This window comes from Neovison vison, chromosome 3 (genome assembly GCF_020171115.1).
Source record: "Neovison vison isolate M4711 chromosome 3, ASM_NN_V1, whole genome shotgun sequence".
Lineage (NCBI taxonomy): Eukaryota > Metazoa > Chordata > Mammalia > Carnivora > Mustelidae > Neogale > Neogale vison.
The window spans coordinates 230,857,938-230,928,529 of record NC_058093.1 but is presented as its reverse complement, the minus strand read 5'-3'; the positions used below and the strand labels follow the sequence as shown (position 1 = coordinate 230,928,529).

Below are 70,592 nucleotides of genomic sequence, written 5' to 3'. Positions count from 1 at the left end.
AGCCCTTTCGGGGCATTTCAGCCTGAATCAGAGGACAAGTGAGGCTATGCCTGGACTCTTTACCTGCAGGAACTCTGAGACACTAAATGTGTGCTAGTTTAAGCTGCTAAATTTATAATGAATAAGACTGGGCTTTCTGTGGGGTCAACTACAACCTTCCTTAAGGCTTTCATCACAGAGCACCAGGTGATGTCAAGAATTGTTGAATCCCTACACTGTCCACCTACAACTAATATAACACCGTATATTAACTACTGGAATTAAAATGAAATTTGAAAAAATTTTAAAAATTCTTCAACCCAGCCCTGCTCCTCCTCTGCCTCCTTTCCTTCCCTCCCACAACTGTCAATCCTAAGATCACTCCCTAAAAATCCCCAAGCACCCTGAACTCCACCTCTGGTCTGCTTCTCAGAGACCCCCAACTTGGGATGCACGTCCAATATGCACTTGTTCCTTCTCTACTTGGCTGACAAGACTCTTATCTTGACGACTCCATCCTTCTCAAAGTGACTCTGTGTTTCAGCAGAGACAGGTGCCCCCACCAAGACCAAGTCCATAATAGACTAAAACCTATCATGAAAACCCCATGGTAATCCCATTCTTCTTGCCTGGACTCTTTAAGGATGAGGCTCCAGAGCTGAGACCAAGGAGATTTGAGAAGGTGTGTGTCAGGAGCTTCTAGGAAATAGACACAGGAAGGGCAGCCCCTCCATTGCCCTTGAACATCACTAGATCTGATTGTAGGAACTGGAACCATGAAGTCAGCTGACACCCATGGGGAGAGCTTATCAGAAGGCCCAGGACAGCAGAGCAGGAAGTTGGAAGGGGGCTAGGGCATCAGGAACTCCATCAGCCCTGGTGGTGCCCACCTTGAGACTGCTGTCGGATGTAAATTTTCTTTAGAGCAGCTGGATGCATTCTGGTGGAATCAGTTTAGGTTGCCTCTCCATAGGGTGGACAGGAGAATTGAATACAAAGATACTATAGTAGCAGTGAAAGGCTCCTCATAGGAACCACCACCACCCACCCACCATCACCTCTGGCTATGGGAGGGGTAATTGACCAAGCGCTCCAGCTGCTGCAGTTTGAAACCCATCACCAAGTTTGTACCACGCTTCCCTTGGATTGCTTCTAGCCAAGGGATACTAGGATGAGTGCATTCTTGGGAGACATGGGATTTCTCTGACGGATGACTTTGGCATAAGCACTTGCCATTGGCCTTGCTGAACCTTCCTAAGAACTGCACTGCAGTCTGAGACTCTTCCTACCCAACCTTCCTACTTTCCTTCCTCCCTCCCTTCCCTCTTCCCTTCCTTCCTTCCTTCCTTCTTTCCTTCCTTCCTTCCTTCCTTCCTTCCTTCCTTCCTTCCTTCATCCAGGAGCCCTGTGATTGTGACCTGAGATGAAGGCAGATGTTTAACCTACTGAGCCACCTAGTCATCCCTGGTAAGTATTTTTTTAATAAATGATTGGATGGATGGGTGGATGGATGGATGGATGGATGGGTGGATGGGTGGGTGAATGGGTGGATGGATGGGTGGATGGATGGGTGGGTGGATGGGTGGATGGATGGGTGGGTGGATGGATGGGTGGATGGTTGGTTGGGTGGATGGGTGGATGGGTGGATGGATGAATGGATGGGTGGGTGGGTGGATGGGTGGATGGATGGGTGGGTGGATGGATGGATGGGTGGATGGGTGGATGGATAGATGGATGGATGGGTGGACGAATGGGTGGGTGGGTGGATGGGTGGACGGATGGATGGGTGGATGGATGGATAGATGGATGGATGGGTGGACGGATGGATGGGTGGGTGGATGGATGGATGGATGGATGGATGGTTGAGTGGATGGGTGGATGGATGGATAGTTGGGTAGATGGGTGGATGGAGGGATGGATGGTTGAGTGGATGGGTGGATGGGTGTATGGGTGAATGGATGGATGGATGGGGGATGGATGGATGCATGCATGGCAGATGGATGGATGGTTGAGTGGATGGGATGGATGGATGGATGGGTGGATGGATGGATGGATGGATGGGGGATGGATGGATGGATGGATGGTTGAGTGGATGGGTGGATGGATGGTTGAGTGGATGGGATGGATGGATGGATGGGTGGGTGGATGGATGGATGGATGGATGGATGGGTGGATGGATGGATGGATGGATGGATGGATGGGTGGGTGGATGGGTGGGTGGATGGATGGTTGAGTGGATGGGTGGATAGATGGTTGAGTGGATGGGATGGATGGATGGGTGGATGGATGGATGGATAGGTGGATGGGTGGGTGGATGGATGGATGGATGGTTGAGTGGATGGGTGGATGGGATGGATGGATGGATGGGTGGGTGAATGGGTGGATGACAGATGGTTGGATGGATTGATCGGCAGGTGAGTGGGTGGGCAGATGGATGGATGGGTCAGTGTATGACAACACTTCCTTCTTTGCCAACTGATGTGTTTGTAGCCAGGTCTGATATTTCTTAAATGCTAGCCCACAGACCTAAGCTAATATACTTAGTTTTCTAAGGACTTTTTATTTCCTTTATGTCAATGGCAACAAAAAATCTGAGACCCCTCTGGCTTCTTCCTTAATGTACCCATTTCTGTAAATGGGAAATGGAGTGAAAATGTACATTTCATGACAGTTCTGTCATCCACTGAGACCATCCATTGAGACCTTCCCTAGGAGTTCCAGACAGATATCCTAGGTTCCCATTTGGACTAGCAAGGCAGAAGATCCTGCCTTCAGCTCTGCCAGTGACTTGCTGTGTGACCTTGCACCAGCCTCTTCCCTCTTTGAGCTTCAGTGTCATCTGTCCAAGATGGGGATTGGATGAGACAGTATCTGGATCTCTCATCCTCCTTGTCATGATCTGTCATTTAGGATGTGTTCTGTTTGAAGTAACAGGCAAGGAACACCTGGGTGTCTCAGTTGTTTAAGCATCCAACTCTTGGTTTTAGCTCAGGCTCTGATCTCATAGGTCATGGGATTGAGACCCATGCTGGGCTCCATACTCAGTGGGAGTCTGCTTGGGTATTATCTCCCTCTGCCCTATCCCCTGCTCTCTCCCTCTTTCCCTCTCTCTTCATCTTTCTCTCTCTTTCAAAAATGAACAAATAAATACTTTAAAAAATTAAGTAACAGTCAAATAAACCATAACAATATTAAAATATCTTGTATGTTAATATGTCATTTAACAGAAGTCTGAGGGTAAAAATCTCCTATCTGTTGCTTCAGCTGCTAAACAAATTTATCAAACTGCAGATTTTTTTTCTTATCCTTTCTCTTCACTCTATTTAACATGGCTTCCAGTCTTATCCTTGTTGCCTCATGGTCACACAATAGCTGCCAGAGCACCCATATTGCATTTCATTCCACTCTCCAAATCCAGGAGAAAGGGACCAACAGAAAAGTGCTCCCTATTAACACGAAGGAGAATTTTTCCTAGAAACACTTCACAAGAGGATTCCTCATGATTCTTGGGCCATGAATCACATGGCCACCTCTTTTTTTTCTTTTTAAGTTTTATTTATTAGTTTTATTAGAGAGAGACAGAGAGCATGGTGGGGCGGGGCAGATGGAGAGGGAAAGAGACTCTCAAGCAGACTTCCCTGCTGAGCATGACGCCTGATGCAGGGCCCCATCTCATGACTCTGAGGTCACTACCTGAGCCAAAACCAAGACACCAGCCAGGCACCCCTCCCCTGGCCACTTCCAACTACAAGCAAATATTTAACCAAATGAAAGGAATGGGATTTCCATGGGTATGCTATTGCCTTGATCAGGGCAAGGCAAAAAGGATATGGTGAGGGCAGGAACTGATGGGATCTGCCCGAGAGGCCTCAAAGGTGGGAGGGCATCCGATCTCAGCAGGACAAGACAGTCACGCCTGAAACAATTTGAGGGCACCTGTGGGCACATACAGAAAACAAGGCAAAACAGAATGCCCAAGTGCTGAGCAAGTGTGGCTATTTGGGGTGCAGCTAGAGGAATGTAGCGGCGAGGAATCAGAGGTAAGAAGGGAATGAGCATGAAGACAAAGGAGACTCTGGCCCCTTGCTTTCTCTCGCTGCGTCCCCTCCTTCTGCCCCCACCTTTGCATTTACTGTCCTGAAATACCCCCTGCCCCAGCTCACTGCACTCCGGAGAGCTTGTCATCGCCCAACATAGGACCTGGCGCATAATAGGTGTGCAACAAATGGAAATTAACTGATCAGGTGTGAGTGGAAGGGCTCCCGCGAGAGTCCCCCGCCCGTCTTTCTGCTCCCAGCCTTTCCCCTCTCCTTTCTTCGGTCCAGGTGGGGCTCTCCAGCCCCTGGGGGTGGGACAGCCTCCTGGCCCCTCTGCTCTCCCCCACCTTGCCCAGAGACACAGAACAGCTTTGATCACTAACAGCAGCCTTCTGGGAAGAAAGAAAGAGAGAGAAATCTGGCACTTTAAGCTCCCTGGGCATGACACTTATTAATAAAATGAGCGGCTGTCAGCCTCTGCTCCAATCAGCTGTCCATAGCTCGGGGCACACGTGGAGGCTCGGGGCAGCCCCAAAGCTGGGGCTGTGGAAAGAGAACAAGCAAGAAGTCGCTGCCTCCAGATATTAAATACATACATAGGCCCCGGCCTCAGCAGAGAAAGGTCTGGTGCCCCCAGACAATGTCCCATTTCACTGGATTTTAATAGACTATAGCCCCAATTGTCTCCTGTTTTCCTACTGTAAAATCACACTTATAAAACCACGAATAAGCTCTCCTTGCTTAAAAAAATTAAATATTTTTTTTTATTTTGGGAAACAGTTATTTTTCATAAAAATGTGTTTTCTTTTGCTTTTATAAAACTATGTTTTGATATTAATGTGTAACGGGGTTTTGTTACTTTTAAATAAATAATTTTTTTAAAAAAAAAATTAACCTTGCCGATAAGGCCACAAGGACCCCAGCCCCACCTTGGTCCCCTCAACATCTCCCAGGAAGTAACCACTGACAGCACCGTTGGGGGTGGGGAGATACATCTTTTTAGAACCCATTTTAGGCTTGACACACGGTACCTCACGCATTAGGTAGCTAATTTGCCTGTGTAGCCACCAGTATTCAGACTTTCCCAGTGGGGCGGGTTGATTATTTTTTTTCTTTTCCAAGTGGCATCTCCTCGAATAGACGATTCTGCCCCTGGTTTCTTCCATTCGGTGATGTCTGGGGATCTTGCCTCATAGATACGCACAGATCAACCTGGTTCTTTTCACACTACACAGCATTTCTGAAGGGAGACAGAAACCTAGGTTATTCTGCTCTGACTGTGCATTAAAACACCAAGGTGAAGGTGTTTAGGAGGGTCCTTCATAAAATCGGGATGCCTGGGTCCCTCTGCGCACAAATCGAGTGAACTCGGAGAGTGGGCTCTAGGCATCAGATGTAAGAATTCCTGGTGATTTCAGCCTGCAGCCACGGTCAGGAGCTATTCAAGGAGTCAGTCTCCTAGTCATGCGTATTAAGCTGTTTCCAAAGTTTTTTCTGTTTGTTTTGTTTTGTTTGTTTGTTTGTTTGAAAGCCTGCTGAGTCCTTTGTGCATTCTTCCTGAGGCATCTGTACGGATTTCCTGAGGGGGGGGGGTCATTCAGAGTTGGATAATCCCTTTCCCTGGCAGAGGGCTGTCCTGGGCACTCTCTACAATGTTGAGCAGCAACCCACACAGACATCACGACAATCAAAACTGTCTCCAGACATAGGGGAACAGGATTAGGGGGTACAAACTTCCAGTTATGAAGCAAACAAGTCACGGCGCTATAGCGTACAACATAGGAAACGGAGTCAATAATATCAAAACAACTCCGTGAGCTGACAGTATCTACACTTAGCACGGGGGTCACTTTGTAAAAATACTGAATCACTATGCTGTATGCCTAAAACTGATAGGATATTCTCTATCAATTGTATGTCAGTTAACAAAAATGTCTCCAGAGGTATCCGGTTGAGTCAGTCAGTGAAGTGTCTGCCTTCAGCTCAGGTCATGATCCTGGGATCGAGCCCCACATGGGGCCCTCTGCTCAGCGGGGAGTCTGCTTCCCCCACTCCCCCCCCACACCTCTCTGCCTACACGGTGCCTACACCTCTCTGCGATCTCTGTTAAATAAATAAAATAAAATAAAAAGTTTCCAGGCATAGCTAGATTCCGGGGAGCAAAATCACGCCTGGTGGAGAACAACAGCTCTGGGGTAGGGATCCTGAAGGAAACTGGCTGTATTGGGAGTTGACAACGCTCCAGAGTGCCCAAGCTGATTCTCAATCTATACTTTCCTGGGAATAGCCCCCGGCCAAACATGCTATCCCTTCATCCCTGTGTCTCTGGATTCAGATTTGGGGCCATATTCCCAAGCACCTCCACTTTTCACACTGCCTCCTGCACTCCTGCAGCCCCGAAGCGGGGGCATGCTGTCACACCTAGGAATACAACTCTAGAATTCAAAATCTGGAATGTGAGCCTAAAAGTCGAGTAGTAAGAAGGGTGAGTAAGAGCTGAGTTCTTTCTGATTTTCTTCTTTCTTTCCTTTTTTTTTTTTAATTCATTCTGCTGAGGGGAGGGGAGGATAGTTCCTTCATCTGCTCCACCCCCCACCTGAAATTTCCAGAATCAGCCTTAAGGGGACACGATCTGCATCCTGGTTGCCGTCTGAGTTTTATAGGCAATGAAAACAAGACAAGGGAAGCAGCCGCGAGAAACAGAAAGAAGCTTCCCAGGTCTGTGTGCATCTGTGCTTACGTGTCTGTGTCTGAAAGAAAATTAAATTCACAGGCTGGGAAGCAAGAGGAGGGGGGAAGAGCCACAGGCCCAGCTGGTCATGTCTCTTTAAGAGAGATAAGCTGCCTGTCCTATCCATCTCTTTGACACTATCAGCCTGTTGTCTAAAGTACTTACAGTTCCCTCCTCGAGAGGAGAAGCTTGACATGGGGGTGAGGGGGGAGGGGAGAAAGGGAGGCATGTAGGACAGGGCGCCCTGGCTGGCCTGCTTCCCCAAAGAGCAGGGAGGGGGGCGTGCAGAGTGAGGAGGTCACCCCTGGCCCTGGGGCCTGTTTTTAGATCAGCCCTGAGTGCTGGGGAGATGGTCCCGCCCTGGCTCCCTACCTGGGACCCCATTCCCAGGGGAACCACTTGAAACCGAAGCTTGTTGTTCTCAAGTGGCCGGAGGAGTGTGAAACGTAGGAAGGAGAGAGTGAGCAAAAGGGAAAGGTCCTTGGCGCCAACGGACCTCAGCTCTTCCCCCAGATCCTTTAAAAACGCACATCACTGCGGTTCCTACTACACTGGGAAGTGGCTGCTCATCTCCTCCCTGTCCCTGAAGCAAGGAAATCAGCGCCAGAGACATTGAATAACTCTCCTAGGGTCACACAGCCAATCAGGGACATCCATGGGATCTGAACCTAGATGTCTCTCTATTCCAAAGCTGACTTCCTCGTGTCTTAACCTGGGTATTCCCTGCACCCCTCTGTTATGAGAAGTCATGTTGATGGATTATCTGAATTAATGGAGAACCATTTATTCTTTTTTTTGAGTGAATAACTCAACAAACACTTTTGAAGCGTCTTCTCTGTGCCAGGGTCTGCCCTGGGTGCTGGTGATAAAGGCAGGGCCTCCATTGCTTCCTGATCCTTAGAAAATATCCCCTTTGATTGAGCCAGACCTGCAGAGACCTCGGTTTGGCTACTAGACCACTTGGTTTTGCCAGATTGTGATTTGGGGTCTTACAGCCCATTGAGAGAATCCAGGAGAAACTGTTCTATAACATTTGCTGTTGGGCACCAAAAGTCACGTGGCACCACGTCGTCTTCACAAGAACCCAAACGAAGAACTGTCTCCTGGTTTTTAGCCAACATCTTGACTCGTTGGTCTTGTGCAAACTATCAGAGTATCGTAAAGAACTATAATTCTCTCCCTGTTTTGGCAGCTAGGAAGTTCAGAGCCAAACAATTTCTATGAACTATACAGGATGTCCCAGCTCCAAAAAATGAGGAGCAAAATACCCTAAAATGTGGCGGCATGAAGCCAACGCTCCCCGGGGCACCCAGATTCTGTGGGTGGGTGATTCAGACAGGGCAGGACAGGGCCACAGAGACGGCACCCCCATGTCAGGAGCCGGAAGCAGAATGACCTGCAGGCTCTTTGTTCAAGTGTTTGGTGGAGTGCCGGCAGGCTGGAGGCGGAAGTCAGCTTCCCTCCATGTGGACCACTCCCTGGGGACTCTCCCTGGGGGCTAGTTTAGGCGTCTTCACAGCGTGGTGACTGGGGCTCAAGAGTGAGTGTCCCAGGGCAGGGGCAAGTAAGGCAGAAGTGGTCTCACTCTTCATGACCTCGCCTCGGGAGGTTTTCTGCCCGAGGAGGTCACTCCCCAACCCCCACCCTTGACCCGACCTGTTTTTAACTCTGCCCTCGGTGCTAGGGAGCATCCACCCCGCCACCAGGTCCTGCTCATAATCAAGAGGAAAGTCAGACTCCATCTCTGGATGGGAGAAGCGTCACGATTCCAGAAGACAATGAGGGATAAAATTGTGGCTGGGGCCACTTTGGGAAAACACAGTCTGCCACGTGGGACCAAATAGAGTCTATTGATTTGTGCAAATGACGCTTGGCTTAATCGCCTTATTAATTGTCATCTGTGAATTGCATGTATATTACAGCCTGAGATTCTTTATGGAACCAAGTAACAGAGAGACAGGAGCGGGGGACCTCAGCTCTGCCCCTAGATCGGCTTAATCAGCACTGTTTTCCGAGTGCTTTTTATATGTTTGGCGCTGTGCAAAGAGAGCCTTCCTTCTCCTTTTAATGCACAAACAATCTGGTTATCCATATTTTACAGGTGAAGAAATGAAAGTGTAGGAAGCTGATGAAACTCACCAGGTCTAGCAAGGCAGAAAAGTGGCAGATGAGAGGCTCCCTCCCAGGCAGCCCCGTTCAGCTCTGCCCCAGGTAGAGTCCCTGCCTCCACGCTTCAATCCCATCCTTGGAGCCTCATTCAGCACCAGGCTTCTGACTTGACCTTGTAACATGAAGAGCATGCGAGAAGGAGCCCTTCCTACTCCCAGATACCTTCTCCGACCCCTGAGTGTTCTTATGCCCAACTTTCTCTGAGAAATAAGAGAGTATTCGTTGACCTCTGCACATCTATCAAGATTAACATTCTCTCCAACTTAGATCAGCCAGCCTGTGGGGAGTTGGGGGAATTTGGCAGAAAATCTCTGAGCACCCACTTCCTGCCAGGCCCTGAGCTAACTCTCAGGAATCCAGACACGATACATTTAATGTCACAGAGGCCCGAGATATGTTAGAAGGCAGGGACCTTGACGTTTTGGCTTTGAAGTTGGGCACTTGGCGAACACCTAGCATCGTGAATGGAGAAGGTGGAAGGTTCAGCAATGAAGCCTTGGATGAGTGACCACCTCTTGGAGCCTCCACTGGTTCTCCTGTAACCAGGGCTGTGTCAGAAATCCTGTAACTCCTCCAAAGCAAGTTTGGGGGCTGTGTCTGATCACCCCGTAGAAGACTCAGCACACAATCAGCCCTCAACCCGCAAGGCTCTGGGAGCTCTCTGGGGTTGGGTCTAAACTCAACTGAGTTTGATGGCAAGAGGAGAGAAAGAGTGGATAAGGTCATTGGTCTTCTGGCTTTCCCACCTCTGCAAGGGGCAGCCTTGACTCTATGGGATGCAAGTCGGGGCACCCAGTGTAATGACCGCAGAGGCTGCAGCCCCATTGGTGGGTGCGTGGTGGAGGGGCGCCTGGCGAGAAGGTAGAACAGCGGGCCTATTTGAAGGATCCGAGACATTAGCTCAACAGACCGGGCATTGCTCGTTGGCCCAATTAGCACCAACTTCAACTTGTATTTTCCACGTAGAATGCGGCTGGTGAGTCAGGAAGAAAGGCGAGCTTCATTATTCACTTTTTGCTAGCTCTTGGAAATATCAAGAATACTTGGCCCTCCAGACAAATCCCAGCTCCAGGCCCAAAAGCTAAGTCCAGATATGTTATATATTTATTCAAGGCAGCAATTGGCCAGGAAACGACTATAAAACACACATTTTGAATAAAAGAGGGAGATTTATGGTACATTTGTAAATCTGAGTCATATCTCTCTGCCTCCCCTAGGCCAGGATCCCTTAATCACTAACATACCCCCAGCTTGTACCCTCGGTGGGCATGGAATTGCTTCCTTCTGGCCCCGTCCCAGTTAAAGATGTGATGGGGATCATGCTACTTTATCTGACAGTCAGTAAATGAATTGCCAATTCATTCTGAGCTGCGATGGGGGCTGGTTTTTGCTTTGGGAAGAAAAAAAGTGGGGTCCTTTCATATGTATCTTTGATCAGTCGGGACTTGACAAATTATTTTCATAGGAATTTCTCTGTCCTTAATGCCACAGGGAAAAAATGGATTTACTCTAAAAGAATAGCTTTTATGTTTCAGAAATTAGAGCAATGTAAAAGTTTTCCTGACCTCTCTTTCTTTCCCCTTTTCCTTCCACTGCATTTTTCTCTAGGTAAAGCAGGTAGGTAGCAGAGAGAGCTGGAGAAGGCCACTGCCAATGGCTGGGCTTCCAGCAGGTTGAGTTACTTCAAGCCTATAAACATAACAGGAGAATAAGCCTCACCCTTATGCACAATTGGTACTGAGAAAACCAAGTCAGCTGTTTTGCCCCAAGCTTCCCTAGTGATAGCTGACTTTTTTCTTCTCTGGATTTTTGTTTTAGGGACAAAGGTCAACCTGAAAATACCTGAATTGTGTTTCAGTAGGAGTCAACTATATTGCAACTATCTCAAGACTTATCTGAAAGGAGGGGGCTGAAAAAGAAGATCTCTAAGTGATTTCCATATCAAGATTTTTATCAGCTATGGCACAGTCTTAAAGAAAAGAATGTATTGAGAGTATTAATGGTACAGAGCTGCCATGAACAGTTGGGCAGGTTGTGCACTGCCACAACTCTGAGAGGCACCATTCAGGTAGACTGTCATTATGAAGGCTATGCTCTGAGGGTTGTGCCATGCTCAGCCTGTACAACTGTGGGTGACAGCTTTGAAAGGGAACTCACGGAAGTGACAGGAAAATTGGAGAACCACAATTATAAGAAAGGAAGAATCTTGGGGACCAAGGTGGAAGGAACTAAAAGAGAGTTTAGTCAGGGCCTAGAGTGAGTAAGTACTAGCAGTATCAGTCTATTTAATTCTCTGCTCAAGATTCTCTCTCTGGTGGGGCATCTGGGTGGCTCAGTAAGTTAAGTGTCCAGATTTTTTTTTTAAGATTTTATTTATTTATTTGACAAAGAGAGAGATCACAAGTAGGCAGAGAGGCAGGCAGAGAGAGAGAGGGGAAGCAGACTCCCTGCTGAGCAGAGAGCCCAATGAGGGTTCGATCCCAAGACCCTGAGATCATAACCTGAGCAGAAGGCAGAGGCCTAACCCATTGAGCCTCGCAGGCGCCCCAAGTGTCCGACTCTTGATCTCAGCTCCGGGCATTGAGCTTGAACTCAGAGTTGCGAGTTCAAGCCCCATGTTTAAAAAATAGAAATAATAAAATAAATAGAAATAGAAATAATAAAATAAGATAAATAAAATAATTCTCTCTCTGGGAAAGATAGAGACAGAGACAATAAGCCTTTCTTGGGCCAAGCACTCCTCCTCTCCGGTCTAAGGGGATGGGGCGCTATTGGATTAGCAGCTCTACTTTCTTACTTTAGGATTTCAGCAATGTAGAGCCTGGAACAATTATTCGGGAGTGGTGGTCTGTTTGGGTGAGAGAGAGAGTGCTCAAGGCTGTGGGGCTACTGAGTGGCAGAAGTGGGGCCAACATCCTTGCAGAACTGTATTCTGGATTCCTCGTGTGATGGGTATTCAATATTTTTCGACCTCCTTGCATCCATTTCTCCTTTTCTTGGGTTTATCTCTCCCTCGAGGTGACTGGTTTTGGTGGGTGTAAGTAGCGGCTGTGAGTGCCCAGGCCTTGACTCCTGAGCCTTGTCCAGTAGGGCCGGTGTCCTTATAAGACAGAGAAACACCAGAAACTCACTCTCCCTCTCTTTCCCTCCCTCCTTGAATGTGCACAGAGGAAAGGCCAGGTGAGGACACAGCGGAAGGTGGCCATCCACAAGCCAGAAAGAGAGCTCTCCTCAGAAACCACCTTGATCTTGGACTTCCCCGCTGCCAGCACTGTGAGGAAATAAATTTCTGTTGGTTAGTTGTCCCGTCTGTAGGGCTTTGTTCCTGCAGCCAAGCAGACCGTGAGGCACTGCCCTTCCTAATGGTCTGCTCTCCGGGATTTCAGACTCACCCACCGGCCCCCACTACCACATGAGCCAATCCCCTACAGTAAATCTCACACTGTATTTCTCCATATCTCTTACTTGCTCAGCTGGAAGATGAGCTGAGAAAACCCCTTAAGGAAAGACGTGTCTATGAGTTCCCTATCCACCATACTCAGCCTGGTCTTAACATCAGTGTGATACAGGGCCCCAGGAGGATGAGAAGTCACATGGGGCAGAACTAAGTCGTCCCATGCAAAGGCCTCCTAGATCCACCTGCCCGCAGCCCATCACCAGCCGATCGCCGGCCCCGGAGCCCAGCCGAGCTCAGCTGAACTTGGCCCCGGTGCGCAGAACCGCTAGGTGGATTCAACAGCAAGACCACCTAGCGGCTCATTTGGCGCACGCGCAACACTAAACGGTGATTGACACCTGCCTCGGAGGCTTTGCGGTGGACCATTTCGGAGTGCTCGCTGTGGCTCCAGACCAGGGCTGGATGCTTGCGGTCTGGGGCTGCCAGCGCGCACTGAAATGTCCCTCTTTACGCCTCAAATCTGAGGCGGCCAAAGAGGATGCAAACGCCGTAAGTCACCTCGCCACGGAGTGCTTGACTTCTCATGGAGCCCTGCTCGCTGAGGAGAGCATCTCTTGGGCTATACTTGTGAACTCATTCACCCCATCTTTGGGGAACAGCTTCGAAATGAAAATACAAGCAGGCAACGCTGGAACATTCCCGCTCTCACGACCCCAGGAGAGAAGATGCGCAGTTCCGTCAGTAAGAAGGGTGAACCGCGGCGAATGTTCGGGAAGAAGAAAGGCTCTCCTGACTCATCTCGGGTACAGCAAAGCCCTCCTGGCAGACGTCAGGGCTGAGCTGAGATCCGTCTTTAGGCCTCTGTTTATTAAATGTGCAGACGGCCAGCTGCCTGCAGAGCACATCCCATTATGGCTCCCATGTAATCCCTGTCCCAGGCCTGAGAGGCAGATCTTATCCTCCATTTCTCAGACATGGAGACAGAGGCTTGGGGAAGTGAGTAAGTAGCTCGTGCACCAGGGGTTAGCAGGGGGTCCGAGATCAGGAAGGCAACAGGCATTGCCCAGCTTCCAGGTGCAAAATCGCACAACCTCCTGAGGGTCCAGACGTTTCCCTGGCACACACCAGCTACCCTGTCCCTCCTTCTCTTCTCCGGGCCCACGGGGAAGGGCAGAGATGACACAGATCTCTTCCTCACATTCAGGAGCCAGCAGCACATAACGGTGGCCAAGCCACTCACAAGCAGAGTCACCTTGGACATGACACAGACACTCTCTGCTTGGGTGCTTGCTCATCTATAAAGCGGGATTAAGACTGGTTCCTACCTCCCAAGAAAGGGACTGTGTAGGTTGCTTGGCACGGGGGCCAGCAAATGGTGTACAGTCAGGGAATGAAAGATGCTCTTTATCACTTCTGCTGCTTGTAATGACAAAAGTAGGGGACGTTGGCCAAACATTAAAGCTCGGCCAAGAAGCGCCTCCACCTGCTCTCCGGGCTGCTCCCAGGGTGCAGCGCGTGCCGCTCCAGGAATGTAAAGTTATACATTTGTCAGGATTCGCATGCATGACTGCTTTTTTAAGAGGTAGAAGAAGGCATTCTGAGGTCAGAAAAGAGACAGTGCCAGATTGTCAGCCTTTTGGGGATGTAGAAATTTCTGACCCCTCTTGGTTGCCACAGAGATCCACGGCTGGTAGTCACTTACAAAGCTAGCTATTGTAATCATCCTTGAGATGGTGCCTGTGTGGAAAAGCTGTGTTTTAATTATTTTTCAAAGTGATGAGGATGGTGATGACGATGATGGGGATGTTTTCCTAACGCTCGCTGAGCTGAGGTCCATTATAAAAATCATAGCGGATCACAGGGGCCAATTTCCCAACCAGCAAAGGAGGGAGGGGGAAAAGGGGGACCAGGGGAGAGATGAATGGCAATAATAATTAATACTGGGGCGCCTGAATGGCTGTGGGTTAAGCCTCTGCCTTCGGCTCAGGTCATGATCTCAGGGTCCTGGGATCGAGCCCCGCATTGGGCTCTCTGCTCAGAGGGGAGCCTGCTTCCCTTCCTCTCCCTCTGCCTGCTTGTGATTTTTCTCTGTCAAATAAATAAATAAAACCTTTTAAAAAATAATTAATACTAATTCATCATCTTATTGACCAACAGTTACTGCCCTAGACCAGGCACTGTGTTGAGAAATTTACACTCACTCTCTCACTGTGTGCCCACTATAACATCTCCCTGCCCCAGGGCGGGGAGGGGGAGGTACTCTTATTATCCTCTTTCAATAGATGATTTCATGGAGGGTCCAAGAGGGTAAGTGACTTGCACAAGATCACTGAAGCTGTAAGTGACAAAGTGAATTTTATAAGCCGGGTCAGGTAGAGAACAAAGGGGAGATTCTTAAAACCACCTGAGCCAGCAAGTATGTGTGTATGTGCATTTGTTGTGTGTGTGTTTGCACGTGGGTGTGTCTCTGTGTGATTATATATGTGTACATTGTGTGTGTGTCTGTGTGTTGTGTGTCTGTGTGTGACTGTATATGCGTATTTGTGAGTCTGTGTGCATGTGCATGTACCTGTGTATGTTGGGTTTGTTAACAGGAGAATCAGAGTCCACCCCAGGACGATAGCTTCACCCACCAAAAGGAGCAAGCCAGCAAGGGGCAATCCCAAAAGTGAAAACCAGAGAAGCAGCTGGTGTCTCCTTATTTTGGATGGAGAATGTTCCACAATTAGCAGTCGGCTGACTGGTGCCGGTACCGAGCTCTGTCACTCTCCAGGCCAATGGCCCTTCTGATTGGATCTAAATCCCTTCATTCTCCAAGTTGACCCAGGGAACTCCACCTTCCTCACAAACCTGATTTGACAATGGCCGAGGCATACACTAGATTTTATTTGACTAATTCTACTCCTAATTATAAAGATAACTCATCTTCATTTAAAAAAATTGAGAAATACCCCAAACCACAAAGAACATGTAAACACTCACAGTCCTGCCACTGTTATGATTATGTTTCACAAACTAACGGGGTTTTTTGCCCTGCAAGCTGGAATGAATGCAGTTGCATTCGGTAAGACTGAGAAGCTGCCATGCACATGACTTGTAATCAGCTTCTTTTAGCTACAATGTATCTTAAATATCCTTTTCCAATTGTCTTCACAAATGTATTTTTTAACAAGCCATGTGGTATTCCATTGCATGGATTGACACTAATTTATTTAACTACCACCATATTAGTGGATAATAAGGCTGTCTCCAGTTTTGTATGATTTTAAAAATCGTGATGAACTTCCCAGAAAATTAGTATGATGCACATCCCTGATGATTTCCTTAGGGCTGATTCCTCCAAGTGGAATTACCAAATGAACCGATGAGTACAATTTTGAGGCTTCTGGTATCTTTTGCCAAATTCTCCTCTTAAAAGGTATATCTATTTTCATTCCAGGCAGCAGTTTCTGGGGCTTATTTTCTCATTAGCAATAGGCATCATGATTACTTGACTATACATTTGCTAAGTTAATGCATACAAGTTAGGCTTAACTTGTTTTTCACTGATAACTCTGTCTTTCCAGGCATTCATGGAACATGTACTGTGGTAGGTCCTTTATGGTACATTTCTACAGATATTATTCACTTAAACTTCAAAGGACAACAGTCCTTTGAAGCAGACACACTATCTCCTTTTAATGGACAAGGAAGCTAAATCTTGGGCAAACTGAGGTTCCATGCTGAGCTCTGCCGCACACCAGCTGTGTGATGTTGGGGGTGCTCCCAACCTCTCTGAACTCCAGAATACTAATGATCTGAGTCTCTGAAAGTTCCAGTCATCCTCCTGGTGATCCCCTAACTTTGAGTCCCAGTTGCTCAGTGTTGCACCAGGAAGCCAGGAAGAGCTCTAACTCTCCTCTCTCGGGTATGAAGAAGCCTACCAGCTCACAGATCCAGACTGTACTCTGCAGTCATGGGAACTAACTGGAAAAGAGCCTACACAATTAGTAGGTGCTCAGCAAGTTAGGGTGTCTACCACACAGTGTGGGACCTTAACACATGCTTCTTGAATAAATGAGTGAACACAAAGTAGGTCATTACTGCCCATTCATGAACCCTACAGCTCATTCCTTCAACACCATTTCTGCCTCAGGACCTTTGCACAAGCTATCCCCTCTGCCTGAAATGCTTTTCCTCCCAACTTTTCATCTGGCTAATTCCTACCCAACCTTCAGGGCTCAATTCAGAAGACACCTCCTCCAGATCAAGTTAGGACTCCTTGTCTTGTCCCTTTATGACATCATGCATGCTGCCTTCATTGGTCTTCTTGCCTTTGCAATCCACTGATGACACAGGTTACCTAAAGGTTGTTTCTCTCACTAAACCATACACTCCAGAAGGATACAACCTCTATCACCTTGTTCACTACTGTGTCCTCAGCATTTACACATGTCCAGTCCAGAAGAAACATTCACTAAATATACTATAGGAATATAACAATTTACACCATGGCTTTTGACACCTAAACAGTAATAAACTACATGAATATTTGCACGTGACATCCTTAAACCTACCAATTCAGTCAATTTGTAACCATTGTTTGAAACCCGAAGAAGTGAACGACCATCTGTGATGGAACAAGATGTCCCTTCTCAAAAAAAAAAAAAAAAAGTCCCTTCTCTGGCCTATGAAACTTGCGGTGAGCACATTTTTAGTGACTTTCCATTGGTAACAACTGTTTGATCGCTGTGCCTGAGGGGTGCTATCTCAGTATTCTTCTGATGTTCTTGTGAAAAAATAAGACTGGCTACCTTGTATCATTGGTAAATGAGTCTTGGAAGGTAATTTTTTCAAGCGCAACCTTTTTTCCCCTTAATCCATCAGAACAAATGCTTACTTAGGGTACAGTCAGAATTTATTCAGTGAAATTTTACTAATTCATTCTCTGTGGGAACAAGGATGCCATTGACCTAGTTTCTCCACTGTACCTACAAGAAGTTGAATTGTCATTTTTGATCATTAACTTACATGTCTTGGGAGTTCTTTGCCTAGGAAAGCTTCCAGGAGGACCTGATTCAATGAATAATTTGTAATCAACTATCCAGTTGTTCCTGTTTCAAAGGGATGTGTCATATCTGATGGTTCTTGATCATTTCAAAGGTGCAGGCATTGAAATCACAAAAACTTTTCAAAACAGCAGCATGAATTTCTTACAAGTCTACTGCTGTGCCCTGCCTTATATGTATCATACAGGACAAACTCACAAATCTTAAATTTGGGGGTTTTAAATAAATAGCCATCGAAGGTCCCAACAGTTGCTTCATGGGGACCTCCAAAACACTTGATTCCTGCAACCAATTTAAAGAAACAGATCCTTCAGGAAATCAAGTACTAGGTGTTATAGAAAATCTGACCAATATTTTTGGTCAGTTGAGATTCCTGATGATCTTGCTTTTTTAACACTGTCATAAATCCAATGAAAGAAAATAACTCCATCCCAGGGATATAAGCCAGGAGAGAAACATATTCAGCTCCATTACACTCAAGTACAGGATTCCAAATATTCCCTGAAACCAGCAGAAGAAAGAAGATGGGGTCAAAATTACACCCGCAAGACAACTTCTTCCCACGTCCTCCAACTAACTTCTCCTCTATTCGGTCGGTAAAAAGAACAGGGGGGGAAAGAAGGGTATTCAAGTCCCTTGTACTTTTTTAAGCACATGGTATTTATTAGGCATTAATTGGCACACAAATATACGAAACGAGTACTTAATTCTCACCCCACCCCTTAGCAACATAAAAAGACATAATCGCATGAAGACACTCACGTACAAACATACTTACACACTCACACGTACTGGGACATACTTAGCCTCACATATTACCCTGTTCTCTTTATTAGGGTCGGTTTAAAAAAAATTTTTTTTTTAATCAAGAAAGCAAAGCACATTCGAAAGAAAAAAAAGAAAACACAAACTTGGTTTTGAGTATTAATAAAATTAAAAGCTCTTGGCCAGCTCCCATGCTGGATTTCATTTCATGTTATTACTTAATTAGAACTCCTATTTATAAATAAATAGTACCAGTAAAATATTACCTCTGAAGAACCCTGCAATAACGTTTTACTTACACGCTTATTTTTTTTTTTATACTGTTTTCTGCTTTCAATAACCACAGTTTGGTGTCGGCATCTGGTGTCGGTGTGACTTCTTTGGGGAGAACCAATCAGCGAGCAGGTCTGGCCTCTTCTGTAGGAACATTGGGCTTTGCCTGGCATCCGGGGCGGGTCGCCGGTGATGGAAGTCTGGAAGCTTGGGCTGGCTTTGTGTTTTATCAGGACCAATATTTATTTTGGCCTCTTCGCAATGCTTGTCAGCACAGAGGTTGCTTCTTGCTTTATCACAGTTCTGCCCACATGTAAACCAGGGCTTTTCAAGTTTTTCAAAGCAAGCTTTCCGGTCGGGAAGCTATAGGCCACGTTTTAGCGACAGACGGCTGGAAAGACACAGAGCTGGGAAGACGGGAGGGCCGAGGGAGATAGGAGGCCAGAGGGAGGCCAGCGTTAGAAGGAGAGGGCCACGCTGGGCCCCAAGATGATGGGCAACGGAGGAAAAAATCAGACAAAAGCCGGGACCTGGGGAACCTTTTCAGGAACGTCACATGGTAGAGGTAGTCATTACTTAGTCAAGGGCAGGGTGGCAAAATTTAGGTTTCAGGGGTGGTATATTTGTGGGGGGATCCCCACAAGTACATATTTTGAAACACACTTGCCTCAGACCTCCCCCGAAGTAAGGGACTGGGTCCCATTAAGAAAATTGAAAGGAAAAAAAATATATTATTATTTATTATATAACAATGTCAACATTAACACCAAGACAGGGAGGACTCCAACTACACCATTCGGCTAAAACACTCGATAAGGAAAGGCTTTCTGGAGACCGAAAGAAGGAATCATGGAGGACATCTGGAGGTGGTGTGAACATGGCTGGCCAATGAGTGCAGTGGTCATGGGGCTGGGCGGGGCCGGGGGAGGGCAGCGATGGGGGCTCATCTTGTCTCGGTTGGTTTTGAGACGGAAAAACAAAGTCACATTTTTTGAATTGTGGTTTCCAGCAGCTGATTAGATCAGCGCTCTCATGGGTGAAGACTTGAACAAGGAAATGAAAACCGTCGTCCGTGGGGGTTCTCTCTGCTACTGTCTCTCCCTCCCTCTCTCTCTCTCTCTCTCTAGCCACTGTCTGCGAGGAAGCAGGTCTCACTTTAGCTGTTCTCACTCCACTCTGGCACCATGCCAACCCCATGCACCGAGTGATACTGGTGCGGGGACAGGGTCCGTGGCACGCCGTGAGAATAGAGGAACTCGGAGGGCTGCAGGCCGCCGGGCGATGGCAGGCCAGTCTGCGGCCCACACTGCCTGACCACAGGCTGGTGGGCCACGGAGGTCTGGTGCTGGAACATCCCCTCTCCGAGCTGCGGGGAGCCGTGGTTGGCCATGCCAGCCAGCCGGGGGACCAGGGGCCCCGAGGCGAAGTGGGCCGAGAAGTGCTGGTAGGGGAGCCTGTCCATGGGCTGCACCGTGGCCACCGTGCAGCTGCTGTAGGAAGGCACGCTGGGCCATGTGTTGCAGCTGAGGTCCTCCAGGCTGGGCACTGGCTCGCTGGGGGGCGGGGCACTGGCGTACATGCAGGCCTGCCGCTGTGCCGACTCTGTCCTGTAGGAGGCGCTCAGGCCCTGCTGCTGGGGGTAGCCGGCCCGGTAGAAGGGGTCCTCCTCGCTGGGCGATGTCTCCATGTAGGGCTTCTTGTAGGGATGGTCCGTGGTGGAACATTCTTCATCTGCAGAGACAGGAGGAAAGAGACCAGTGAGGCTGGGGCTAGAGGCGGACGTGGCCACGGACTCGAGGACCCCTTCCCCAGGTGATCAGTAACAGTGGAGAATTTGAGCGAAGACTTTGACCTTCCTGAGCTCCATTTCATCTCTAGCATGAAAAGGAGGCTACAGAGGGACGTGCTGACAAAGGGATGTCAGAACACAGACTGAGCACCGAGGCCAGGGCTTGGGAGCAGACAACACCCAGTACGTAAAGATGCCTGCTCTCTTTCCTCTGCCCGGGTGTGCACATTCCACGAAGGCGGGACATGGTCTGTGCTCCCCACCACGATATTCCCCAGAATCCAGAACATACCTAGGAACCAAAGCAAGAATAATACCGTCCACGATTACAGTACGAAGGCACACAAATGGCGTTTACTCTGCCTGGTGCTGTCCGAAGCGCTCTACGGAAGGGACCCCAAGCAGCCAGCCCAGCAACGCCATGGGGTGGGCTCTGTGAGGGTCCCCACTTTGCAGATCACAAAACAGAAGACCAGAGAAGTCAAGCAACTTGCCCAAGGTCTGAGTTACGCAGCTGCTAAACAATGGATCGGGGTTGGGGGGTGTCAGAATTCAAGTCATCGAATTAGGCAGGAGTCCCTGCTCTTCGAGACCAGGCTACACACAAGGGCACGCACTGAGTATCTGTGCAACAGACGGAAGGACAGAGGGACAGTGTACAGATGGACGGAAGCTCGGGCGAGTCCCCAGATCCTTCCCTGATGCCTGTGTCGGCAAGTCCCGGTTAATATCTCTTAGAGCTGGTACAACTTAACAGGTCACCATTTCTTTATTGAAAAAGTCACTTCCCTTCCCCCAGACACCAGCGAGTCCCCGGTACAGGGCTGTGGAGATCATTCCGTCCCTGAAAGACAGTCTTCTGTAACTAGTGGGGGTCACTGCCTCCTTCGGGAAGGATCACAAGGGCTGGGCTCTCTCCAAAATAACACAACGAAACACAACGTTTTAAAAACCATCCATGTGCCCAGCACAGCTTTGCATGCACTTTCGGGAGCTCAGGGATCCCCTCAAATCCAGACCCTAAGTTAAGAAGTGTAGACGCATCTGGGTTTCAGTCTGGTTCTCCTACTTCCTATCTGTGCACAGCCGCAGGCCTCCACCCTGAGACCTGCGCTCAGCATGTCTGAATCCAAGTCAATAATACTTACCTCACCGGGCGCTAAGAATTCAATAAATCAAGCCCATAAATCTCCTGATATCTGTCAACAAAAGCAGCTCTTGCTGCAAGGGAAAAACCACCAGCCAGCCTCTCGGCAGACCTGATACTGAGTAACACGCCTCCAGGTGTTTCCTTCAGGGAAGCCATCTTAAAGAGTTTCCAGCAAGGTGTAAACGTCCCACAGATTCATTCCTTTGCTGGAATGTTATTCCCCAACCTGGAGATTTTTCTGTCCTCCTCTTCCAGTCTCTTTCGAATCAATACGTGCCTTCGAAGGTCTGTTGTTGGGGGGCGGGGTGTGAAGAAAAGGAAACACTGGGCGCTCCTGCATCTCTGAGGTGATGGTCAGTGGCCTGGGGGCAGGACGTGGGACTAAGAAGAGAAGATCATCCTTATTATGTACTGAGCTCCTACTGAGCCAGAATTCAAGTCATTGAATTAGGTAGGAGTCTCTGCTCTTCTAGACCAGGCTACACAGAAGGGCACGCACTGAGTATCTGTGCAACAGACAGACAGACAGAGAGACAAGTGCACAGATGGACGGGAGCTCGGGCGAGTCCCCAGATCCTTCCCCGATGCCTGATCTCACAGTAATTCCTCCAGGTGGCCTGTCACAGAGGCAGAAACCGAACTCAGAGAAGTGACCTTCCCAAGGTCACGAAACTAGAAAGGAGCGTGGACTGGAATCCAAGCCAAGTCTGCCTTCCTTGCCAATGGCACCTTGCTCCTAGCTCTCTCGATTTCTCACACCGAATGCCACTCACGTAGTTCTCCAGCAGAGATGTACTGAGCCGCTCCCAGGTGCCAGGTACTGGGCCCAGAGCGGCCAATAATGAGCCAAGGTCCGGCTCAGTGCTCTTGGAGGTGGGAAGGGGGGGACCCTCTCCATCCCACCCTGAGCAGTGACACGGCAGGAAGCTGACAGGCGGTGAAGGGGAGGTGGGCCTTGCATATAAAGCTTCACCCCACAGTGAGTCCTTTGGTTTTGCACCAGATTTTAAAACAGCTCCCCAACACAAGCAGGAGAGCTTGGGTTTGGGTTCCGCGGAATCCTTCCATGGGCATCACGCCCGGAGTGACACCCACAGGTGGGTGAAGACTCTGACCCCATGTAAACCCATCTAGGCTGGGACTTACCCACCTCCCAGCGAGCGTGTTTATTTTCAGCAAGAATCTTTCTGGGACACATCTGGGCCCCATAGGACGACCAAACATTTGTCCAGAATAAAAGCCAAAAATGCGGCCTGTCTTCCAGGTGCTTTAAACACATCATGCCAACCGTCCAGATGTGTGAAGATAGCCAGATGAGCTGGTGGCCACTTTTTCCACCTTTCAACGGGGCATTTGTCTTTGGTGTCCTGAAGATGTTGCTACGCTCGACTTTTTCTGTCCTCCCCACCTCCTCCCTCAGTCACCTCGTGCATTCTGTGCTTCCTTCCAACCCATCCACCCCACCACCACAACATCCCCCCCAAGCCCCGGATCCATAAATCTGAATGTTTCCATTGTTGCTAGAATCATAACCTTTGGGTTTTCCATTTAACCAGGGCGTTTCCCCTTTTCAATAATCAAGAGTACAGCTGCAGGGTACCCTTGGCAAGAGAAAAAAAACAAGGCAAATGAACCATTCCCGAGTTTCTGATCCCCTTCCAGATTTGTTACAAGCGAAAAAAGGAAGAATAATATGAGAAAGGCCGGAGCCCATTTTGGAAAATCGTAAAATTACACATTCCAGTCTTTAATAACCCAAAGATCTGATGCAGAGTCCTAAGAAAAGCAAAAGTCTGGCTTATTCATGAAAGCGGGTCCCGAGTGTTCTCAAATTCCTCTTGGACCTCATCACGTTGTAAAGAAATTCCAAAGCATGGATCCAAATTTCAGGTCGGTGGTGATCAATGGTTGGGATGGAATCCCTGTGTTTGTTTTGGTCACGGTTTTGGTTCCTTTCTCTTTACTGAGAGCCCGATAACTGGTCAACAGCAAAGCTCTCTTTCCCAGCCGAGCCGTGTTTACCTTCCACAGTTGGGGAACGGGTAGTCAAGCATCAAGTCTTCCGTGAGACGGGCCCACAGTTCAGTCCCGGAAAGGTGTGTAGTAAGAGCGGTCCATTGCATTCCGCCTGTCCTGAACCCAACTGAGTCTGCTGAATACCAGGAAAGCTCTTCCTGAATCTGAGCACCGCATAGCACTGGGAAATATCCCAGCCTCTTGCATTTTTCTAGTGGTTTCTGATTCTGGATAAATGGCTTCAATGATCAATCCAGAGCACAGATTTTAGGGCCTGTCTCTGGTTCTCCTTGGCTATGTGGCCTTGGGTAGATCACTGCACCATATCCCAATCTTAGTTCTTGACTAAGTAGGGGGATAATGCTTTAATTTCTTGCAGGAATGGAGATGATAAGTATGCAGATCTTATCTGTCCGAGTAACATGGGTCTCCTCTCTGTTCCCTCTTAGAAGATCAGACAGATGGCTCTGGGGACTGTCCAGTGCTTGAAGGTGCCTGGGGAGATCCCAGAGCAGGAAAACTCACAAGGCTGCTTTTATATTGCTCATCCCATTAAGCAAATATTGTCACTATTCCCAAATGGGTCATTTTGCTTGCCGACTGGGTTCATACGGATAAAAAGTCCTGTTGAACTACCATTCCTTGGTTGGATGACCTTTGGCAAAGTCAGAAGTGGAACTATGATTGGGGCCTTCTGGGTCACAGCACCCAGTCACAGTCACAGCTCTTTCTGACGGACAGTCTAGCCTTTCAGCTTTCGTGAAACTCACTTTCCAGAAAAGAGGAAAAGATGGTAACCTTGACCTGATGGGTGGATGGATGGTTAGATGCATGGATGGACAGAAGGATGGAGGAAGGGTGTGTGTATCTCTGTAGTGTTAGATTTTAGCTCAAAGTGGGCCAGACTGAATCAGTATTGTGAGAAGATCCTGAATTGGGAATCAAAAGAGTCGGGTCCAACTCTCACTGAACCACCAACTGAAAATCATGACATTTATTTATTTCCTTATCTGTCCCCTCAACGAGAACACAAGTTTTGGGAGAGCAGGAGCCTTTGCCCCCTTGCTGTCCCTTTATCCCATGTACTTGGGACAGTGTCCCAGACAAAGGAAATGCTCAACCAATATTTATTCCACGAAGGCATCCCAGATCTGCCACTCACCAGCCACACGACCTTGGGAAACCAATCCAACCTCTTGGTCCCCCGTTATACGCCCGCAAAATGGGGATGGAAGACACCCCCGCCCCAGCTCAGGGGCTGGAATGAGGATCCAAGGAAGAAAACAATGTGAAATTGCTCTAAAAAGCACCCAGCACTGATCAAACGCACCCCACAGAACCCCCTTCCTCTCCCACTCCCCTGACTTTCTTTTGAATAGCCAGGGCAGTAGATGGCTTTGTTCAAATCTTTATTTGGGTTGCCTCTGGATTTCTAAGGTTGGGGGGGTATGGGGCGGTTATCAGGGTGGGAGGAGGAAAGAAAGACAGATGAGTGCTCTCCCGGGGCCCGGGGTCCTGGATCTGATTGAGTGGCATTGATAAAAGACCTTCCCAGCTCTTTGGGTTCCCTCCATCAGGAGAGATAGTTTGGAGACAGCCGGGTCCAAACACGAGAAGCCCTCCGGCTTGCCTGGCCCTTTGACATTTCACTGGGCCTGCCTCCTGGGCTCCTTGGAAAGGAGACAGACAATGAGGGGAAGTCAGATAGTGGGGCAGGCAGGGGCCCCAAGAGGGGGTGGGGGGGGAGGGGGGAAGCCACCCATGGAGCCATCACTTCACGGGAATCCCAAACTGGAAGGAAACCTTGCTGATTCTTTATCACCTTACAATGGAGGCTGATGATGAATTGCTTTTTGTCGTCTCTGAGGCACCGGGGACAGACAAAGCTCGGCTGGCACGTTCCCTGTCCCTGGGAGCGCCCTTTTGGGGGTGGAGGGAGGAGGGAAGGACAGAGGTTTATGACAAGGTGAAAGGGTTCCTGCACAGTGCACACCCCAGGCACCCCGAATGCACGGACCGTGGCTTGAACCCCGGGCAGGACCACTCAGGACAAATCACTCAGTCCCTCTGAGCCTCAGTTTCTGCCTCTGTGGAAAGGGGCCATCCTTCCCCTTATTGCGGGCAATGGGCCCTGGGGACTGATTGTACCCACACCTCCAGCTCCTGGCACCACACCCAGGACTGAACGCCATCATTTCCCACCTCGCAGCCTGCGACAGCCTCTCAGCAGAGCTCTGGAGCCCATCTTCGTCCCCCCTACCCCCCGCCATGCACCCACCCACCCAGCACAGCAAAATGCCTGCTTCAAAACAGAAACCTTTGTTTCATCATGTCCCTCACGGGTTGAAACCCCTCCGAGGGCTGCCTGTTGGTGGTAGGATAAAATCTAACTGGGTAGCTCAGTCGTTTGACTCTCCGATGCTTGGTTTTGGCTCAGGTCATGATCTCAGGGTCCTAAGATCGAGTCCCGCATGGGGCTCCCTGCTCAGCACAGCGTCTGCTGGTCCTTTCCCCTCTGCTCCTCCCCCAGCTCATGTGAACTTTCTCTCTCTCTCTCTAATAAATAATCTTTTTTTTTTTTTTTATCTAAAGTCCTTAAAATGGCTTACAAGGGCTAGCAGCGTGCTGGCTTCTGCCTTTCTCTGTAGCTCATCTGCCTCATCTTCCCTTCATTGCGTTCCAGCCACACTGGCCTTGTGTCTGCTCCCCCGTGGAGGGCTGGCTCCCCGTCTTCTCAGGGGCTGCACCCATATCCTTCTCTCTGCCTGGATCCTCAGCCATCTCCCCTGTATTTCCATCCAGCTCCCGCTCTGCAGATTCTGGCTTAAATCCTCCCTGACCCCCCGTTCCTGCCTCCCACCCCTGCACCATAGGCATCAGCAAGCTCCCTATCTCCTCCATACCATCAGATCACCCACATAATCAAGCAGTCACACCACAATATGTAATTATACATCTGACCCGCCTGCAACCGTGAGCTTCCTAAGGGCAGAGCAGTGGCCGGATAACATACGCTGGGCACTTCTGGGTCGGACACTGTTCTGGGACTTTGCATGGACCCCCTCATTTCCATCTCATCATGACCCTACAGGGGAGGTGCTGCTGAGATCCTCATTTTACAGCAAAGAGAACTCAGGCCGAGAATGAGAGCAGCTTGCCCATGGCCACATTTCTGGAAAGCCTCAGCTGCCGGGATGTCCCGCGGCAGACCGGCCACCGAGTTCGGTGTCCCCAGTGGCGGCCTCAAGCTGACCCTGAGCTCACCTGAGGATCCTGCTATCCGAAGAGTTCACCCCCTAAAGCCACCTCACACCACCTTCTAGGAGAAAACCTTTGCAAAGATGCTGCTGTAAATGCTGTCTTAAAAAGCACCTGGATGCTTTTTAACTTCTGCCTTCTCTTCTTTTGGGCTGGCCTGAATTTAACTGATGGAACCCCCTAATTCAAACCTGGTGATCTCTTAAGCAGTACATTTGACTCAGTCTCCAGACTGATCTCTAGTGAAAGATGGCCTTTGGGGGATTATGGCGGATAAGCAAAGGTAATGAGGACCGTCTACAATGGGACTCGGAGCTCAGGCAGAGCCTACAGACCAGGCATGGGTTCACATTCTACCTTGGGGAACCAACAGCCCATGATTTTTGCTTTCTGAGCCTCAGTTTCCCTGTTTGTAAAGTGGGTGAATAATAGCACCTACTCAGTAGTGTTGTTGAAAGGCTGGGGCACAGAACCTAGGCAGGGCTTCCCTTCAACGGGACATAGACCAGAAACTTCGTGCAGGTACCTAGGCCCCAGGGGACATCCTTAACCCCTGGCTCCTGCCTGAAGAGGTGGGCATGTTTGCAGGCCTCTGGTCTCCAGCCCAGGCAGCAGTAGACACGCTGGGAGCTGGGCCAGGGGGCCTGTGGAGGTGATAATATTGTTCAGAATGTCAAGATTCAAGGAGCTTGGATAGGCTTCAGGTTAGGTCTGGAAACTCAGCCTCACCTGGGTCAGCTCCCAGTCCCAGGCTTGAACCAAGGACAGCCCTTCCCTCCTTCAAAATGGGAGATCGGTAAATGTCAAATAGTCAGACTGGGTTACTTTCCTCAAGTAACCTCAGCTCCGAGAAGACTGTCGCAGGATCCGTGTCCATCCGTTCTTATGAGCTGACTTAGAAAATAAAGACAAAGACGAAGAAGAAGAGGGAGAAGGAGGAGGAGGAGGAGGAGGAAGAGGAGGAAGAAGAAGGAGAAGATGAGGGCTAGGAGGGAAAGGAGGGAAGAAGGGAGGGGAGGGAGGGAAGGAGAAGAGGAGGGAGAGAAGGAAGAAGTGGTCACTGTTTCATTCACTGGGCACAGGACTTCTAAAGGCATCAAGCTGGCCATGGAGGCTGGGAGGTATGACAGGCCACTCTTAAAGACTAAGATTTGGGCCTGCCAGAACAAACCAGTAACTGATTATTGGATCAACCCCGTGCTAACTATGGCAAGCACACTTTCATGACATCTTCACACCACGCCTAAGGCACAGGTGCAATCATGAGACCAAATCTACAGATTAGAAAAAAAAAAAAAAAAAGGCTTAGAGCAGTTAAGGAATTTGCCCCTAATCATAAAAATCTGCAAATGGCAAAGGTGGGATTCATCCCCACTGTACGTAGTCCCTGCCCCCCCTCCATATCTGCTTTCTCAAAACTTCACTCAGAAACAGCCCTCTCTTCCTCTGTGGATGCTCTTCCTGGAGCCGCACCCGCCCCTCCCACAATCAGACCTGACAAGCGCTTGCTGGGTATCAGGTGCTCTCGGGAACTCAAGCACTGCTGACAAAGTGGGAAAATGAGGCACAGAGAGGCCAGGACGACTGGCTGAGGTCACCCAAGAAGCTGGTGGCAGAGTTGAGACCTGAGCCTGTGTCGTCGGGCCCTGTCGCCCACGCTGTCCTCCCCGTGCTGGTCTGCTGTTCACACAAGTGACTGTTCTATCAAGCTGAACTCAACTGCACCTGCTTCGACTCTGGCTCAAAAAATGTGCCACCAGAAATTTCCTTTGGTGTTACAGCCCTCGACTCCGATGACTTAGGAAAAGCCACCCATATCTCATTTGGCAAAGAAGACAATGAAGGGTCTCAGATGGAATTTAAACTAAACTTAAAGACAAAATGCAAGAGAGAGAAGATCAGCTGGGATTTTCTTTTTCATTTTTTTTCTTTGATTTTGATTTTGATCTGGAAAGGAGAGAAGAGCTCAGAATGCACCCACCTAAGAGAAACCCTAGCGCATAAACCAAAGCACATCCAACTACAAGAAGGCTTCCTGCAGCCTGGCTTATGATACTCCCAGAAATTCGAGAATCAGCCACCTTTGCCCACTCGTGGGAGTGAACACAAACTCTGCTTTCTCTTCAGCAGCTAAAAAAAAAGCACGAGGCAGCTCTACGTTCATGAAAAGATCATCTACAACGTATTCTTGAGCTTCAGAACCCAAATTGCAAAACAGTCTAATATCAACTGTTAAAAGCAAAAACAACTATTTTGAAAAAATAATGAATACTGTTTTTCTGAAAATAAATAAATTGGAAAAAAACAACTATTTTTATGTGTCTCTGCACACGTGCACACATGTGCATACGTGTGAACGCATTAAACAGGACTGAACGGTTTTCCCCAAGGAAGGGGCCCCAGAACTGAAGGAGACATGTCAAAGGAAGATCCTTTACTTTTACTGAACAGTTTGAATTTCTTACAATTTCCATGTATTTTTATATTGCTTACATTTTTCAAATACATAAGTGTACTTTTTTCCCCCGAGGAAAGGAAGGAAACACAGAAAAGGGTCGTCACACTCACCTTTCCTCTTGGTGCAATGGTAAATCTGACCGTGCTCCTGGGGCAGTGGGTATGGGTTGGGTGGGGGCAGGAGGTCCTGGGAGGGGCCAGACACACCATTCTCGCACTGGTACTGGGACCCCAAGTTGGATGAGGCAGAGAGAGCTCGAGGCTCACTGCTGAAAGGACTGTGGTTGGAGGCTACTTTTTGTCTTACTGTGCTCCTGGGAACCACGGGATATTCTTTACTGAAAGAGAGAAGATGGGAAATAACATTGATCAGTGCCCTGATACAGATCCCCCCCGTGGCGGAACCAAAGGGTCAAAGAGTCCACCAGAAATGCATCACAGAATAAGAAACAAAGGAGTCTTTGATGAGCACCGTGATCCAATTATACCCGAATGCACCGAATATGACAGACACACATATTCACACACTAATTTTTCATGCCTTATACATTAGGCAAGTAGGCTTATGAACAGTTCTATGTGCATGCCGAAAACCAAACGATCATCTCCCATGAAGAACCCCTCTTCACATGGCATTTTGAAATACTTCAACCTAATGTATATGTCTTTGAATTCCCTAATTCAAAAGCTTGAAGAGCTGAGTAGTCACTTAGACTGAACTTCTGGGTTTCCATCTTTAAAACAGGGCTGAGGTCTTTATCCAACCTTAGTGAAGAAGTTACTGACCACCTAGGATACTCAGGTATGATCCCCCGTTACCCTAATCTGGGGAGTTTGCTGCCCGTGCCTTTGAATTTCCTTTTGAGTGGCTGTATTTGTCACCACAGACATTAATATTTAACTTCTCCTCCATGCCTTGGTTTTCCCATCTGTGGAATAGGGCTAGTAAAAATCCCCAGTTCAAAGCGTTGCTGAGACAAGAAATGAATTAATACGTGTGAAAGACTGAACAGAGCAAGTGCTCTACAAATGGGAAGCATCCTCATTACGCCATTATTTTGAGAGAGTAGGGGCAGAGAGAAAAAGAGGATGAGAGAGGAAGAAAGGAAGAAGGAAGGGCAAAGACAAAGGAAACAGAGCACAGAGCATGGGATCTAAGATTAGGCAGATCCAGATTAGGTCCCATCTCCATCACTTACAAACTGTGTGCCCTTCGGAGCCTCGGTGGTCTGAGTAGGTGAACCAAGCTGAATAAAACCCAGTCACGTCCTCTGAATAACATCCTCCCAAGGGCTCAACATGTGGTTCCTCACTCTCTTAGGAGACACCACCCACACGTCCTTGCATTCAGCTTTCAGACCAGTACTCCCACTCTCTTCCTCATGAGGGCTAGGGGTCTGCAACAGAAACCTCCCCGGCTATGGACTCTGAAAAACAGTCTGAGGGGTTTGAAGTGGCGGGGGGGTGGGAGGTTGGGGTACCAGGTGGTGGGTATTATAGGGGGCACAGCTTGCATGGAGCACTGGGTGTGGTGAAAAAATAATGAATACTGTTTTTCTGAAAATAAATAAATTGGAAAAAAAAAAAAAAAGAAACCTCCCCGGGAAGGAGAGAGGGGTGCTCAGCAGTCCCAGGACCCCCCACTGGAAGCCAGGTGGGTGGGAGGGTCAGCGTGGGTGTCTGCAGAGGACCTGGGAGGAGGGGTGGCTCCAAGACCAAAGGGAGAAGCGAGAGAAGCTTTCGCACACACACCTAAGAGGAGAATGGTCTGGCCTAGAACACACGCTCATCCAGACAGGGGAGGGAGCTGCCAAAGCGGAAATTGTGGGCAGGAGACTCACAGTTACACCATGCAGGCGGTTGGAGGGGTGACCCAGCTCTTTTCTGGAAGGCAACAAGATAGCAGCCCTTTTCTTAAAAACACACAATACCCAGATGCAGCAATTCAATTACTATACATTTTCCTAAAAAGTTGTTCAAGTCAGGGGCGCTTGGGTGGCTCAGTTGGTTTATTGTCTGCCTTCAGCTCGGGTCATGGTCCCAGGATCCCGGGATCGAGCCCCACATCAGGCTCCTGCTCAGCGAGGAGCCTGCTTCTCCCTCTGCCTGCTGCTCCCCCACTCTTGCACTCTCGTTCTCTCTCTCTCTCACTCTTGTTCTATCTCAAAAAAAATAAAATCTTGAAAAAAAAAAAAAAGTTGTCCAAGTCTGTGTGCCAAGACATAAGCATAAGGCTTCTCTCTGCAGCACTGTCATAGGGAAAAAACAAGAAACAGCCTAAATGCCTTCATGAATGAGTGGTTAAGTCAACTCTGACAGTGTGGAGAATGGAATATTATACAGGGTTCAAAAAGAATCTGAAGACTGTCCGTACAGGGATGCAGAAAGCCATGCAAGACGAACCAAGGCAGGAGGACACGGAACAGTGTCTAACTTACGAAAACTACCAGGGCTCCCCTCAGGAACTGGGGATATGGGAAAACTTTAAGGGCACTTACAGTTTTGTACAAAGCAGAGCCCTGTTTGGGTGAAAAGTAAAACAGAGACGAAGACGAAAATACTGGATGCTTGGGTGGCTCAGTTGGTTAAGCTACTGCCTTCAGCTCAGGTCATGATCCTGTAGTCCCAGGATCGAGTCCCACATTGGGCTCCCAGCTCCACGGGGAGTCTGCTTCTCCCTCTGATCTTCTCCCCTCTCACGCTCTCTCTCTCTCATTCTCTCTCTCAAATAAATAAATAGATAAAATCTTTTTTTTTTTTAAAGAGGAAGATATTCAAAGCCCTCCTCATGCTTCTCCCAGAAAGACTACTTGCAGGTGGGTGGGAGAGAACAGGACTTGAATCTGATCCCAAGTCATGTGGAAATGCAGAGAAGCTGCTACTTCCAGGAAATGCCCAGTCTTCATAAAATGCCCCGGAAATGAGTCCTCTATCCAGCCCCCATGCCTGAAGCTGTAGCACACCCAGCCCAACGTTCTCGCTAACCCAGTGAGCTCAGATAAAGTGGGTCACCTCGCTAAGCCTTTGTTTCCCCATCTGTGAAATGAGGAAAATGCTAAGATGATGCAGAGAAACCGCAGCCTTCTACTCCAAGCATCCCCACACACACACACCAATACCTTCCTATCCCTGAAGAACCCACTGGACCCTGATTTCTATTCACATAGTTAAGAATCTGGATGTAGTGGAAAGAAGGAAGGTGCTGGATTTGGGAAGACATGTGTTCTCTAAAAGATCCGCCATCTAACGCTGTGTGGCCTCGGATGAAGCGCCCAACCTCTCTGAGCCTGACAACTGTTGAAAAGATCCCACCAGATGCCCTAGAAAATACCTGGCACTTGGTAGACACTTCTGTCGCACTTTCACAAAAATGACTCACACTTTCAGCCCACAGAATTTCTCAGGGGGAAGCAGTCCCATAGCCTGTCTCCTTGACTTGGGAGGTCTTTACTCAGGGGAAAACGGAAGGGTCTAAATTTGGGGTTTTAAAATGACGTCTTTATTTTCACTAATCTTGAACTGAAATTGAGCATTCCTTTCTGCTACAAATGTAGGCAACAAGCCACGGCTGCATTAGCAGTGGTAGCGACTGTCATCAACAGAAACGAAGTAATTTCATTTCCACCCAGCTGCTGTACATGCCTCAAGATACCATTTGTGCTTATCATGGCTTCAAAATTACAGTCCTTTAGGACCTGCTACCAGATCCCGTTATTTAAGGCATGCAGGAAGCACGCATAACTCCACATCTCCGTAGAAGAACATTTTGACGACTATGTTTCAGGATCGCTGGTTTGCTTGTGGCCATCTATGCATTTAATAGGTTGCCTTTCACCATATTATTCTGAGACAGGGGACCCACAAGGTCCACCAGACCACCAGAGAGGCCCGTGGCACCAAACCACCTAAGAACGTCTCCCTAGAAGAAATAACGTATCAGCAAATCCCCAACTTAGTTGTGACTTTTGCCATAAACCTACTTTTTTTTTTTATGTCTTAAAAGTCCTCCTGAAATCAGGTCAGGTACCAAGAACACGGCATCTAACATGGCATGAGGGCTGCTTCATTAGCCCTTTCCATCCTTTCTGAGACCCTATGAAGTAGTTTTGTCCCCACATTCCGGGATGAGGCCACCAAGGCCTTGGGAGGTCAAGCAGCTCGCCCGTGGCCCCAGAGCTAGAAAGAGACACAATCAGGATTCTAACCGATACTCCTAGGCAGGCTCCTGATGATTTTTTTTTCCATTTCTAGGATGCAAATAAACCCGCAGAGGAGCAGGGGGCTCAGGGCCCACGATTCCTCTCCTGCTTTTCCCACCCCTCGGGGCGGGGGCAACCATCTCCAGCCCGGCCCCTGACTCTGTCTGTCATGCGAAAGCACATCCGAGTAGCCAAGTAGGCACACGGAGCGTCTGCCAAGTTTCCATGAGGCTACAGGGCCCTCACGACACCCGGGGGTCCCCCGGCTGAGCTTTCCTGTGGCCTGTACCACCTCTGAACCAAAGCTGGAACTACCCTGAGCAGCCACACTACTCCAAATCTCCCCCTGGGGCCAGAAGTCTGAAAGGAATGAAGTTCACTTTACAGTCCTCTCTGCGGCTCCAGCTACGTAATGGAAAAAAAAAAAAAAAAAAAAAAAAGAAGAAGAAGAAGGAGGAGGAGGAGGAGGAAAATTATAATAATAATAAAAAAAAGTTATAAAAGTTGTCAAATCTCGCTGGCAATTCCATTTAGGTCTGCCGGAGCTCCAACAGGAAAGGGGAAATCTCTTTTAGTTTTATATTCTTAATGGGGACGGTTTTTTTTTTTTTTTTTTTAATTAAAGAAAACAACTTCCCCCGCCACCACCACAGGGGGGGAAAATTGGCTGAAGGATTTTACAAGAGAATGTATCAATGGACTCCGCGGAATTCTCCCTTCCAGCGCTGCCAGATTGCAAAATTACTCTCTGGAAAGGCCAAATCCTGCTTTTGATTAGTAACACTCACAGAAGTGGGAAAGCCGTATTATCCCAATAACCACTCGTCCCTCGCAGCTTGTTTTTCCCCCCCCCCGAGGGCGCTTGCAACGCCCTCCCCGCTGTCAATCAGGAGGAGCACGTCCCCAGGTCCATCGGACAGGTGTCAAAATGGGTGCGTGCAAAGGTGAAGTGTGTTCTCCACCAGCGCGGGGTTACAGAGGCAGAGGGAGGAGAATACGGCAATCACACGGGCTGTGGGCATCTTCCGGGCTCCCCGACCCGAGGAACACGACCTGTGGCCATGCGACCCTCTGTCGACCGTCCTTGCGAAGACAGACTCCGGCCCTGCAGCTCTCGAGCATTCGCGAGGAATCCAGGGCACAAAGGAAGCAAAGGAAAAGTGGAGAAGCTCCTGCATGAATGGGAAGAGAGGCAGCAACAGAGAGCTCTTTTTCTCAGACTAATTCCCATCCTTGTCCCCCACCTCCAACTCCTCCTCAGCCTTGGTCTCTGGTGCTTTCTTAACGCTCCAGCTGCTCTACTGGCCGACTGACGTGCGTTCCCTCTGGGCAACCAGCACACTTCGCTGGCAGGATTAGTGACACCTTAGAGGTAAAGACATTGTGTCTCAGAGAGGGTAAGCACCTGGCCCCAGATAGCACAGCTAAGAAAAGGATAAAGCTGAGCTTGGCCCTGGGTCAGCGCTATTCCCAAGTTCTTGCCAGCGAACTTCTACTCGATCATAGGACGGCGCCATCATACCGACGAGGAACACAGAGCAACAGGGAGACAGAGCCACCCTGTTCTAGAAGGTCGTCTGGTGCTGACGGCAGGACACAGGCTGCATGGGCAACATCAAGGGCTACTGGTCAATCTGTCCATCCTACCATCTGAGCCATTTTTAGGTTACCGGGATGTCCAAAGCCACCGCTGTCTCTGCCGTTGGCCGCATCCCTGCCGATGCTGGCCAGGGCCCCCACGACCTCGGCTCTGCCCGGGGTGTCGCAGCCCGCAGACTGGCTTCTCCCCGTCTCGGGCCCCCTCTCACGTTCTGTTCCACGTGAGCGAGTGCAGTGAATGACGCCATTGTCGCCGGGTCTGGGTTGTAAAACATTACAAGGGAACACTGAGATCCACGGCCAAACTGCCTGCCGCCAGCTAACGAACGCCCCCGAGAACGTTTTCCACCGCGGCCGACTGAATCGGTCTTTTCACGGGAGCAGGTGGCAGGGGCGCCGGGGTGCTGGGGTGGGGGGCGCGGGGCAGGGGGGCGGCGGCTCGTTCGAGGGCGGGCAACCTCTCTCAAACGACTGGCCAGAGGGAGCAGCGTGCCGGGGCAGGGCTGGGACTCAGGATCCCCATCCTCCTGGAGTGAGTTCCTCCTCTGGCTAGTACCCTGATCTGCGACTAAAATTCAGAAAGGGGCCCCATCATCCCACAAGAGCGCTCACGACTAACTTTCTAATTCGCTCGGGGACGCTGTTCTGACCTAACGTGGCGGGATGCCTGGGCAGGACTGAGCTCGGGACAGATCCTCATCGCTGCCTCTTTCCTGTCTACGGTGCTTTACAGGTGGCTCTAGGACTCCGTTCCCCGGCAGCCCCCAAAGCTGGAGAAGGGCATGGTGAGAACGGGGCGCACAGAGAAGCCGCATGCCTTTCCCCACGCGGATCCCACCAGGGCAGTAGGATTTGAGGAGCGCCAAGAAATTCCAGGATGCCTCCCTCTACGGGTTTAAGCACCCCCCCACCACTTGTGGCAACTTTGGTCCGAGAGCCCAGGCTCCCTTGTTAAATCTCTAGGTAATTCACCATGCGGGTGGTTGTGTGGAATGGGGCGTTTGAAGTCGGGCTGTGTGGACGTGCCTCACTTCGGTACCTGGTGTCAAACCTGGCCACGGGGGGAGCCGGCTAGGTTCCACCTTTCTCTGAGCCTCAGTCTTCTGTCTGTAAAATGGGAATGATAAGACTCACTGCCTCCCGGGGTTGTAAAACAATACGATGCGGGGAAAGGCTTAGCATATATTGGGACATACGGCTCAGTGTGACACCAGCTTACAGATCGCCCAGGATTCTATTCCGAAGCAGAAGTTCTTACATCGCAAGGTCTCCAGATGGCCTACGAATCCCCTTTTCCCCTCCCAAAATATTAGATAGTTAGAACTTGTAAAGTTTTCTAGGGAGAAGTCCATATTCATATCACCTACTCAATAAAGCTTTGAGCAACATGACAGGGCAGCTCCAGAATCACGGAGAAAGCCCTGGGTCGTTGCACGGACCACGGATGAGGTCAGCCTTGGCCTCAGTGTCTCCACTCACAGGATGGGAATCATGAGGCCCACGTCTCACATCCTTGTCGTGAGCCCCTAGAGCAAGAACTACAACGGGAAACGACAGACAGGAACTCGTCATTTTGGTTCTGTCTCCTAAAAGTAGCAATTTTAACAAGGTTAACCATGCCTCTGTCTTAGTAGTTTCTTTTTTGTTTGTTTGTTTTCATGATTTTGGAGGGAGGATGGGAAGGCGGAGAGGACTTTCCGAGGTTTGGCTGGGGTCTTTCTGGAGGACAGAAGACTGAAAGGGTCCCGATTAACAGACCTTTCTCGAATTGCTTCCTGTACCGAAGGGGATGGTCTTGAGGCCTTGGTTCTGATGAGGGTCATGCCCTGGGGGCTCCTCGGTCACACAGAAGAAAATCAAGCAGCTCCTGATGACCTTTAGTTCAAATCGGGACCTTGGCAAAGTCACCCTAAAGCAACCACCCCTGCAGGAATGCTAAACGGCCCGTGTGCTAACGTAAAAATCGGTCCCTCCCCCTAAAAACAGGCACAGACATCTCTGAGGGAGGGGGTCTTCAGGACAAAGCTTCTAACGTGATAACATTACTGGGACGGGGTAGCTGAGCTACCGGGCGGAGGGCAGAGACGGGTAGAGAGACGCGAGTGGGTTTCAAGCTTGGCCGTAGAGAGCATTCATGTGGGGGATTCAAGAACAAAATGCTGACTCCTGCGAAATCTGTAGAAGGGGTTAAGCATACAAGTGTTCTGATGAGCCCTGAGCAACATCTGGAAGTGCTGGATCCTAATACGTACCCCTGAGCCTAATGTAACACTGTATGTTAACTATACGTCAATTTAAAAAAAAAAAGGTTCTGCAAAGAAAAAAAAAAATACCAGGGCACCTGGGTGGCTCAGTCAGTTAAGCGTCTGCCTTGGGCTCAGGTCATGATCCTTGGGACTGAGCCCCGCATTGGGCTCCTTGTTCACTGGGGAGCCTGCTTCCTCCTTCTGCCCCCCTCCCTGCTTGTGTTCCCTCTCTTGCTGTATCTCTCTGTCAAATAAATAAGTAAAAGTAAATAATAATAACAAATAATAATAATAAATAAAAATAATATATGGTATCATTATAATATTCATAAAATATTTATAAATATTATAAAATATTTATTAAAATATAAAAAATAATATAGAATATAAAATAATAAATACTAAAATAATAAAAAGACACATTATTTTATATTTATAACATATTTATAGATATTTTATATAATATGTTATATATTATATAATACATAAATATACACTTATAAAATATATGTAAATATACACATACTTATAAAATATTTATAAATATTTATAAAAATATAAAATATAGAATGTAAAGATAATAAATAAAACCTTGAAAAAAATAAATCTCCCCAGGAGAAAGAGGACTCACTGCAAGAGTTCATTTACACAAAATTCTGAACAGACAAAACTAACTTACAGTCAAAAGAAAAAAGGTTGAAACACGGATTGCTTCTGGTGGGTGTGGAGGCAGGAATTAACTGGGGCGGGGCATGAGGGAAATGTCTGGGGTGAGGGAATGTTCTATATTATGACAGGGGCTTGGATTTTGTAGGAATGTGCATTTGTTAAAAAGTGAACGGTGCACTTAAGATTTGCGCATTTCACTGTATGTAATTTTACCTAAAACGGAGATTTGTGAGCAAAAATTGAATCTTAGTTAATGATACGCATGCAGAAGTACAGAGGAGTGGAATGTACTCATGTCTGCCACTCAGTATGAAACGCTTTAAGAAAATAAGATTAGAGAATGTCTGGTTGGATGGACAGACAAATGGATGGATGGGTCAGTGTTTGGATGGATGGACTAGGAAATGGATGGATGGATGGATGAATGGTGGATGGATGGATGGATGGATGGATGGTGGATGGTGGATGGGGGATGGATGGATGGTGGACGGATGGATGGATGGATGGATAATAGGGCAAATATACAGCAAAATATTAACTACAGAACCTAAGCAGTGGGTATGTGGGTGTTCACTGTACAATTCTTCAATGTTTTCTACAGGTCTTCCATTTTTCTTAATAAAATATTGGGGGAGCCCTGTAGGTACTTCTCATATTCAGCCAGAGTTGAGCACTTAGAGCAAAGGGTTATTTTTTTATAAAATAGTCCAGCACATGGGATCTATTTCCAGATCTGTTTCATGCATTTACCTGATGCCCTTGCTCATTCTGCAGAGCCAAGGGACTACCCAGGTGCAAGCAGGGCACCCCTCCATCAGAAAACCTTTCAAAGGGTAGTTTCTGAGCCCTCCCTAGAGCCACCAATTCAGAACCTCTGAGAATGAAACCCAGAAATCTGCTTTTCTTAACAAGCTCCCCCTGCCCCCAGGTAATTTCAATGTCTGCCAAAGTCTGAGAAGCACTGCTTAAACGTGAGTGAGTGATTTGCCCACTGACACAGTCCCTGAAGAGCAGGTGGGTGCTGGGGCAGCGGGTGGGTGAGGGGAGGGTGGGGACAGTGTTGCAGACGAAAGGGGGTGGGGAGGGGGAGGTCGGGGCAGAGGATGGGGGGGTAGGAGGGCTGTTCGGAGCCTCCATATCCTCAACAGACAACCTCGAGCCAAGGTAAGACCCCTTGGGAAAAACCTCAATTTTGCAACTTAGGCTGGCTCAGCTTCCCAAACACAACCCCCTCTTGTTTTCCGTAAATTCACACTTCTCTGGGGGAAGCCGTGTGGCTAGCCAAAAGCTCGGCAAGAAGCAGGGAGTTAATGCCATCTCCAGAATGTTGTCTTGGAAATCACTGCTCATTAACCGGGCATTCCGATTACCTTTAACCGCAAGCATGGGAATACAAGAGTGCGAAGCCATTTGAGAAGTGACCATTTGAGGTTAAGGAGCTGAACGTTAATTTAGAATCAGGAAGCCAGGCCCAGAGAAGAAGGGACGGTGCCAATGGAAGGTTTCTAACCTTTCGGGAGCCCCAGAACCCTGAATCCCTTAAAATGGTTTGAAATTTTTGTCTATTTATATCTTGTGAGTTTTTCAGACAGTCCTTGGCTTTCATTGGACTTTCAATAGGGACCCTGATTAGGAAACCCAGCCCTTCTTGGAGGAAGAAGATGGAGGTCAATAAAAATCACTCAGAGGGGCGCCTGGGTGCCTCAGTGGGTTAAGCCTCTGCCTTCGGCTCAGGTCATGATCCCAGGATCCTGGGATCGAGCCCCAAATTGGGCTCTCTGCTCAGCGGGGTGCCTGCTTCCCCCTCTCTCCCTGCCTGCCTCTTTGCCTATTTGTGATCTCTGTGTCAAATAAATAAATAAAATCTTTTTAAAAATATTTTTAAAAATCACCATGCCTCATCTTCTCAAGCCTTCTGACAGGGTGCTGTGCTTCCCCCTCGTCCCACAGGAGCCCTGCTCCCCGGGCCCCTGAAAAAGGCCGAGTGGGGGCTCCTGTCTCCCACCATTTCACAGATAGGGAACCTGGGTTCTCGCAGAGCTGGTAAACAGCAGACCAGCCCAGCCCAGCCCATTCCTGCTCACAGTCGAGGTTCAAGACTTGATACGGCTCTGAGCTGTGTGTCGGGAGGAATTTGGGGGGAATTTCATTTCCCCTCTTAGTCTGCTCGGGTTGCCATTTCAAAGTACTATAGTCTCTCCTCCTAAGAAACCAAGCTCACGGCCAGGATTCTTCCGCCTGACCAGCTGCGTGGCCCTGGCCACGTCACCCTGGCCTTTGGCTTCCCAAGGTCATGGACCCCGTCTCAATGCCTGACATCAACCCGTCTGGGCCCGATGCGGGGTCAAGTGCTTCCATGCCTATGGGGACGGTGTTAAAATACGGGGACACACTCTGACTCTCCTTCTGTCTAGAGGAGGGATCCCTGCCCCTGGAATTCGGTCCCCTCTTGGTTGAATCCCACTCAACCACCAGAATGCAGCAGAAGGGACACTACAGTTTCCAAGGACTGGTAACAGAGCCTTGCCACTTCTTCCTGATTGTCTTGGGGGCAGCCCACAGCCATGGAAGGAGTTTGACTCCCCAGGGTCGGCCGTGTAGGCCAGGCCAGATGTACATGCTCCAGGGGTCAGCCCTGCTGACAGCCCAGCCGAAAGTCAGCATGGAGCATGGAAGACAGCAGTGTCCCAGTCCGGACATCCGGCCTGGTGCCATCAGCTACCTGCCACCCCAGACAACACTGGAAGGCAGTCAGGGATGGCCCAGATGACCCCTTTCTAAGTTCCTGACCCACAAACCATGAACAAAATGAAAGTGTTTCGTGTTACCTCGTGCTTTGCCTTGCATACAGTGGCGACCAGTCAGAACTGAGGTTGTCTGCACTTCCGCGTCCCTTGAACGAGCCATGGAGGCACAGAGCAAGTGGTTTCTGGAGCTTTGGCTCTTCCCGGATCTACCCTCACATACAGAGAGAGAGGATGGCCTAGCTTGCGGCCCAGGGCTTCCCAGCCAGCCCCAGGGAGACCCGGGAATACTCTGTTACGTAGCAACAGTCATCAGGACACACGCATTACCTCCTCCACCCATGCAGCAGCCCTGGAGGTAGGTTCTGTAATTATCTCCCATTTTACAGATGAGGAAGTAGAGGCTGGGTGGAGTTGAGGGAGCCCAACCGCAGAGCTTTCTTCCCTGGGGATGCTGCCCCTCTGGGGTCTGATTCACCTCTGCCACCTGAAGACCTGCCCCAGCATGAGCACTTAATAAGTACGTCTTCCCCGCATAACAGACCGACAGATCCGACACTGGAAAAGTAAATGACTCTCCAGTCCTCAGTTTCTGCAAAATTGGAGGAGATGCTGTCTCCTCTAGTCCCTTCTGTCTCTAGAATGTCATGTTCTTAGAGCAACTGTCCCCCCTTTCCCCCTCCACTGTGCCACCCCAGGGGGCGTTGGGAGACTTTCTGACCCTTCCTCCAGACTTGCAGATCCCTGCCCACTTCTACCCTGACCCAACCCAGAAAACCGTTCTTCCCAACACACGCAAACCCCTCTTCCCACAAGGCCTCCCTCCCACCCTCTCCTCCCCTCCTGCCTCCATTGCCCCTCACCCAGTGGCCCTGGCCTTGGCCTCCAGCACCTTCCACTCTTAGGAAGTTCACAGCTTGCCTGAACACATCTTAAAGACTAAAGCAAAGGTCAAAGAAAGCAACATATCATGGAAAACCAGGGCCTAGGTCATTTCAAACAGCGAAAGCTCCCACGCCTTTCTTGTTAAGATGAGCATTTAGGGATATTTCTCAAATTTCTGTTACTTGCCTATCACCTTGACAAGTCCACCAAAATTTTATACCAGTTCTATTCTCATTTAATTACTATTTTCCCTTAAATAATCAACCTTACCTCTCCCCCGCCCTCCTCTCTCCTTCCTTAGAACTTACTCTCATTCCAAGCAACATTGTCTCTAAAATCTGCCTGATGTTCCCATGTCTGTATACCTTCTAAAATTTTCCCATCTGGGGCGCCTGGGTGGCTCAGTGGTTTAAGCCTCTGCCTTCGGCTCCGGTCATGATCTCAGGGTCCTGGGATCGGGCCCCACATCGGGCTCTCTGCTCAGCGGGGAGCCTGCTTCCCCCTCTCTCTCTGCCTGCCTCTCTGCCTACTTGTGATCTCTCTCTGTCAAATAAATAAAATAAAAATCTTTAAAAAAAATAAAAAATAAAAAGTAAATAAAATCTTCCCATCTGTCCACCAGGCTAGAGGTCCTGCAATTTGGGAAATATTACTTGTTTAGGGTAACATGTTTTCTTAAGCCGCGGATTAACCTTTCGAAATGACCTTGGCACATATTCTAATCGGTCAGCTGGAGACAGGATTTTAAAATAATTTCATCTTCTTTTTTGTGCTTTTTCCACAGCTCACCCGTTTTTATAACAAGTGGTTCTTGCTTCTGCAACCAGAGCCCATAAATGATCGGTGGAAAAACAACTAAGACACCATCTGCATTTTCCAAACGCAGAGAGGCGGGCTCGGAGAGATAGGGTGAGTGTCCAGACGTTTGCCAAGCTAATCCAGACGTTATTTATGTGGGCTACGCGCGGGTCCGTGTCCGGCCCTCTCCCCTTCTTCCAACTGTTGGAATTAGAGGAAATGTCATTCCTCCTGCTTTTTCCCCCTCGCGGGCCAGCTGTCACCGGGTGTGTGGGGGACAGGAAACAGGATTACAAGATGAACAGGGAGCCTGCCATTCTGGCCTGGCTGTTATCACGGCCGACTCTGGACAGCCATCTTCCCCACTTGTCATTGGGAGCTGGGACCATAGCCCAGAATAAATGCTGAGTGAGGGCAGAACTGGGAGTAACGGGGAGTCTTCCCCCAAATCAGATACACTGCCTAGGAGCCAGGCACCCTACAGACATTTTCTCATATAATTCTTATAAGAATCGTGGAAGGCGGAGGCTGTCATTTATGCCCATTTTACAGATAAAGATACTGAGGCTCTGTGAGGTTAAGTCACTTGCCCGAGCTCACATGCTCACAAATGCAGAGCAAGGATGGAAGCCACGTTCATCTGAGTCCCAAAGCCTTCTGTTGGAGCCATTCTGTTTTACTCCTCCTCCTTCCCAGGGGCCACGTGCACAGGACTGGGCAGATGACCCCCTCTACTCTTCCGGCCTGGTCAGTGCCCAGGTCAGCCCTCTGGCTCCCCAGCGCAACTCCTAACAGGGCCACAAAGACACATGTGGTTCTTTGGCTGCAGGCTTGCACCCAATATGTCAATTAGTGCCTACGGACTACCAGCCAACCCTGTCCCGCCTTTTTCTGCAAGTGCCTACCCAAAGAGGACACGTAGACGACCCCTCAGCCAACCTGCACTGATAGGGGGATGATCAGGACAGCCAGTTCAGACCAAAGTAGAGCCATCCGCCTAAATATATAACCAGCTGTGTTTAGAACCTCAGGGGAGAGTTTCTGGGGTGACCGACATTTCATCTCTCAGACACCTGCCCTCCCCACCTGTCTCTCCTCCATGCCTATCATCATCTATCCCATCAGCTTCCAAAGTGAAGGGCCCAGGCCTGACACAGGAAAGCGCCAAGGGGTCGTGGGGGATAGATATCCACAGTCTGTGGCCAGGGGGTGCCTCTTGGAAGAAGGGACAGCTCCAAGGACACCTAGTGATGGACAGGAGATGGCTGAGCAAAGAGGAAGGAAGAAAGCTTGCGGAAGACCAGACATGCTGTTCCAAGGGCCAAACACAGTAAGAAGGCTACAGGCGTGGAACATCTCCTTCAGCGTGATGGAGACAGAGAGAGGACACTGACAGGGGGCAAAGAGAGGGAGTGACTGCGTCCGAAGGGAAGGGCACGGCCCACCACAGGGAGGAGTCTGGGCCTTATCCTGAGGGCAACAGGAAGCCTGGGTGTGTTCTACGCTGTGGAGTAACCTTCGCTGATCTGTCTGTGTTTTACAAAGATGTCTTTGGCAGATGCCTGGAGAACGTCCTGGAAGGGTTTAAATAACTTAGGAGGCTGTGGTGGGCAAGAAAATGGGAACAGCCCGGCAGGAGAAAGGGGGTGAATTCAGACATATGTCAGGAAGGCAGAAACAACAGGACTTGGTGACTGGTTACACGTGAGAGGGCGATTTACAACACCTCAAATCCATGATCCCACCTGCTCTTGACCTTGTGGAAAGGAGGGAAGACCCCTGGTTTGCAGGCTGGAATGGGGTGCCTTGCTTCCAGTCCCTACCTGCACAGCCTCGACCCTCACCGGCTGGAGGACGCAGGTGAGAATCCGTCAAAGCCTAAAAATCCCTTAGTGACAACTAGAAGGTTGGCCCCTCTCCCTTTCTAGGATACCTGTTGTCAACTTTTCCACGGACCATAGATTCAATCCAACTCCATTTTCAAAATGCAGACATTCAAAAAGCCAGTTGTTATTTTTTAACGATGATAATTTAAGAGCTTGGTTCTTATAGTCACAAAAAGCATCTTCCTGATCCGTGATTGGGAAGAAACCCGATTCTAAATGCAGAAATGCAGATGAGTGGGGCAGAGATACGCACACCTGAAGGTCAGGGTGTAGTTCTTCTTTAAAATCGTGCAAAATCTGGGACGCCTGGGTGGCTCAGTCAGTTAAGAGTCTGCCTTCAGCTCAGGTCATGATCCCAGGGTCCTGGGATGGAGTCCCGCATTGAGCTCCTTGCTCAGCAGGGAGCCTGCTTCCCCCTGCCTGCAGCTCACCCTGCTTGTGCTCTCTCTTTCTCTGTCTCTCTCTCTCTCAATCTCACAAGTAAATAAATAAAATCTTTATTTTTTAAAGTGCTTTAAAAAATAATAAATAAATAAAAGCACGCAAACTTAGATCAGGAAAGCCTGCTCACTAGACCGCAGCATGCATTTCCAAACCAGTGTGAAAACGACAACACTATGGCCTTTCTCTGTTCCTCTCGTAGATCCCTCGTCTTTCTTTGAATGAGTATGTCTGTCCCATCTGCCTGACTCACCCTTCTCCTGTCTTCCAGAAAGGATAAAGAAAAGCTTCCTACGTGACCTCATTTTATTTTGAAACACTAAACCCACCAAAAGAAGAGGGGGGAGGCAAGGAACCCTTTCTTGGTCAAAGGAATCAAGATGTATTTCTAATTCTCTTGCCATATGGTAAGTTATTTTGGAAGCATATGAAGAGGTACAGAGAATGTTTGACAAAATTGGCAATGCTCGTACAATCCTTTCAAATCAGACCAAATTCCCACTATGTACATTTGCTACAACCCCTTCTATTCATCATATCAGCAACTGTGACCACAGGATATGTAAAAATACCGAGCAATTTTTATCACCAGCTTCCAATCCCCCAGTGCCCCGGACCACCACGTGGTGTCAAATTTGTCTGCATTTCACCCCCAGGAAATCGAGTCATTAACTTCCCTTTCATTTACCAAGAGTTGTTGCCAAAAAGAAAATCATTCATCGGCTGTGACTTATGGGAAGAAAGAGAGAAAGGACTGATTTCACGAGAAGGAAAGAGAAGGCACAGAAAGGGGAGAGAAAGCTGGAGCTTTTGTTGCCCTGGGCAGATGGAGAAAGCCAAGTTCCCTGGTGCCTTCTCCCTCTTCTCATCCCCGGAGGACACATTCCCCCCAACACCACCGCCCACGGCTGTCCCATAGGGTGAGCCACATGGGAGCATGTGGGGGTCATCAGATGGTGGGACCGAAGGTGGCTGTCTCTCCTTTTTCTCGATGGTCAACATGCCTGGGCGTCTGTGGGGAGGAAGGCGGGAGGAGGGAGGCGGCTGCGGGCTCTCCTGGGTTCCTTGGGAGGGTGAAAGGGAACGTGGAGAGACAGGAGCCTAGCACTCCACCTTCTTACCTTTGCATTCTTGACATTCTGTGTAGTTCCATGTCATCACTGCCCCGGAATCCTTTGGCGAAGGGATTATTCTCAATCTTTAATTGGGTGATCTGCAGGAAGGGGAAGAGAGAGAGAGAGAGTCGGTTTTCACTCGATGGCTGGAAATGCAGCCTCTGGCGACCAAAAGAAGCAAATTAAGCCAGTCACGTCAGTGGGACCCACCACTTCATTCTAGAGGAGGCTTTGAAAAATGCCCTAGATCAGACCGCTTTTAAAAAGGAAAAAAACCTGGTTTCGGTTTGCCCCTTAATTGGAGTCATACTCTGCATCACTCCAGCCGGGCTGGTTTGTTGTTTAATCCCAGCATGTTGTGTTTCAAGCACAATCTTGTTGGAGTCCCCCTCCCCCTCGGAAAGTTGGGCACGGTGACATGGTGCCCCTTTCCCGCAGCCTGGTGACCGCCATTTGGAGAAACTTGGTTGCTTTCAAGATTCTGCTGTGCCTCATGCCTTGTTCATTTCAGCTTCGCAGAGCTAGCTAGCACAGGTGGAAGCTGGTGCCGAATTAAATAAACACCCGGAGAGAGGGCTGTAACATGCATGATAGCTGTCTGTCAGCTCCAAAGCCCTTCAACTTTCCAGATAAAGAAGAGAGAGCCCTCTTCTTGGAAGTGTTTGCTGCAATGCACAGAGGTTAGCAATAGAACAGGATCTTGGGTTCAATGGTCAGAACTTTCAAGGAAACCATCAACACATAGTCTATAAGCGTGAGCGTACAAGACAGATTCTGGTGAAAGAGGACATCTGTATGGAGTCTGCTAAAATACTTCCTAAAAGCTGCGTGTGAATTGAATTTTTATTTTTTGAATCTCTTGAGAGCCACCAAGGCAGCATTCACGAGGTTTGATCACGAAAGCTTCATCTTTGCCATCATTATTATATCTATAATCTTATTACATAATAACATTATATAATATGTATTATTTTACTTATAAAATTATATCTACAACAGTGTATCTACCTATACGCTGGTCTCTGCTTAGTATTTTTATTTAAATCTCACCACCTTTTGTTTACATCTATTTTATTTTATTTAGATTTTATTTACTTCTTTGACAGAGACAGTGAGGGAGAGAACACAAGCAGGGGAAGCGGGAGAGGAGGAAGCAGGCTCCCCACTGAGCAGGGATCCTGGTGCGGGGTTCGATCCCAGGATCCTGGAATCATGACCTGAACCGAAGGCAGTCACTTAACCGACTGAGCCACACAGATGCCTCCATATTTATTTTATTAAAAAATATTATATCACTTCTCTCCACCTCAAACTAGAATCATGAGCTATTCGAAAAAGGGAAAACTACTGTATCAAATTCTCTCTGCTGGCCCCCGCAGAAAGTTCCAAACCCAAGGCCTGCCCTGACTTTGTGGCAAGGGGAAACGAGACACTTTTAGAAATGCATTTAACACACACTGGGACTGAACTCTCTTCCTGATAGACGAGTAGAAAGATAGATAATCAAAACGAGAACAATTTTCTGTGTTCCTGTCCTATGCAAAGACCCACAAAAACCACATCAGCTACCCTCAGTAGTAGCATTACAGACTTTGAGAAAGTCTCTTTGAGAAGCCAGGAGTAGTAACTAGTGAATGTGCCCCTAATTCATCCATTTGGGGGCAGGCATTCTGGTACATTCTGTTTTCCAGAAGAGATGGCCTTATAAGGTTTCCTTCTAACTCCAAGACTCTATAATGAACATGAAATTACTATGTGACACATGTGGATGTGTGTGTGTCTGCAATAACAAATAAAAAATCCGGGTGCCTGGGTGGCTCAGTGGGTTAAGCCTCTGCCTTCGGCTCAGGTCATGATCCCAGGGTCCTAGAATCCAGTGCCGCATCTGGCTCTCTGCTCTGCAGGGAGCCTGCTTCTCCCTCTCTCTCTGCCTGCCTCTCTGCTTACTTGTGATCTCTGTCAAATAAATAAATAAGATCTTTTAAATATATATATAAAATTAACGTTTTAAAAATATGTTGATTCCAAACAGACAACATTTTGGAAAAGGCAAAACTAAAGAGACAGCAAAAAGGGATCCGTGGTTTGCCAGAGATGGTGCGGGGAGGGAGGGATGGATAGGCAGAGCCCAGAGGACTTTAAATAAAACTATTCTGGTGATAAGGTAATGGTCCATACATGTCCATGATTGTACACGTGTCCACACCCACAAAATCTACGACCCCAAGAGTGAGTCCTCATGCAGATTCTGGGTGATATCAATGTCTCAGTATAGATTCATCAATTATAATAAATGTCCCACCCAGTGGGCGATGTCGATGGTGGGGAAGCCTTTGGGTCTCCCCCTTCGGAGACAGGAGGTCCAAGAGAACTCTCTGTATTTCCCACTTAACCTTGCTGTCATCTTAAAAAGCAGCTCTAAAAATATAATACCTATTTTTAAACTTCTAAAATAGGGGTGGGTCTTTATGGGTAACACACATTTCCTATTTCCTCATTTTTTTTAAACTGGATCTATTCCTACAACTTTCTGATTTTGGCTTGACCCTTCCAAATGAGTAGAAAGGTCTGTAAAAGTCTCTTAGGATGAGGCACCTGGGGCACTCAGTGGATTAAGTCACTGCCTTTGGCTCAGGGTCCTGAGATCAAGCGGGAAGCCTGCTTCCCCCCCTTCTCTCTCTGCCTACTTGTGATCTCTGTCTGTCAAATAAATAAACAAAATCGTTAAAAAATAAAGTCTCTTAGGAAAATAGCCTTTAAAATGGGCACTCCTGAGTCTGCTTCTGTTCTGAGTCACTTAAATGGAGCTTTCTCTCCCACTCAGGCTTTGTCATTAAAAAAAGAAAAAAAAAATGGGACGCCTGGGTGGCTCAGTTGGTTAAGCAGCTGCCTTCGGCTCGGGTCATGATCTCAGCGTCCTGGGATCGAGTCCCACATCGGGCTCCTTGCTCGGCAGGGAGCCTGCTTCTCCCTCTGCCTCTGCCTGCCTCTCTGTCTGCCTGTGCTCGCTCTCTCTCCCTCTCTCTCTGACAAATAAATAAATAAAATCTTTAAAAAAAAAAAAAGAAAAGAAAAGAAAAAAAAATGCAACCCCATTGACCAAAAATCTTTTTTTTTTTTTTTTTTAAAGGTGGCAGGGAGAGGGATGCTCAATATGTGAAGGAAAAATCAGGTCATTCCAAAAGGGGGGGAGGGAATCCTCGCTGCACCCCCCGCGAGTTTCGTAGGCAACACGGGTGTGGTATTGGGGCTGAATTAATGCCTGATCCATGTCGTCACTGTTCCATCCATAGCTCAGGACAACCAATTACCGCGGGGGGCGGGGAGAAAGAAAGAAAAGGAGGGAAGGCAGGTTTTGATATTTTTATCAGCAAAAATTTTTCACTCGAAACCATTCCTTGCACCCCAGACACGTCCTACTCCTACCTAATGCTTGAGCTTCCAAAAATATGATTGCACAGGACGAGCCCAGTTTGCTACACAGACACTTAGGTGTGTGGCTCCTACGTATGTCTTGTTTGTAGAACGAGTGCGCAGGTCCCCAGGACCTAAGAATTATTACCTTTGGAGAACCGTTAATACTCAAGCTCCACAGCAGGTGAAAACGTCAGCCTGATTCTGTCCACCCCCGTCTCTGAAATTCCCTTCCAAACACATTGCCTGTTGGCTGGCTTGCTCACGGGCACACGACACAGTCGGATGTCTGAGTTCTACTAAAAGGCTCCCCTGAAACCGACTTGCGCTAGTCACCAAATGCACTCTGCCTCTCCAAGATCAGCACAAAACCGGATATCCGGGTGGAGGAGGCGGGGGGAAGGGGGGGCTAAAACAAATATAAATGCCAGCTCCAACCAGTGAGACAGAGGTTGTAAAAATTAATGAGAATAATTGTTGTGAATTCTTGCTTTTGGAAAAAAAAAAAACCCTCACGAGAGCCAAAAATCTTAATTATGTCTCTCTATTAGGGGTTCATTTCCTGGTCCCAACCAGAAAGCTCATACCTCATAAATACAGATTCCTTACACAATGATTTAAGCAGGAGGAAAAATGCCTTTTAATGGCAAAGTAAGTTAATATCGGGGGACAGACATGCTTGCATACACGGCCATTGTTGCAAGAGCAGAGAAATGAAATGGCCACGTGACCTTTTTTTAACACCTAAATATTTCTAGGGCTCGTTCTGGGTGCTGCTGACAGCCTCAGTGAAAACCTTACAGAAACGTGTTTCACAGAGCAAACGTCGCTGCTGCGGAAGAGTCAAGTTTTTTAAACATCTTTTTCAAGCTGTCAGCCATCTGGGGAAATAATTCCCAAATCCAGCTTGGGATCACAGCTGGGCTGAGGGAACATGTCGTGTCATTAGGAGCCCCCACGGACCCCAGTCTCACAAATGAAGGTCGCCATGTACCTGCCTATGCCTAGAACAGCGGCATCCCAGCTGCGAAAGAGCATTCGGGAGGCATCGGTCCACTTACACTAAAACTGAGTGCCTCCTATGGTCCCAGATTGTCCTGGCAATTAAATCCCGTGGATTGCTGTTCTGTCCTCGCTCGTGTAGTCAATGCATCTTTGCAAAGAGTCCTCAAATTGACGGCATGTTCAGCACGTGAACGCCTTCAACCACAAAGACGGACACTTGTCGTTGTTTTTCAAACACGGTGAGAAGAACTTATTTAAAGGTTCAGTTCTGGGGCGCCTGGGTAGCTTAGTGGTCATGATCTCAGGGTCCTGGGGTCCTGGGATCGAGTCCCGCATTGGGCTCTCTGCTCAGCAGGGAACCTGCTTCCCCCTCTCTCTCTACCTGCCTCTCTACCTACTTGTGATTTCTCTCTGTGTGTCAAATAAGTAAATAAAATCTTTAAAAAAATATGATTGTATTAAAAACTTTAAAATAAAATAAAAAAAATAAAAGTTCAGTTCTTCTGATTCTAGAATAATCAGGGAAGGCAAAGAGTTTCCCAGCGCCTGCATTTTGAATGGCATAGTCTTGTTATGAAGGAATTTGTTGAGCAGTCAATCCATGGGATCTTCACTCACTCTCTGGGTGAGAATGTGTGTAATGAATGCCCTGTACTACACATTTTCCAAGGACTACCTCATTTAGTCCTCACGATGATAAACACGAGTGATTCTTATCTCATCCCCATTTCACAGATGAGGAAAACTGAGTAACTTGCACAAGTCAAATGTATTTAAACCCAGGCAGCCTGCCTCCAGAGTGCCCCCTGGTCCCTAGGCAAGGGTAAGACAGCAGGTGGCTTCTGCCCACGAAGTCAAGAGTCTCCACACCTGGCCCAGGTGGGACAAGGAAGGAACAAGACGGAGTCCACAAACCACACTCAGCTTGGCCTGAGCGTCACGTGCCCTACATTCCCACGCAGGGAACGCCTGCACAGGCCCTGGACTGGGCTGGAAAAACGTATGACTTTAGACTACTGCCTGACAAGGAACAGAGATGCCTTTGGTAGTCCACAACTAAAAAGTTGGGGGGCGGGGAAAGAAGAATGATGGAAGGTTGTCTCCTATGAAATCCCTCTTCCGAGGGGTGTCTGGGGGGCTCAGTGGGTTGAAGCCTCTGCCTTCATCTCAAGTCGTGAGCCCGGGGTCCTGGGATCGAGCCCCACATCGGGCTCTCTGCTCAGGAGGGAGCCTGCTTCCTCCTCTCTCTCTCGCCTGCCTCTCTGTCTGCTTGTGATCTCTTGTCTGTCAAGTAAATAAATAAAATCTTTAAAAAAAAAAATCCCTCTTCCGGATGTCAGGCTGAAAAAACCTTTATGGACCCAACCAATTAAAAACAAACCAAACCCAATTCCCATCTGCGAACCCTTTGTGTGGTTATCAGACACACATTGATCCAGATGGATATTTGGAGACACACATTTTTAGACCCGTGAGCATTTAGACACACAATCCCCTAGATTGTGCTCAAATCTCACACGTACACACCCTACTGGGCAGACACTCTTTCAAGCACATGGATCATTAAATATATTCACTGGGGAGGGCATTTTTTTTAAAAAGGAGAAATGGGGGACGTGGGGTATATTCACAAGTGGTCGCAATGACAGCTTCATAGCTACCTACATGCTAAACTCACCAAATGGTATATTTCAAATATTGCAATTTATTGTATGACAGTTATGCCTCAAAAAGCACAGACAGAGGGGCGCCTGGGTGGCTCAGTTGGTTGGGCAGCTGCCTTCAGCTCAGGTCATGATCCCAGGGTTCTGGGATTGAGTCCCCCTACTCATGCACACACTCTCTCTCTCTCTCAAATAAAATAAGAAAGAAAGAAGGAAAGAAGGAAGGAAGAAAGAAAGAACACACTCTCCCAGATCTAGTCTTGCTTGATGGACCCTAAGATCATAACTACACAGAGCTTAGGGATTCCCCCCCAAAGGACCTGAGCATTCACATCTTTCTTTAGCAGGTCACTTTCAGGAATCTATTTCCTGTCCTTTCTGTTATGAATCTGGACTTTCTTAGTTAAAAGGAAGAAGAAAAAAAAGAAAAGAAAAGAAAAGAGAAGAAAATGAAAGAAAAGAAAAAAAAATCTGATATATCTTTGGATCCTCTGTCAGGTCTAAGTATGTGTGTGCATGTGTGTGTGTGTGTATATATTAATACATAGACATACATGTGTATGTATGTATATACACACATTTGAGAGGAAGGGAGGGAGAGAGGCGTGGTGAGACTGAGTGTCCTTGTTGCTATTTTCTTCCAAATTTTTCCCCTATGACTGTCACCACAAAGTTAAACATAGATTACAATAGCCATAGAGGAAACAGGTCTCTCGCAGCCAGACCCAAATTAGCCTGAAATAGTTTTGCAATTTTCAGAGTATTTGACCTTAATGTTTTCCTCTTGTTGGTTTGACAAGTCAGGGGTGGAATTCAGAAAAATCCTTCTTCCCCTTTAAAAAGTAATTGCATTTTGGAGAGAGTGAGTTTCCTTCTGGAGGGAAGCTCTCTCAAGACTTGGGTCCCCAGACAGGTCTTGCGGCCTTGAAGGGACCATCCATCACCTCCTGGCCTGCTGACTGACAGCCCAAATTTGGAGATTACCATCTTGGAACTGCCCCGGCTTTGCTGGGAGGTAAGGAGGGGTGTTATCTGACACTCAGTGTGTAGGCAGGAGGCTTTAGGGTGCTAAACCCACCCCTCACCCCTGCCCTGGCCTCTCCCACCTGGCTTCAAGGCACCTGCAACTTCCTGCCAACCTACCCTGATCTTGCTGATGGGGACTGGAGCTGTGAAGGAGGAAGGGCGTCACCATCCCCATGTCCATCTCCTTATGGTGCCCCAGTGACCTGCCCTCCCTGATCCCATATGGAAACCCCTCCATTCCCCTTGGACAGTCCTCCAACCCAGACCACAGTACTTAACGCTAACAGCCTGCAGCCCCATAGTGCGGCCCCCCTCCGCCCTGTATCTTGCCTTGCCAGATTCTATGTCTTTCAGAACTCGGCTTGAGAATCACTCAATCCTGTCCTCCCACCAAGAAAATGAATCCAGGGGCACTCACGTTTCCAAAGACCAGAAGCGAACCATGACAAATCAAGCAGACCCCTTTCTCCTGGGAAAGAAGAAAAGATTCCCCACCCCCAACCTGCAGTGATGCAGTACCCTCTTCCAGCACCACTGTCCAGCTTGGAAATGCCCAAATTGGGGTGTGGGTTTTGAACAGTGCGGGGTCTGCTGTTGACAGGATCGAGCTGTACCCTATGTCTCCACCAGCCTCCAGCCTCCTTCTGGAAGACAAGGCTTCCCTTGCCTCCCTCTGCAAGCTCTGGCTTTACTGTGGTCTCATCTAACTCCTGGGAGCTGCTGGGGGGCGGGGGAGGGGGCAGGGCACAGGTCGCTGGGGTTTTTGTTCTTATTTTCTACGATGCCAACTCTGCCTCACTCTGGTCCAGGATCAGTAACGGTGGAGACAAGGAGAGAAGCACCTTGCAAACCCAAGCCCAGAGCTTCTTGGCAACTGTCACCTGCCCCAGGTCAAGTTGAAATGCATCCAAAAGGCAGAGTGGGGGAGAGACCCTCCCCCACAAAAAGACGTTCCACGAAGCTGGTCCCAAGCCTCCACCCAAGAGCATGGACCCCTGCAGTAAAGCAACCTTTCTTCCTGGCCATCACTTAGTGAGTGCAGAGAGATGCATTCCTGTATTTGTCACCTACAGTCTGACTAGTGCGTTGAGACAGAGAGAGAATGTCCCGCAAAACCCATGAGTACAGTACAAACAGCTGCAACTTTCAGGCCATAGCTTGGTGCCTACCCCAGCCCCGCCCCCAGGGGGGTCACAGCTGGTGCCCGCTGTGAGGGAATAAAGAAGCCCTTAAAGCTTAAAGGTTTCTACAAGAGATCCCTGCATTCTCCTGCAAGGCATGGGCAGCAGCCCCAGCACATGATTCCCGGGCCTCGGGCTTACCTTGTGGTTCTGGTAGGAAGTCACTGCGATAAAGGCAGTCTCAGGAAAGACGTGGGTGCAGAACGCAGTATTTTTTGAGCCAAATCCATTATTTTCATCCGCCTTCACGATGTGTAATCTGGGCTGGTATTTGTGCATGGAATTTAGAATAATCTAAAAATAATAAGGAAAATGAGATTGTAAGAAAAATCAAAACTCCTTTGTTTCCCGATAAATCTCCTCTCTCCACCCCTAAAATTCACCTCCTTACACAGACTCTCAAAAAAACGGTCTGATTTTTTTTTCCTTCCTGTTTTGAAAAGGGGCCAGTGATTTCATTAAAAAGAAACATTTCAAAAATGACAATTTCCAACCCAAAAAGCCAGGGTAATATTCCAGGAATCTACCCAAAGCACACACGGCAGTAAATCAGAATTCTTAATAAAGTTTGCTTAATAAATTAACTCCTGCATAGGGCACACACACACACACCCCCACGCAGCCCACCACCACCACCACAGGAGAAACAGGTCTGGAGCAAGGAACTCGTGACCCAGGGGGAAGTTTAAGTGTCAGTTTTAGAATGACAGGGGAGAAGACACAAACAAATAAACATTCCCCCCCCCCCCCGAAAAAAAAAATCCCTTACATAGATGGCAAAGGAAAAGATCAGTGTTTGCAGAACTGGAATAAAAATCACAGGCTAGGTCCTTCATTAGAAGGTGCAAAGTAGAGTCAATGAAAAAAAAGAAGATAGTGAGATGGGGAGTGGGTCTCCAAGGATGAGATTGCACCCCCCCCCATCCTACTGCCACCAAAGGAGGGCCTGCTTCTCTCCCTGTTCCCTTTCTACAACTTTATCAACATTTCGGGATCCACAGTCGGAATTATCTCCAGACTTGGCCCCAGACAGAACCATTACATCTGCTTTCTTGGGAATGCGTTCTTTCTCCTTCCTTTCCACCATCTCCATGTTTGGGGGTGCTCCCAGGGACAAGCAGGGTCTTACTGTTCCGGCTGCACCTCTAATAGGACCACTATGATCAGTATTAAGGGGAAGGGGGATCTCCAGACTCCCTCTCTGCTGGAGCAGGACTAGTCCTAGGAGATGAGCATCTTTGCTAATAAAACTAGCTTTGGGGTTTTGAAGACGCCTGGCTTTTGATGATTTCAGGAGGCTGAGAACGCGAATTTATCAAATCGCTCGGATACAGACCCACCGAATGGGCCAATCGCAGCGCTGAACGGGCTGGAAAACTGGCCTGCTTTTTCCCCAGGACCGCGGGGGGGGGGGGGCGGTGGTGCTGTCCGGGTGTCTTTGATTATTTGCGTTGATGACCCTGGGGCAGGGTCCTTGGGCCAAACCTTGAGACCCGCCCAGAACGAGGGCGGGGGGGGGGCGGGGGAGGGGAGGCGGGGAGGGGCGAGGGGGCGAGGACCCGGGGCCCTGCGGCTCCCGACAACCCCGGCTCTAATCTCCGGCTGCCGCGGCCGGGCCGCCTCCCTGGCCGATAGTGACGCCGGCCGGGGCGGCGTGGCGACAGAGAGACGCAGCAGGGCCGCCGCAGACCCCGGCCGGCGCGGCCATCGTCCCGGCTTAGCCAAATTGCTTTGACGGCCGGGGACAGTGTGGAGACATCAGCGCGAGGGCGATCTAATGACTCCTAATTTCATTAGGGCGGCTCTGGACTCCGAGTTCGGAGCTGGGGGGGCAGGGCTGCGTGGCAACAAGGGAGTCCAGGGGGCCACCCCGAGCACCCCGCTCTCCCGCGGGCTCGGGTGGACTGGAAACTCACAAGGGTGCCGGGGCCTGGTTGCCTGGCCACACGCCTTCCCCAGGCGCCCACCCCAAAGGGCACCGCCGGCCCGCAGAGGGAAAGCCAGGCACCCGAGTCCCACTGCCCGGCACCAAGTTTGCACGGAGGCCCCCCCAAAAAAAGTGTCCTATCGAGCCTCCACAAGGCCACCGGCCAGAGGGGAAAACCGTCCCGATTCTTCCCGGAGCTTCCCCCTGATAGTCCCGGTTCTGCGCCCGCAGGTGCGCGTCACCCCCGCCAGCCAACGCCCCAGAAGCTCGAGGGCATTGCGGCGCAGGGATGGTCCCGCCCGCGGGAAGCGACGGTCCGCCGAACTGCGTGGTTGAAACCGGAAGGAGGCCCGCCGTTTTGCACTGAAACGGTCCTTGGCACCCTCTGCTCCTTCCCCAGCGGGCAGGAAGGCAATGGGCCTTCCCTTCTCTCTTCCCGAGAGGCCAGCAGTTCAAGCTTGCATCCACCACGTGCAGAGACAGCGGCTGCCTGCATCACTGTCCCAACCCCACCACGACCCTGGCGGTTCAGCCCAAGGCCCCACAGGAGCAGAATTCTCCCCTCGGACCTTCACAAACTGTCCCTCTTCTGAATCAAATTCTTTCAACCCCAGGTCCCTCAACTGAGGACCATGTGTTTGTTGATTCTTCCCTCTAATTACCACTCTTGGAATTAGAAAGATCAAGCCTCAAATCCCTGCTCCAAATTACAGCTGTGTGACCTTGGGCGGGTCCCCTCCCTTTCCCTGGACTCCCATTTATAAAGGCTGCATATGTGTGTCCTCATTTCTAAATTGCTATGAAGGCCAAATGCCCAAAGACCCCCTTGATGGTGGAATTATCAAGCCAAGGGTTCTGGACACACTGAATTCAGTCAGAGACGGTGTCCTGTCCTGGCGATCAATCACTGCCAATGAAAAGATCTAGAGACATTTTCCTCCAAATCAGTGTTTTGTTCTTCATTTGGTTTTTGTTGAGGAAGAGAATCTAGGTTAAGTGAGAGACTCTGCTAAAAGCTACACATTCTCTTGGAAGGTGGGGGGCAGCACACTCAATGCTCCCCATGCAGATTCGGGGGCTCACCAGGCTGCTCTGAGGGAGGGGGCCCCTGCGGACTCCAGGACTGGGACTCTGGACCAGGTTGACCTGCTCTGGGCATGGCGGGGGCAGGGGGAGAAGCTGGAAGTTGTTGGGAGGAGAAAACGGATAAACCCAATATATCAGCTAAAAAGGGGCGCCAGGGTTGGCCTCTGGCAGGTTGGTTTCCCCATCTGTAAAAGAGGGAGCAGGTGGCCCGGGATCTCCCTGTCAGTTAGAACATCTCAATAATAAGACAGGATTTGGAAGTGAGCAGGGAAAGCATCTATGGCTTCCACCATGGTCCTGTCTCTGGGCAGCCTGTGCCAAGTCCCCACTGGGCTAGAAGGACTGGATTTTCTGGGGTGTGAAATACACAGCCCACCACACCTCATCACCGGTGTGCCTGAGGTCCGGACCAGGGATGTGCGCTTCAGTCTCCCCCAGGGCCCTGGTCTCCTCCCTAGGAAAGGCAGCCCCAGAGCACGGGACAGTGGACCACAGAGAGGACTGCACAGGAGAGTGCTGGAACCAGAAGGGAAGAAGACCGGATCAGGGAGCCGGAGAGAGGAAAGACCCAGATGCGTAGAGTGGGGCATGGAAAGGAGAAAGGTGAGTGTAGGGAGGCAAGAAGAGAGAGAAAACTGAGGGAACCCGCAGAGGGAGAAGAGAGAGGGCAAGACCGACGGACTGGACAGACAGACCGAGAACTGCACCAGGTACTTACATGCCCGAATGGGTCCAGGTGGTTGTTGGTGAGCTTGAGTTTCTGGAAGGAGACCAGCTGCCTCATCCAGTGCGCTCCCGTGGCCGGCGAGTCCGGGTGCACATAAAGACGGCCGGGCATGGCAGGCTCCGCTTTGCCCGTCACAGACCTGGAGCAAGGAAGGGCGGAACCCGCCCAGACTTAGCATCCCGGCATGCTGGCGGGGGGGGGGGGGGGGGGGGGGGGTCCTGGGCCGGGCCAGGCAAGAGCTGCTGAATAGGAGAGTGATCTGGAAATGGCCTAACCCTTGGGCCTCCCCTGGGCCTCTGCAAGCCAGCGTCCAGGCAGGTCCCCCAACCGGCTCATTCTTCTTTGGTCTCACTCCTCCCTCTCCTCCCTCTGCACCAGGGGTGCCACTGCCCTGCCTAGCAGCCTCTTGCTGACCAGGGACCACCAGGAGGTTCTGGAAGTCTGGACAAAAAAGGCTAAGCAAAGTCCTTGAGGGCTATCAAACGGGCCTTGCCATTCGAGACTCTCTGCATGCTTGGCAGCCAAGGAATGGACCTCTCCTCTCTTGCCTGTTTAACTCAAATACCATGGCCGAACCTTGCAATTTCATAAAAAGGCATGTTCAAAGCAGGTAACTCATAAAAAATAACTGTAAATGGTTTTATGCCCCCAGAAATACCTCCAGCGCTTGGAAACAATACCCTTTTCTAAAAATCCACAACCCGCGGGTGCAGCCACAGATATAGACCCTTGACTTACTCTGAGCCTCAGTTTTCTTGTCTATAAAATGGGGTCTAATGGCTGCTGTTTCTTCCTCTCAGGGTGGTCTGGGATAGCACCCAAAGCCTCTGGCACACAGTAGGACGTTCAAAAACTGTTTCTTGGTTCAGTGCGGGGAGTAGAGAGTCTGGCTTTCCACTCCCCCTCCTCCCACCGCTCACGCCGGTGGGTGCCTACCATTTGTTATCTGCGAACTTGTATCTGTGGTCATCCGCTGGAACAATGTCCATGAGGAGAATATATTTCGTTTTGGGATTCAGGCCCGTCACCTTCACTTTGTAACTGGGAAACATCCGCCTGGGAGAGAAGGGAAAAAAGATGGAGAAGGGGACGTGGGGAGGAGAGAGAGAGAGAGAGATTGAGAGAGAGAGAGAATTTTACTGCCAATCCAGTAAAGAGCACATCTACATATTTTCATGACAGCAACAGCTCTTCCAGAAGAGCGTGGGGAGAAAAGTGGCCCCCGCTCCGCTCTTGGAAAAAATCCATTCCAGGTTTCCCTTGAAGTTTTGGGGAGGAGATAGGCCCGGAGGTGAGCTGGAGGCTGGTGACTATTTGTAACCAGGAGGAAAATAGAAAGCTGGAGGCCAAGGCTTCCAGAAAGAAACAGTTGTGTAGAAGGCCCAGCTTGGAATCTCCATTTCTGCTCTTTGTAAATGCTCTTTTCAGAGCCAGAGACCTGCTTTCTAATTTAGGGGTAGAAGGAGCCCTATCGGGGGAAACGCTGGCGTCCTGCGCCCAGACAGGTGGTCCGGTCCTTGAGCCCACGGCTCCCACCTCAGGAGGACGCAGGGCTGGGTGAGCCCTCGGGACTGCACACCCGTGGGTGCCCATCCAGCTCCCGCCCTCGCTATGGTCCTCAGCCGTTCCCAGAGTAGAGCTCAGCGGGTGACCTCTGCCTTGAGGCTCTAGCCGAAATTTATTTCTAAATGCCCCCCAATTTCTCCGACGTGCCTGGCACTCTTCCTCGGAGAGTCTAAACACGAAGAAACTCCAAACCCATCCAGGTCTAGTTTCGGAAAGACCAGAGCTGGAACCGGGATGGGGGGGTCACGGGCAGGTGGGTGCTGTGTACCCCTTCCTTCTGGGTTCTGGGACGTGTGCTCCAAATTCCCAGTCCTCCTGTGGAGGGGAAGGGGGATGTGCGTGCTCGGGAAAACCAGCAAGGACAAGCTGCTGGATCCTGGCTCACCCAGGGATGGCAGGAAGGGGGGAGTGTAGGGAGGCCTTGGAGCCCGGGCCAGGGGGTGTTGGGGGGGGGTGTTTATCTGGCAGATAAACCGTGGGTGCACCGTGGGTACAGGAGAGGCTTCCCAGGCCTTTTATAGTTAAAGCCCCTCAGCTCAGGCTGAGGGCAGAGGGGGCCTGGCCGTGTGTGTCCTTCCTGGGCAGAATGGGAAGAAGAGCTTAGTTTTTCAGTATAAACAGAATGCGCCTCCTGGTTCACTCCGGCCGAGCAGGGGGGGGGGGAGAAGACGTTGTTTAATTTCAAATAATAATAAATGTCACTGTTGTCAGTTTATTGCGGGAGGCTCAGGCTGCAGAACGGGGGCGTTTGGCGTAGCGGCTCCTCCCTCCCCCTTCACACGCTCGGTGGCTCGGGCCTACTGGCCTCTCCGGCTTCACGCGCCCGGTCGGGGCTGACTCCGGGCTTTCTGCCCTTCGGGACGCGGAGGGTAGGTCCGGCACGGGGAGGCCTGTGATGAAGGCTGTCCCCAGGCCTGGGCAAACTAGCACTCGGAAGTCCAGAGCTGCAGGACCCTCCCCCCAGCCTCCGCAGCTGTCTCGCACTTCTAGCAAAAAAACTGCGAGCTTTTAAGAGGAACTCTGGGGTGAGTGTCTTGGCGAAACTGCTGAAACGGCCGTGTTTATCGGTGTCTGTATATAGAGCCCGGCCGAGCCCCAGTTCAGTTTCAAAGGCTTCGCCCGCTTTCTATAAACAATGAAAGAGGTAGCGAATACATTCAGCGATTCGGAGTTTGGCAACCGGGTGGGACTCTGGACCCGCTCCAAGGTCAGGGAGGGCGGGAAGGAGGGTGGGGGCCGGGAGTCGAGGCTGGAAGCGGGTCTCGTCTCTGAGCCGACTCCGCAACTCTCTGGTTTCCCGTTCTCTCTCCCCCTGGTCCTACTGTCTCCCATTACCAATCCGTCCGCCATAAGCGTAGCCCCCACCACCACCAACCCCCCCCCCCCCGCAAGCTCTCTATTCTTCCATATCAGGCGGGAGACGTGCCCTGCTTTGGAGGTGAATCTTGAAGGCGTTTTCCCCCACCAGGGGTGGAAGTCACTGGAGAAGCTCTCCGAGCAACGTGAGCCCAAATCGGGTCACACAAAAACACATTCATTCTCTCTCTCTGCTCTCTTCGGTTCTCTTGCCTTTTTCTCTGCCCCCGCCCCCGCCCCGCGCCTTCTCCAGGTCTCCCTCTCTCGGGTCTCCAAGACACCTTTCCTTCTCCGTCTCTCCAGGCCCTCCACAGCTCACCTTCCAGCTTTGGTTATGATCATTTCCGTGCCTACTTCGTGAAATTTCAGCCACAGTTCTCTTTCGTGGAGAAACACCTTGATCCCTTCCATGCCCTATAAGAAAGAGAAAAGTCACACAGACAAGCCCCAGGAGCAGGGGCCTTTCCTTCCCAAACGCCCCCAAACACAGACGTCTCCTTCCCTCCGGAGCCTCCGGGCTGCCTCCAGACCACGGCAGGGCTCCGTGGACTCTGGGGCATGGGGTCGGAATCCCTGTGCAGGCCCCGTGGGCTACCCCACCGCATGGTGCACTGCTGTCTCCTAATGCCATCCACACAAGGCCGGGCGAAGAGTCCCCCAAACCTCAGGGTCCTCTAGCATGCCTGTGAGAGGACAGACTGAGACCAAAAAAAAAGGGGGGGGACCAATCTCAATTCCTTTCAGCCAAGATGCGGCTAAAAAAAAAAAAAAAAAAGCAAAAACAAAAATGCTCGATCTCAAAAAGCCCACTCAGAACATCTTTCTGCAGACACCCACACGGGCACACACAAACACACAGATGTGCAAATCCCACATGGCGGGGCCAACATAGACATACGTCAAAATCTTAATTGTTTCTATAGGATGATAGGTTCCCACAGTCCAAAAAAATTAGTCCGCAAATATCTATATTAACAAACCTTCCAGGTTCTCCTCACATCCAGCTTCGTTCACTTTGCGCTGTTCTGATTCTGGGCACAGCCGAAACTGTTCTCAACATTTCCACTTTCAACTAAAAGCTATTTTACAAAACCGGTGCAAAAAAATATACAGACACGAAAACCTCCGTTCTGCCATAATCCGTAACTGTCTCGTGAGCGGATTTGCTTTTCCGAAAACAAAAAAAAATCTGAGTTTCCCAAACTGGGTGCCCATTGCCATCGGCTTCTCTATAACCGTACACGCATTTTCCCGAGATGGGAAGGGCCGAGAGACAGGTGATAAAGTAGGCAGAAAAGACATCAATCGATCGAAATCCCAAAGAAGGGTTTTGGCTACATCCAAGTTTCTGTGCTGGTCAAGTCACCCTCCTTTGCACCATCTGACGCCTTATGTAAATTATCAGGAGCTGCACGGGCCGCCTTGACATCCAAGGCGCCCGGGGAAGAGGGCACAGAGAGTGCACGGAAGCCTCACCCTCTACTGGGGCCCAGCTTCGAGCCAGGGGAGCCTGTGGCTCCCAACAGCCTCCCAGCACACCCCTGCGCTCCCGGCCCCTGGCCAGGGCAAGCCAGTCCTCCAGAGCCTGACCCAACACAAACAGTGCAACTCCCGGGTCTGGGCGGTGGCGTGGAGGAGGCCCGTGGAGGCGAAGGCTAGAGCAGATCTGAAGAGGGGTCAAGCCATCGCTCACGCGGGCCTGAAGCGGCCGCTGACCCAGCCCTTAATGAGGTGCTCGGGGCTGAGTCTACACCTAGTGCAGCAGCGAAGGCATGATCTGGGCTATTGTTAGCCAGCCCCAAATAGCCAGATAATTAAGCCTTCTTTAACAACCTAAATGTATTTCCAAAATCCTCTAGCTGTAAAGATTATTGTCACAATAAAGTGGATGTGAGTATTCTGGCGTTTGGGGATACAGGGCATGGAAAGGTGGAAAGAGTGCGGATGGAAAGGAAAGGGGACAATTGGGGGCAATGAGTAACCCACCCCCACCCCTCCCCCACAGGAGGGCCACCGGTTCTGCAAGGGCCGGGAGGCTAGAGGTCTCCTTACCTGCTGGGTGAAGGCAGCCTGCGGGGACGCTGGCGACTTGCTGGGGGCCCCCAGCACGCTCTCGGCTTTGGAGTCACAGGGTAGCTCTTTTGAGTCAGGTTCCAAGGGTGTGTGCGCCAGGCCAAAGCCCTCATCTGTGTCAGCCATGGTGTGTCCGGCGCCCTGTGCCCACGCAGGGTCCTGCTCTGAGGACAGGAAGCAGAGAGACAGAGACAGAGGCAGAGAGACAGAAGAGACCGTTGGAAACTCTGTTCTAGTGATAGGAGGGGGCAGCCGGGCCCCCAGTTTCCAGCTCCCAGCACCTCCGTTCCCAGCTGAAGGAGGCTGCAGGAGGTCCCCTTATTATTATCATTATTACTTCTTTCTGAGCGCACACAACCTCTTGCGAAAGAGCGGGGTCAGAACGGGAGGAGGCGAGGCCCGCATCTCCCCTGCGCAGGCTCCCCACGATAAGCCAGCTGCCCGTCAAATTTGTCTGGACTTCTGGAAGAGCCAATAAAGATAAGGCCTGGGTATTTTTGGAAGCCATTGGGTACGAACCAAAAACAAAACAAAAACCTAGTGTCCTTTTAGAATTGTTTTTCTTCTTCAAATGTACAGAAGGACATCACAGCTCTGTTTATTAAAACTCGCACGAGGCATGTTCTTGGGCAGCAGGCAAAATGTCTGCAACAACCCGCCTCTTGCAAAACCAAAAACAGAGGAGGGAAAAGATCTGCAGATCGAGAGACCAGGTCCGCGGGAGAATTCACGTTCATCCTTTATCAGTTACAGGCTTTAAAATTAAAAGTCCTTCAACAGTAAGAGTCCTCCCCCCTTTCCCCAACTTTTAGCAACGGTTTGAAAAAAAAATAATAATAAAATGAAAAGTAGCCCAACGGAAAGGGCAGGAAAGCAGCAGCGGAGGGGTCGTGCGGAGGGAGACGCGCTCCTGGGCGCCGGCAGCCCGCACCCCACCGCCTGCTCCGGCGGCGCGATCTCCCGGGTTTCTCGGCTCTCCAGCCCGAGACGGGCATTTTTGACGAGCGGCCAGGCCGAGGGGAGTTTCTCTGAGCTTCAGCCGCGCCTGGCTCGCTAGAACTGCAGGCCCAAGCTCGGGGGACCCGCGAGGGTCTAATGGGTCCCAGATAAATTCTGGGCTTCCGTCGTTGGATCGGCCTCCTAGGTCGGGCGCAAGGGGTAGAATAGCCCAGGTTGCAGGCTTATGAGGTTGGAACACGCAAAGTAACAGCTGCAGAACTGTTCAAGCCCGGAGGAGCCTGCCTCTTGCTCTGATCGCTTTCCAATCTCCTCCACGTTTCCAAGTAAGGATTTCCTCCCTCAAAACCCGGTTAGACTGGGAAGGGAGCGCCGAGGATGGCCCCCCAAAGCTTAGCGGCCAATCCAGCAAGGGGCTGGATACCACCCAGGGCTGCGGGGGCCGGACACCCAGAGCCCGACCGAGGAGGACGGCTTCCGAGGCCCAACTCCCCAAGCAGCTTCTCTCACCACACCCTCGGGGTTCGGGAGAGGCGGTGACGGGAGCCCCCAGCAGCCGGCTTGCAACAAAAGAACCCGGAGCAGCCGTCCCGCACGTGCGCTCGCCTCTGCCGCCGGCCGCAGAGACAATCGCAACCAGCTCGCCCGGGTCGGGGTCTGGCGGCAGCTCCGGGGCTGGCGGGGGCGAGCTAGATGCGGTTTGACAGAACCAGGCCGCGCGTCCTGCAAACCTCCACGCTGCTCCTGGGCCGCGCGCCTCCCCGGCTGACTCCATGCGCCAGGAGCTCTCTGCAAGCCGGGCTCTGCCGCATCCCGGGAAGGGCTGGAGTCCCACCGACCGCGCCTCCCGGAGCCGATTCGGCAGGAGGGGCTCCCTCCCCGAGCCTCCCCGGCCATCTGCGGGTACGGTTACCTCGCTGGGCGAAGCCGGTGCATTCACCAAATCCCTTCTTGCTCCTAGCAGGGAAACCAGCGGCGAGGCGGGGGCGCGGGCATGGTGGCTCCGGGGTGTTTATGCCCGGGACTGCTCGCCCAGACGAGCGGCTACCGCAGTGTACAAAGGATCACCCACCGCTGGAGCCTCGGCAGCGACTGCCCACCCCCAACACACACCTCCTCCGCTTTGCGTTAGCTCACTCGCTCTCCCTAAAGACTTCCAAGTTGTCAGGCGCCAGAAGGGCTCCAAGAACGCAAGCAGCAGCCTCCAGGAGCACCCTCAGCGTTAAAACCTCAGCGCCCTGCTTCTCACTTGGCACCCCTTGGGAGGGGAAGCTGGGGAGACAGGAGGAAGCTGTGGGAATGGGCAAGGTCCTTTCTGGGCGCCGCTTTCAGGGTTAAAGTTCTGGAATCCAAGGAAAGAGTCTCTCTCTCTCTCTCTCTCTCTGTCTCAGAAATACAAGCCGACTCAGCTGAGCTCAGTGACGTTGGGCTGCCTTGATGCTTACAAAATACTGAAATTGCCTATCCAACTAGCTCCCACTGCACACAGCCTGCCTCTGCCTCTTTCCCGCCCCCTCCCTCCCTCTCTCCGTCGCTCCCTCTCTCCCTCCCTCTCTCCGTCGCTCCCTCTCTCCCTCCCTCTCTCCCACTTCTCCCTCCCTCCCCCAACCACCTTTTCCATTAGATTTCCCGAACACTCAAATCACAGCACCACTCTCAAACCCAGACCTCGAGATCACCCCTCCTCTCCACCCCCTTCCCAACCTCCATCCATCTCCGCTGCTCGGAGCTTGGCTCGGTGGCTGCAAAAAAAAATCCTGCACAAATCATCGCAAACCCGCTTGGCTTCTGCCTGGGAAGTAATGTCGGGGACAGGGCTGTGCAGAGAACGGAGTCTGAGCACAGTACGCTGCGCGCACACGCACACACACACGCCTCGCGCCCCCTCTGCAGCCTGGCCCACGTTCTCCTTCCAGCGCTGACCTCAAGACAGAGCTGCGTGACCCCGCCTGGCCCGGCTGGCCGCCGCCGGCCATCCTGACATCTCTCCCCCTCCCCACTCACCACCCCGACTCCCAGTGACTCCAGGGTGAAGGCAGGGTGAAGGTGCACTGGGATGGGGACCCAGATCAAAGATGCCAAGAAACTGCCCCCGGGGTTGGTGGGGGGAGCCTCCACCCCCAGGGCCACCGGACCTCCCTGGCTGGAGGTGTACGCCAGGCGGTACCCGGTTTTATTAAAATAATCAAACAGTCATGGGAGACTGGCTGGGGTTTTCATCTCTACTGGGCCCCTCTCCCTGCCCTCCCAGCTCTCTGAAATGTATTATTCTGCGGGTTGAAGAGGTCAAAAGAAGCGTAAACACAGTGAGTAGGTCTTAGCCTGAGCAGACCCAGTTTGGAGCACCAAGTATCGGGGCTTGGGATAACTGTCAGGGTTCCCTTCGGTTTCCCACCTTGCCTCCCATACCCCCTCACCGTATTCTTTTCTGGGGCTCTGATTAGAGACTTGGGCCTGCAGGCCAAGGTCTGGGGAAGAGGGAGGGAGAGAGGAGAGACGCGCTGGAAACCAGCGGCCAGATGGGTGTAACACACCCGTTTGCAAAATTGCAAAGCGGATTGTTCATCCCTAAAAGTGGGGCGACCGGGGGAAATAAGCAAGCCCAGCGTCTGCGACAGTTCTCACTCCACCTTCCAGGTTTGTTTGCAAACCACCTTTCACCACAGCAGTTTATTTATTAACGTGAAGACACCCTCACCCTTCCAGAATGTCGGCTCAGAGGACTCACTCTGGGCTTGCTAAGGAGGAGACCCCGGGCCGAAGACTGGAAACAAACATGGCTTCAGGATGAGCTCGGATCTCTGCATCTCTGGCAAAAGGAAGGGGAAATCCAGAAAGACTTCTCCAATCTCCTTAAACTCTCGGAGATTTGCGGATAAAATAAATTCCCATAAATAATTTGCAGGCCCCTCCCGGGAGGGCACATCTGAACTCCCCCAAGTAACTGCCTGGCCAGATTCACTTGGTCTGTGGGAACACAGCCTGTGCTGGCCACCAAGCAAAACTGGGATTTTGAAACCTCCAGCGGGAATCTATTCCTGCCAGGTGACACTCCAAGGCTAAACGCAAGAGCGTGCGTTCTTATTTCCATGGTGAAAAACAGCATCTCTGGGAGTGGGTATTCCGCAGGACCGAGCTGGGGCGCAAAGCCAGGGGACCTTGGCCAGGCAAAGTGCTAAAGGATACCTCTCCCCCCCATAGCTGTCCAGGGGGACACTCACCTCCAAAAATCCCACCTCTTCTTTCCACGGCAGAAGCCAACAGTGGCGCCTTGCTGGAGAGTGGGAGTTCAAGTGAAGTTTGCAAAGGGCCCCCAAAAGAGACCCCTTTTAGGCCAAGCCTTCTTCCAGCCTGTGTCAAGAGTAGTGTGTACCTCCCAGCTCGCGAAGCTGGTTTGTGGTCTTCGACAAATTAAATATTACTATTTATTACCAGGCATACCCCAATAAAATAAAGAGGCAACCAGGCGATACCGACTATCTCACCAGCCGCTGCACCTATAGGACTTGGAGACGTCACGAGTCACGCAACCGGCCCGCGCGCTGTCACGCTCGACTGGGGGGCAGCGGCGGGAGGTTAATTTCTGTCCGTCTTCGCCTATCAGCCCCGGGTCTGCGCAGCCACAAGTCCCAGACACCTCGGCCACGGGAATAAATAAGGAAATAAACAAACCCAGCGCTCTCTGGGGGAAATGGGGGCGGCGAACATCAGGCACAAATAGAGCCAAGATCGATTTCCTTAGGGAGGGGGAGGGGGCTCTTGGCAAAGGGAGGTGGGAGCCCCCGTCGCCCCCGATTGGGAAGAAATCAGATTGTTTAGGGTGGAACGGGGTCCCTTGGAGGAGGCACGAGAGTCCTTTTATTCTTTAAAAATTATTTTTTTCCGAGGAGGAGCTCTCGGCAAACGAATATCGAGGCGCCGCTCGAGCTGGTTCAGTTGGGGACGCGATAACTCAGCGCCGGCTTGCAGACCTGCGTAGAAGTAATTACCGGGTTATCGCGCAGGGGAAATGAGATCGAGGCGTGGCGGGGAAGAGAGTCGTCCGTAACATTTTTGCTGAGAAAAAGCCCATTCTGCGCGAGCTTCCCTAGCTAGGTCCGGGGATGCAACTCGTCCCAGCTTGGCCCGGCGGGGGGCGGGTTGCGAGTGGGTGGTGGGGAGGAGGTAGAGGGAGTGATTTCTGCAGAGAAAAATTACAGCGACCGGGCCTGCACTGGGTGAGACGCTCTATTTTGTTTTGTAATAAGGATTCGCAGTTTTGGGGGAGCTCACCGATGGGCATAACGTCTAAGCGCCCCGTGGCGGATGCGCTCCAGCTTTTGCGCGCGGCTGGAAACGCGCTGGGTGCGGTTGCGAAACGTACAGCGTAGACGTCCCCAGAAGAGCTAGAGGCCTGTCCCGGAGTGAGCAAGCGAGCGCCGGGCCTTCCGCAAGGGTAAGCTCCCCGCCAAGGGACCCGAGAGGGAAGCAGACGTCGGAATCTGGCCTCGCACCCCAGCTTCGGGGTTCCATCCCGGGTTTCGCTGGCGCCTAACCCCCAGGGCTTTCCGAAGCAGGGCCTGGCTCCAGGCCCGGGCCGTCTGGGGCTGGAGCGGCCGCGAAAAGCCAGGAACGCAGCCGACCGAGCAGCCCTAGGAGCCAAGGTCAGGCCCGCGGGGAGAGCGGGCAGTGGTTTCCAGCCCAGGACACGGGCGCCCGGGGCCGGCCGGGCCTCAGACTCTGCTGCTTCCAGCAAGCAGGACCCGCGTCCCTCCGTCCGGCCAGGCCGCACTGACTGACCCCAAATTCTCTTCCGTTTCCCAAGTTATTAACAATTATCTTTTCCTCCATCTGAGGTCCGTTGGGTGCAGAGTTTGCTTCCAGAGGCCGAAAGCGCAAGCCTAAATCCTTCTCCGGGGATGGGTTCCCGCTTGACCTCGGGGCCGAGGTGGGCCGGAAACGGAGGCCTGGGCCCCGCCGGCGCTGGAAGGGGAAGGCGAAACTCCGAGCGGGGCCAGTTCCTTTCCGTTCGGCTCCCTTGTCTCGCATCCCTGGCGCGGACCCCGCCACCCCCCGGACCAGCTCGCAGAGGATTCCGAAGCCGCAGTGTCCCTGGCCCTCTGTTCCAAACGCTCCGGAGTCGGACCACGGGCCGAATTGGATAAATTAGAGACCTCAGCCTGTGCTGAGCCTTTCCATTCCTTCCCCGAGTCATTGGGCAGTTAAGTTCCAAAGCGAGGCGGCAACGTGCAGCCTTCGCTCCTTCTTCGGGAGGATCGCCGCTTTCCGCGACCTGCTCCCAGCTGGGTTTGCCCCCCACAATGTATTTTCCTCATTTTGCAAAATTCCGGCCCCGATTTTAATATCACTGTGGGTAGAAGACTAGAGGTTCCCACTTAAAAAGTCCAAAACAAAACCAGGCGAAAGCAAGAGGAAACCACTGTTGTATCTTCCCTCCTGCCTCTGTTTTTAACAGAATCGAGTCCCAAACCACCTCCTTTCTTTCCTTCCCAAAAAGAAGTGGCTTAAAAAGACACCCTATTTTCCGTTTCTTTTCCATTGCGTCCTGCCTGACTCGGGTCTCTCCTGGAGGCATCAAGAAAGGAGAAGGGCAGAAGGGCCTGAAAAAATGAGTAAGAATTGTTAACAACAGATACGACCCAAGGAAACTTGGACCAACTCCTTTTGCAAAAGAGGGAGTCAGACAAAGGGAGAGAAATTCCCTCGTTTCTCAGGGGGTCACTTCCCCTCCTGCCTAGTTAAATCTGGCTCTGTTGTTTCTTGTTTTTTTTCCAGGACCATGGTATCTCCCTTCCCAATGTTTGATTCTGTTCCTAGCTTCTTCCCTTCAGACCGGAAGCATCTGGGAAGAATACTGGCTATTGCTATTATTTTAATATCCCATATTCTCCTCCAATATTTTCACCAGGGTTTATTATTGCTACTATTTTTGTTCATGTTGGTGTTCTTCCCTGTGCTTTGGAAAAATTCCTCCCCGTTCCCCCAAGTTTGGCGCGTGAGGTACCCGCCGCCCCGATCAGGGTAATAAAATGAGAAAAGGAAGCAGGAGCATCATTCTGGAGGCCTGGCTGAGATCGCAAGGCTAGAGATTTGCAATCGCCCGGAAGAGCAGAGAAGGTGGTAAGAAGCAAGGTTGGGATGCAAAGGAGCATCTCTGTTCTTGCCCCCTCCAATTTAGGGAGTCCTCCGTGGAGGAGAAGGGTCTTGAACTGAGAAACTGAGCTGCCTCCTACCCCATGGGTTTCACTGAGCATTAATGCTCCAACCGTTTCTGCAGCCCAGGACCTTCAGAAAGGCCTCCCCTGTAGTCCGCCTGTCCCCACAGCCCCCCAAAATGTGGGGGGAAATATGCTGAATTCCCGGGCTCTGACCCAATACGATAGAGACCTGGGCTGATACCTCCAGGTCTGGCGGGGACCCTGTCTGGGTACCTCCTCCTTCAACGGGAGGGTGCAGTGGAAATTTGGGAACCCACTGCTCTCCGGGGCTCTGGAAAGACAAATTTTCTTTGGCAAAGGGAACGGTGTCGCGCTGTCGACACGGCAGACTATTTTTCTTGTTTCCTCGCAAGGGCGGAGGAGGTGGGGTAGAAAAGAAAGCGAGAAAGAAAGGGAAATTAAATCCACACGTGTTAAGCTTGCTCAAAGGGCCGGATTCAAAACCAGAGACGAAACCGCGACTCCAGTTCTGGCTGCCCGTGGGCCTCCTTCCAGCCAGCCTGGGCCTCACAGAGCAAGACGTCCACACCGGAGAGAGCCCGATCTGATGTTTCATAAAGAGATTTCTTTAAGGGGCAAGGGACATGGTTCCTGTCTGTGCTGCAGGGAGTCCGAAAGCAGACTGTTTGCAGCAAAGCAAACAAAGGGGATGGGAGTGGTGACCGTGCCCGGCCCCAAACTTCAAGAAAGTTCAGCTTGATACCTCCTAGTCAAGCCAATGAATCAGGTAGCATTAACTTT

The 70,592-nt window shown here is 50.3% G+C and overlaps 2 protein-coding genes across 5 annotated transcripts; both read right to left on the bottom strand.

The window, feature by feature from the left end:
* Positions 1-1,531: 1,531 nt before the first annotated feature.
* Positions 1,532-4,164, bottom strand: LOC122903638 (guanine nucleotide exchange factor subunit RIC1-like; the record flags this gene model as incomplete). Its single annotated transcript, XM_044244420.1, is given in 5 exon segments — positions 1,532-1,708; positions 1,710-1,809; positions 2,098-2,201; positions 2,203-2,492; positions 4,143-4,164. Coding segments are annotated over 5 exon segments (693 nt in total), but the record flags the coding sequence as incomplete, so codon positions are not given.
* Positions 4,165-18,000: 13,836 nt separating this feature from the next.
* Positions 18,001-67,073, bottom strand: TBX5 (T-box transcription factor 5). 4 transcript variants are annotated; one of them, XM_044244209.1, is made up of 9 exons: positions 66,855-67,073; positions 62,656-62,840; positions 60,923-61,017; positions 58,618-58,737; positions 57,673-57,820; positions 54,083-54,235; positions 45,658-45,749; positions 29,181-29,407; positions 18,001-20,130 (listed from the first exon to the last, which is right to left on the bottom strand). In XM_044244209.1, the coding sequence occupies exons 2-9, from the start codon at positions 62,800-62,802 to the stop codon at positions 19,556-19,558; spliced, it is 1,557 nt and encodes a 518-aa protein (XP_044100144.1). In that variant the 5' UTR covers positions 62,803-62,840; positions 66,855-67,073; the 3' UTR covers positions 18,001-19,555. The 4 variants fall into 4 exon arrangements, with proteins under 4 accessions (XP_044100144.1, XP_044100142.1, XP_044100145.1 ...); XM_044244207.1 differs by lacking the exon at positions 66,855-67,073 and adding an exon at positions 64,547-65,078; XM_044244210.1 differs by lacking the exon at positions 66,855-67,073 and adding an exon at positions 64,547-65,078 and having other exon boundaries at positions 62,656-62,835.
* Between the last annotated feature and the right edge of the window lie 3,519 nt (positions 67,074-70,592).

Bases quoted from the DNA above. Each gene is read 5' to 3' on its own strand.
- TBX5 (XM_044244209.1), bottom strand. From the start codon at position 62,802: ATGGCTGACACAGATGAGGGCTTTGGCCTGGCGCACACACCCTTGGAA. The intron at 61,018-62,655 runs GTAAGGAGACCT...TCTTTCTTATAG, and splicing joins AGGCTGCCTTCACCCAGCAG to GGCATGGAAGGGATCAAGGT. The intron at 54,236-57,672 runs GTAAGTACCTGG...TATTATTTTTAG, and splicing joins ACCTGGACCCATTCGGGCAT to ATTATTCTAAATTCCATGCA.